We start from the raw sequence: 72089 nt of genomic DNA, 5'->3' as shown, positions 1-72089 counted from the left end.
CTGTCTTTAACAGGTCCGACGCCGGGGCGCCCTTTAAGCCCGATTTAAATCGATTTACAGCAGTTTATCGCGCTGCAGGTGCTTGTTCTGTTTCGTACATCGACCACAGGGTTTTGTTGTTACTATGGATTGAAAGCCCTGTGTCTTAGCTTTCACGTCATGTGCAACACGTGCTGGTGTCGTCACGTTTTCTCACCCTTAAAGCCGACCGAAGCTAAACCCCATGTACCTGACGGGAGCCAAAACAGCTCAGATTTGATATCACAAGGGGTTTGTTCTCTGCATCCCGCTTGCACTAATTGTCTCACACCCGGAGAAAGAAACATATGCATGCATATCATATATGAAAATGTTGCCACGTGCATGAAGCACCTGGGATCTTCACGGGGTCGACGTGGGGCGCCTGGTTGGACGTCCACGTCCATTTGGCCATCTGTTATAGACATGTCTTTTTACCAAGAAAAGAGCCTTGTTGGGGGAGCATCTTTTAAAAAAAAACGTCGCGTAGACGTTGAATATACACAAGCCATTCACATGTCGCACATCGACGTGAAGCTGGTTCCCAGGGTTAACTGGTGGTATCATCAGAAATGACCTGTCTTTAACAGGTTCGAAGCCGGGGCGCCCTTTAAGCCCGATTAAACCCGATTTACGGCAGTATTTCACGCTGCAGGTGCTTGTTCTGTTTCGTACATCGACCACAGGGTTTTGTTGTTACTATGGATTGAAAGCCCTGTGTCTTAGCTTTCATGTCATGTGCAACACGTGCTGGTGTCGTCACGTTTTCTCACCCTTAAAGCCGACCGAAGCTAAACCCCATGTACCTGACGGGAGCCAAAACAGCTCAGATTTGATATCACAAGGGGTTTGTTCTCTGCATCCCGCTTGCACTAATTGTCTCACACCCGGAGAAAGAAACATATGCATGCATATCATATATGAAAATGTTGCCACGTGCATGAAGCATCTGGGATCTTCACGGGGTCGACGTGGGGCGCCTGGTTGGACGTCCACGTCCATTTGGCCATCTGTTATAGACATGTCTTTTTACCAAGAAAAGAGCCTTGTTGGGGGAGCATCTTTTAAAAAAAACGTCGCGTAGACGTTGAATATACACAAGCCATTCACATGTCGCACATCGACGTGAAGCTGGTTCCCAGGGTTAACTGGTGGTATCATCAGAAATGACCTGTCTTTAACAGGTTCGAAGCCGGGGCGCTTTTAAGCCCGATTAAACCCGATTTACGGCAGTATTTCACGCTGCAGGTGCTTGTTCTGTTTCGTACATCGACCACAGGGTTTTGTTGTTACTATGGATTGAAAGCCCTGTGTCTTAGCTTTCACGTCATGTGCAACACGTGCTGGTGTCGTCACGTTTTCTCACCCTTAAAGCCGACCGAAGCTAAACCCCATGTACCTGACGGGAGCCAAAACAGCTCAGATTTGATATCACAAGGGGTTTGTTCTCTGCATCCCGCTTGCACTAATTGTCTCACACCCGGAGAAAGAAACATATGCATGCATATCATATATGAAAATGTTGCCACGTGCATGAAGCATCTGGGATCTTCACGGGGTCGACGTGGGGCGCCTGGTTGGACGTCCACGTCCATTTGGCCATCTGTTATAGACATGTCTTTTTACCAAGAAAAGAGCCTTGTTGGGGGAGCATCTTTTAAAAAAAACGTCGCGTAGACGTTGAATATACACAAGCCATTCACATGTCGCACATCGACGTGAAGCTGGTTCCCAGGGTTAACTGGTGGTATCATCAGAAATGACCTGTCTTTAACAGGTTCGAAGCCGGGGCGCTTTTAAGCCCGATTAAACCCGATTTACGGCAGTATTTCACGCTGCAGGTGCTTGTTCTGTTTCGTACATCGACCACAGGGTTTTGTTGTTACTATGGATTGAAAGCCCTGTGTCTTAGCTTTCACGTCATGTGCAACACGTGCTGGTGTCGTCACGTTTTCTCACCCTTAAAGCCGACCGAAGCTAAACCCCATGTACCTGACGGGAGCCAAAACAGCTCAGATTTGATATCACAAGGGGTTTGTTCTCTGCATCCCGCTTGCACTAATTGTCTCACACCCGGAGAAAGAAACATATGCATGCATATCATATATGAAAATGTTGCCACGTGCATGAAGCATCTGGGATCTTCACGGGGTCGACGTGGGGCGCCTGGTTGGACGTCCACGTCCATTTGGCCATCTGTTATAGACATGTCTTTTTACCAAGAAAAGAGCCTTGTTGGGGGAGCATCTTTTAAAAAAAACGTCGCGTAGACGTTGAATATACACAAGCCATTCACATGTCGCACATCGACGTGAAGCTGGTTCCCAGGGTTAACTGGTGGTATCATCAGAAATGACCTGTCTTTAACAGGTTCGAAGCCGGGGCGCTTTTAAGCCCGATTAAACCCGATTTACGGCAGTATTTCACGCTGCAGGTACTTGTCATGTTTCCTGCATCGACCACAGGGTTTTGTTGTTACTATGGTTTGAAAGCCCCGTGTCTTAGCTTTCACGTCATATGCGACACGTGCTGGTGTCGTCACGATTTCTCGCCCTTAAAGCCACCCGAAGCTAAGCGGTTTGGTCTACTAATGCCTACAGGGAAAAATAGCTACAGGGAATAATAGCTACAAAGGTTGTTGTGACAGCGATACGCTTACCTGCATACAAGTGGACTGTACCGGTTAGTGTGTACTAATACCTGCAATGGGATTAGGGGAGTAGAGGGCAAAAGCAATTAGCAGAGGCTATGCTTCATCTCCCACGGTTGAAGTATAGAAAAACATATTGAGGGATAAAACAAAGTGAGAAGGAAATGTTTAATTTATTTAGAGAGATTTTTCTTATTGAGAAGGCAATGTATTGCTTTGAAATGCTTGTAACCAAAGTCTTCTTTGCTAATAATGGCCAACCCAAAGAAAGTCGAGTTCTTCACATCACAGAAAGGAGGACAGCAGATACTAACAGAAGGCTACAGATACAGACTCAACAACCGACGACAGACCTGCGTGAACTGGAAGTGTGTTCATGGAGGCTGCCTTGGTAAGTGCACCACAGTCGGGCAGTTTGTCCGAAATCAGTCCCCACACAACCATCCACAGGAAGATCAGGTAGCTCTGAAGATTGCCAGTGTTCTGCGGCAACGGGCACTGACTGAAACAACGCCAGTACCGACCATCTACGACGAGGAGAATACAAGACTGGACCGAGATGAAGCAGCGACAGTCAAGTCATTCTATTCAGTGAAGAGCGGACTCTACAAGCAGATACAAAAGAAGATGCCGCTACTCCCAAGACGCTCAGCGAGGCGAATCTAACAGACTGCTTCAAGGAAACTTCTCATGGACTGCCGTTCCTTTGTATAGACGATGGAGACGACGACAAGATCATCTGCTTCGCCACAAGTGACCGCATGACTCTCCTACAAGAAGTCGACACGCTCTACATGGACGGCATGTTCTACTCCTGAGATCTATACAAAGATCGACCAGAGACTCACAACACTGAAGCACCAACTGACAACTGGAATCACGACCCCCATGCATAGAGTTCCTCTCAGATGCTGGACATCTGATTAAGTTGGCATTAGGTTGGATTAGGCATTACAATCAAAATATCAGAGCAAAGCTTGTGTGCCCCACCCAAACAAGTGCCTCTGCAAACATGACACCAATCAAGGCTCATTTGAAGACAATGTTGTGAGTAAGAACTCACCATGAAGCTACTTTAGGAATGTAATTGTGTGAAGGTAACCTTTAGTAACAAACAAAAAGAATTAAATATCACAAAAACTGTGTCTCCGTTTTCTCTCCACATGGAATTAAAGACAATACCAAGGCTCAGCGCAGCGATGAAAACGCTTTATTCATCCTTCCAGACAACATCAAACTAGGTGCAAACATAGCAAAAATGAGTTCGCCATCACACCAGGTGGAATTAAAGACAAATATCCTGGCTAGTTCGTAGACATTGAAAGCATGTGCCCCTCACCTGGTAACAATACTTCCAATGCCTCGACCGACCGACTGATTTTGAACCAAGCGTAGAAAATCACTTGAGCCAAGGATTATGCAATGTATTTCACTTTCACGTGCCCGACTTTACCTCGATGTTTACCCTCTTTATTTTAATAGTATTATGAGTTCTTTATTTCGTGTTGTTATTGTTTATTTTACGTTTTAAACTTCTTTGTATTAATGCTTTTTAGCTTTAAATTTATGTGATTGTGGTTTGGGTTAGTGATTTAGCTTAAAGAGAAGGCCGCAGGCTTTTAGGTTTAATTTTATGTTATTTCGGTTTTGGCTTAGCGTTTTAGATTAGAGAGAGAAGGACTTTCTGTCTTTTCACGTTAATTTTATGTTTTATTGTTTTGGGGTTAGTGGTTTAGTTTAGAGAGAGACGGTGTTAACTTGTACTTTTATTTTTGCATTCCCCATTTGTATGACCAGCATGATAAGGTATCGGTACTCGAGTATTAAAACTCAGCGCCCTGGTAATATCCGACCCATTATCTAAATTGTCTAATTCCTCTCTGAATAACTCAGTATTTCCAGACATTTGGAAAATAGCTTCAGTGATATCAATTCATAAGAAAGGTGGTATAAATGAATGTAACAACTACAGAGCTGTAGCACTAACTCGTTGTTTAGCCAAAGTATTTGAAATATGTGTTTTCAAATATGCATTTAATTATCTCAGAGACAATAACTTACTAACAAATCTTCAGCACAGGGGAATCATTCAGAAATTGAAAGCTCACGGTATTTGTGGCAAACTACTTTTATGGTTTCAAAGTTACCTCGAAGATAGAAGACAGCGTGTCCAAATCAACGGCTTCAGTTCCGAATTAAAACCAGTTACAGCTGGCGTCCCAAAAGGTTCCGTCTTAGGACCGCTATTATTCATAGTTTATATCAACGAAATTGTCGATGACATTGACAGTAATATACGTCTGTTTGCTGATGACACTTCGCTCTATGTAGTAATAAACGATTCAAATGTAGCAACACAATGTTTGAATATTCATTTATCTGTCATATCAGACTGTGCTAAAAATGGCAAGTTGATTTTAATACAAATAAAACGGTCTCTATTCAATTTACCCGTAAACACATTCAGAATATCAAACCTGTCTTATCGATGGTTTACACTAACATAAACGACGTCACATCTCACAAACATTTGGGAACAGATCTTAAACAAGATTGTATGTGGCATAGTCAAATTGAAAATGTCATAAAAAAAGTCAGTCCAATGATAAACTGATAAAGAAGTTTTAGATATCGCTTCAACAGGAAAACGCTGCTGACAGTGTACACATCATATATTTTACCAATATTTGACTACGCGTGTCATGTATGGGATAATTGCACTAAAGAGCAAACGCTTCTTCTAGGGAAATTAAATCTAGACCCTATCAGAACTATCTGCGGAGCTGTTCGCGGCACAAGTCATAACAAATTATATTCTGAGACAAATATTTCCTCACTTGAAAATGGAAGACGCAGTCAAAAATTATGCATAAAATGGTTCAGAAACTAGTTCCAGATTATTTGTTCTAGTTTAGTTCCAGAAAATGTATCATCTGTAGAGTGGATATAATTTGAGAATTAATTCTGACCTACAAAATATTAAAAGCAATACTAGTTTGTACTCCAGGTCTTTTATCCCTGACACGTCTCCCAGATATAGCTGTAGACACTACAGCAATAGACCTCTCCTTTCCACACCTTAGGGAATTGCAAAGGTTTGACTCGGCATGATCATGCACAGTTACCTCGAAGTCGCCTCTGAGCCATTGCCAAGACTCGAGCTGGTTTGCCTGCCCCAGCTACCGTTTCGCCACCATCGCCTCTCCTCTAGGGGTCGCCCCTCCACTCCTATGCAACACCATCATTTCGTCCTGCTTCCAGCAAAACATCACCACCGTTTGCGCTTGCTTACTGCCAAGTCGCCTCTGAGTCACTGCCGAGACTCGAACTGGTTTGCCTGTGCCAGCCACCGTTTCACCACCATCGCCTTTCCCCTAAGGGTCGCCCTTTCAGCCCCTATGCAACACCAACATTTGAGCTTGCCTCCAGCAAAGTCGCCCTTGAGCCACCTGTCAAGACTCAATCTGTTTCAGTTCTGCTACACCATGGCCATCTGTACATCGAGCATCTGCGGGAGAACGAATGTTGAATAGCATGAGCAACGTCGCGCGCCGTTACACAAGCTAAACACCAAGTCAACCAAGTGCTTGATCATGGTGGAGGTTGGAATTATCTCTCTATGCACTACCAACTTTCCGACCTCCGTTGGCAGACGTGGAGGGCAGCGTCGCAATTTTCAAATCGCCGTGCCCTACGCATCGTCGTGCCCGGGGAACAAAGGCAAATTTCAGAAAAACAAGAGTTATATAGGATTTTCTGCAGAAGTATAGCCAAAACTGACGATTTTTTTCTAACAAATTGTGCAATATATATTTTAATGTTCAAGATAGATCAAATCTGCGTTCTCCACCGTCACCGACGTCAAAAGAGCTTTCTAATGATACCAATACAGGTATGTTGCAGATAGGCTTAACGGATTTAGAAGCAAACAAAGACGCGATAAGGCAAAGCCTGAACAAAGTCCCATTTGAAAGGCCGCCGACACAAGAAGCGGCGGTATAAACCAACGTGTGTAAGTCTCAGCAAAACATCGCACATGTCCGTGTTATACGTCGTTTGAAGCGTACTTTCGAGGGCTTTCGACTACATTAGACATTCGGACCATGGACATAGAAGATATAGCCGAAGTGAACATCCGCTGATGGCAGAAGTGACGCGGACACCAGATCCGGCGGCAACTTCAGATGTGTGGAGCACCTTTTCAAAATGTCGCACATGTACACTACATCCTCTGATGTCGAAGGTATCGGACACAGAAGCGACATTTTAGGTGTGTAGCACCTTGCAAAACATTGCACATGTAGCTGGTATACGTTGTTAGAAGCGCATTTTAAAGGGCTTTCAAATGCATTATAGAATCGGACGAAGGGTACAGAAATTATAGCTGCGAGTAACATCACCCGAAGTCGGCAGTATGCTGTTTTCCATGTCCCAACCAGCACCCAGACCAGTATCAGCACACAAGATGTCTTCACGCAGGTGCTTGAGAGAGTGAATTTAGCTTTTAGCAATATTCCAGCAATATCACGACGGGAGACACCAGAAACGGGCTTCACTCATTGTACCCGTGTGGGGTATCGATCCCGGGTCTTCGACGTGACGAGCGAACGCTTTAACCATAAGGCTACCCCATCGCCCACCTTCACTCAGGAGTGTGCAACATCCCGAGGTCAGTATGAATGGTAACCTTCTCAGCCCAACTGAAAAGGACATATTTACAGGAACGGTTCTGTGGGTGAGTGAGTGAGTGAGCGAATATACTTTTGCCCCGCTTTAAGCAATATTCCAGCAATATCACGACGCGGGGCACCAGAAACGCGCTTCACACATTGTACCCATGTGTGGAATCGAACCCGAACCACAAAGTAGTGGTGCAACCGCTAATGTTTAAGTGGTAAAATGCAACATAATTACACTTTCCCATTCTAGAAATCGTTGGATCGTTGACTCTGTGTGCTGGAGATTAGTTGTCTTATTGTTAACACCATGGATGTTATAACTTATCATAGATGCCGAGGAATGCTATGACCTAGGATGTTATAAAATCTTCCTAACATTGTAATCTAATTACAATTTACTATTTTATTTAACAGACAGATAGACAAGTTGTTCCCTACAGTCTCACCTCAATATGAAATAGAGACAGTGCAAGAAAAGCAACAAAAGTTGAGCCACACCTATAAGGAGTTATGGGAGACTAAGATCTGTAAAATGTACATTAAGATAAAATATTTGTATAAAACGATCATTGTTATATACTAAATAAATATAAGCAATATGAAGCTGAATTAGGTATTATATACATAGTATTACGCTTATGCATACACATAGGACTTAAGCTTAGAAAGGATAAAATGGCAGGTCTTGGCAGCAATAAAACACACATTAGGGCTGGATAACTATAATAGAACTTTTGATTGTCATTAAAACCATTAAAACTATAACATTCATCATTACATTCGTTAATTACAGAGACCTTTCATTCACATACAATGGACACTTAAGTAAAACATGGCACTCATCTTCCATGTTGCTCTCAGCAATATGCCACCGCATGTCAAGGAGGGGATGTCTGCTCAGCAGAAATAGGTTTCTTGACTAGATTCAAAAAGAAATTTTAATAACAGGTTTGTTATACTTTTCTTGTTTAAAAGATGCACTTTACCTTATGTGGCAGACACCAGTTCTGAATAGTTTGTTGTGAATAGTTTCATCTAATTCAGGTGTTTTATGTTCTAGTATTTTAAAGTTGTTAGGACAGTAGTTTTCAACTTCTCCTTACAATGCTTTTGGAGCAGTCTATAAAGGTAAAGGGGTTTTAGCTTAGTCCATGTTTAAGTCATTGTCTCCTCTTTGTTCTAACCCAAACCTTGTTTTCATTGGTCGGTTGAAACTGTGCACTTTTTCATCCATCTTGCACTTGACAAGACACTGATTTACAGACTGGTCTGATGTTTGACAAATTGGAACAGATAATTTTCATTGTTTAAGGTTAGTAATATATATTATTGCTAGCTATTATATATGCATATAATATAGGTAGTCTAAGCTATGTTTATCATATTTCAACACCTTTAATATTTTTAATTTTATCATGTCATCATAGTCATTAAATCAGTAGGGCTAAATATTCTGATATGTTCTAATCTTTCTGTGTGAATGTTTAGTGAATGAAAGCCTAATCTTAATTAATGTGTTATGATAGTTATTTGCAATGTGAAACACTTCACTCAGTGTTCAGCCATTTCATGTGTTTTACGTCTCCAGCGTGATACTTTTTATGCAATGGGTTTCATTGTATATCTGGTAGCTATATATTTTGTTTCGTTTGAATAAAATATTTATTAACACAGGTACTTACATTTGCAGACAGTGCTCATTATCATCCCTTAAAATAAAAGTTATCACAGAGTTTTGGGATGACAATTTTAACAATAAAAGAACTACCGAGGAAAGAGGGGAAAGTGGGGCCATTAATCGGGACCTAGTATTCTATTATGGACATTTTCTCCAGTTATTATTAATCTAATTATAAGAAAGATAGTAGATATCAATATTTATACCATGAATTTATCAATTTATACAGTCATATAACAGTTGAAAACATGCGAAACAGGGACATAAAGCAGAACCTATACATTTAGAATGGACAAGGTTGTTTGATTAATGAAGCATTACATTTGTAACTTTATAGCATAATATTACATGCATTACATTTATAACAGGCACAGAAGACAAAATGACGGCTTATTTGCCAAAATGAACATCATGGAAAGAAAAATATATCACAATAGTGGTATTATTATAATAGTTAACAATGAAGGCATATTGCAAAAGATAATCCGTTAGAATTGACATATATATCTTATATGTTATACCACTATACAACATCAGTGATGCTATGTTCAAACTTTACATATTATAAAATGTACAATTTATATAACACTGCTGTATATGTTGTTATTAATATGAACAACAATTATAGACAATTCAATATTATGTATATGTATAAATATATATATATATATTATTATTACAACATTATATGTATGCAACTTTATACAATACATGTAATGAGCAAGCTGGATATGATAAAATAAATTATAGTTTACAGTTTAGCACTTAAAAGAAAAACATTAACTGTTTTTTTGCATTGATGAAACAGAAAAAGGGAGAAGAAAGCCAATATTGGGAAAAAGAAGACTTTGATAGTCTAAAGAAATCGACCCGAATACGTGTTTGAAGGAGAGACATATAACGCAAGACAATATCGTTTCCATTTAACTGTTTGTGTTCAAATTTGTTTAAATTTCTACTAGTCCAAATAGAATATTTCACCAAGGATAATAAATATACACAAACAGAATATTTTTGATGATTTGGATTTTTTGGAATAACCCCAAATTTAATAATTTCGTGACATTTTTTAATTAATCGTGCTGATAAGTACCGCAACCATGGAAAAACGATATTCCACAGGACAATAGAACAGGGACAGTTAATAAAAAGATGGTCTGAAGTTTCAACTGCAGACCGACAAAGAACACAGTCACGAGAAACAGACATACCTCTAGTGTGGAGCCTATAGCTTAAAGGTAAGGAATCATAGATGAGACGGTAATTAACAGATTTTAGTAAAGGATCCACAAATGAAAGATGTAATTTTTTCCAAACAAGTCTAAAATTGATTTGTGGATATAAACGTTCAACTCTGTTTTCAGTTACTTTTTGAAGCAAGTACTTATAAAATGCTTTAGAAGTATAGTTCAAAATGGCATCTTTAGGAGTCAAAACAGTTTTTTCAAATAATTTAACGGCCTGAATACATTGTTATAATATAATGGAATCGTCTCAGAGTGAGGGATACGGAGAGATAGAAAAGAAGGACAGTACTGACGTAAAGATAACCCTATCCAATATTTTGCCAAAAATGTCCATTTTGCTTAACTACCTTTCAATAGGTTTTGGACATGTTTTAGTTGAAATGATTGCAATTTTGATTTGATGTGAATAACACCACGCCCCCCTTCCAAAATATGTTGATACAAAACGGAGCGCCTAATGGGTTCAGCTTTTGACAGCCAAATAAATCGAAATGTCTCCCTCTGAAAGAGATCTACATAATGATTTGAAACTGGTGTTACTGCTCCACGGTACCACAGTTTGGATAACCCCAAAACATTGCACAGTACAGTTTTGCCAAATATAGATAAGGAGCGTCCTTTACTGAAATTTAAAACTGTATGAAATTTTGTCAGTAAAGAATGAAACTGATAATCTTCACTGACCTCATTGCCTGTAATAATTCCTACAATTTTTGTCTGGTCAATCCACGAAATGCCAAAAGGATGGTCGGACCTGTTTTTCCATTTCCCAATAAAAATTCCTTTAGTTTTTGACCCAGATGCTTTCCCGTAAATACTGTAAAGTTCTAAAAGTTTCTGAATTGAAGCATCTGAAGTACAAAACCCAAGACTATCATCAGCATATGCAGATATTTTTGCTGAATCATCAGTACCTGGAAGGTGTACACCTTTAATAATTTGGTGGTTCCAGCGATAAAACATACAAGGCTGGCGACAAACGAAATCCTTGCTTGACTGACCTCGTTACCGGAAATGGCCGAGAAATGTGCTGATTTACAATTACACAGCTGAAAATGTCCGTATATAATATTTTTACCCACTTTTTGAAATTTGGACCAAAGCCAAAAGCGTCCAGTACTTTAAATAAATACTCGTGGAAGATATAAACTGATTAAAGCACATGGAATATTTTTCTGTTCCACATAACCATGCGTATTGCGTATTAAATGACAATTATCCTGAATAGACCGACCTGGTATAGCGCAAGACTGATCAAGATGAACTATATCACCAATAACTTGTCCTAAACGTGTGCATAACGTTTTTGATGTCAATTTGCATCCACATTTAATAATGAAATCGGACGCCAATTTTTAACATTTTCTGAATTGTTAACATCCTTACAGAGCAGAGTAATATAGGAAGTTTTAGAAGATTTGGGTAAAGAACCCTCAGAAAAACACAATTGGACAATACGTAGTAAGACATCACCAAGTAAGTCAAAATTAAACAAATAGAACTCCTTGGTAAGGCCATCTGGATCTGAAGATTTATCATTCTCCTTATCCTTAAGGGGTTTTTATAATTTCATCTTTTGTTATTTCACCTTCTAGTAGATCCGGGGCGGTGGGGTAGCCTAGTGGTTAAAGCGTTGGCTCGCCACGCCGAAGACCCGGGTTCGAATCCCCACATGGGTAAATTGTGTGAATCCCATTTCTGGTGTCCCCCGCCGTGATGTTGCTGGAATATTGCTAAAAGCGGCGTAAAACCCAAACTCAGTCAGTCAGTCAGTATAGTAGATCCGAATTAGCCGAATTGAGTTGAAGAAGACCAGTAAGAAATTTATTACAAATTTTATCATCAACGGGTTCTTCAGCCAAAAGTTCAGAATAGTAATCAACAAAAACACCCATGCTATCTTGAGAGGATTTTACTGAAACGCCAGAAGGGTCTAATTTTGAAGAAATCGATTTATTTTTACCTCTCTTGGCCTCCTTGCGCAAAAAGTAACTAGGAGGCTTTTCACTATTTTCAATGTTTTTAGCTTTTGATCGAATAATATGTCCATTAAATTCCAATATTTCCAAATCATTGAGTTGTATTTTTGTTTGACGGATTTTATCAATATACAGTCCAGGATGACAAGATTCTGCGTGACATAGATTACGATACTTTGCTTCCAAATGTTTACGGAGGGACATACGGTCAGATTTTCTTGTAATTTGTATCAAATTTAGAAATTTTTGAATTTTGATTTTATAATTGTCCCACCAATTTTATCCAAAGTAGGTATATGTGTTTTACAAAATCCACCAAACAAAATTTTAAAAGATTCATCAAAAATATTATTATTACATTTCCAATAAGAGTTACCAAAATCTATGCCTTCAAAATCTTTAATTCTTACCGTCACATATTCATGGTCTGAGAATGAGCATGGGGAGATTGTCGTAGATTCGACAGTGGACAGGAGGGAAGATGTTACATAGAATCTATCAAGTCGGGTACAAACACCAGTAGAATTTCGCCAAGATACCGCCACCAAGTCTGGAAAAGAAGAACGAAATGTGTCTGATATAGAAAAATCAGAGACCCATTGTTTAATAATACTACTTCCTGCTTGATCAGTTTTTTTTATTTCCACCAATTTTATCTAATTTAACATTAAGGACACAGTTAAAATCTCCCCCTATTACTAAAATTCTATTGGTAACTAAATATTTACTTAATGAATTGTAAAACGCTGGAATATTTGGTGCATAAACGTTGATAAAACGTATTTTTTTCCCTTGTATTGTTAAATCCAATATGATATATCGACCATCAACGTCTAAACGAAACTGATCAACAGCATAATTAACACAATTATTTACTATTATTCCCACCCCTCTGCTAACATTAGATTCAAAAGCCCAGAATCCCTTCCCATTACATTTTGATTCATAAAACTTCGATAATTTTAAATTATATACATGGGTCTCTTGTAGAAATAGAACATCAAGGCTGGAATTAAATTTGTGTGATAAAGTATTAATTTTTGACGAATCATCCAGCAAACCATTACAGTTGATTGTTGTTACATTATACATGTTATATGATATGCATGAAACAATTGTACATAACAGAAATAATGGAATATACCTCCTCTTTTGAGGATAAGTTTTTTGCGTCTGTGTTACATCCATTCTTCTGTGTCATAGTTGATGGGCATTACTTAGGTTATTATCAAGAAGACAGGATCACTCTCAACTCTGACCCCCTCCTGAATCACACACCACATCCGAGTAAGATTTACCAGTTGACCTACTGTCGTTGGCCTGCCTGGGAGTACATGGACTGCTACTTAACTCTCCCCTACCTTTTCCCCTACTTTTGGACCTACTCTTTCTCTTAGCTGTCTCTGTAGGCACAGTAAAAGCATCGTCACTCGTATCCATAAGGTTATGAATTTCTTGAAGACACTGCGAATCAGAACCAGAAAGACTTGCAGCTACTGCTGCAATGACATCCACTGTAGAAGAGGAACTGGGCTTTGGTTCAGCCACGTTTTTATTCTCACCTTCTTTCTCCTTCTCACTTTCCTCATCTACCTTCTCCATTTCCTCATCTACCTGCTTGCACATGTCATCATTACATACTGGTTCATTATCTTTGAGCCAAATATTCTCTGAGTCATCACCTTCACCTACACCTTCTCCTTCTTCACCATTCTCACTCACCTCCTCTGACAGATTGTCTCCTTCAGACCTCTTTTTCTCCTCTCTGATACTCTGCTGCATTACACGGTTAAAGAACTCGTATGGCTGTGCCTGACAATTGTTCCTTATGTGACCTTATGTGAGCCACATCGAAGACACATGGGAGATCTTCCCAAATTGGCAAGCAACATGTCATTCCATCTCCTGATCTCACTATGTGAGGAACATCATCAATCACACCTTGATTCAGGACCATACGAACAGTTCTCACTCCAGTCCTAACCGTTGGCTTTCCAGAAAGTGTCACAGTGTCTCTGGTCATATCCAATATCTCACCATATCCTTTCAAAAAGTTTCTAATGAAGGATTCTTTTACATCATCGTGCAACCAGTGGATTTTATTTCATGAATCTTTTTTTCATACGAGGTAATAAGGATGTGTATTCCCTTGTAATAGATTCTCCCGGCCTCATTCAAAAGTTTGGCCCTCCTTTGTCCTTAAAGGTAACATAAAATGCTCCCCCTTGATTGGTATTCCAGATGGAAATAACATCCTTTCCAGAAATATTTTGAAACGTAGCAACAATAGCATCAAACAACATTTCTCTCGTGAATGGTCTCACCTTGCACTCCGCCTTGATGGTGCATGCATAACTTGACTCGTCTCTGTACATCCGATGAACGGGTGTCAAAACTGGCGCCGCATCCAAGGCCATAGTGATGAGGGAGCAAGTGGGGGGTTGACCACTAAAGGTTCACTGAGTACTCAGCGCCCGCCGGTAGACCTGGATAAGAGAAGTTTCCGTAAAATGTCAGTATTCACCTAGCTATCCTTCTGTATTCCACTAGCTGATGTAGGAAGACGTCTCTCGGAATTGCAATATAGATGCTGTATATTTGCATCCATGTGTTCCTGTATAGGTTAACACTGTCACTGTACCTTTGGGGCTGCTGCCCAGGAGAATTAACACCCCAGTGTCACCCACAGGGTACGGATAATTTAAATATTAATTATTTTTCTCTGTATATATTGTAAATAATATAAACTCTGTCAAAAAAGAAACGCAACCCCTGTATTTTAGAGATTTTGAGCTGAAGTTTTAGGACGACACGGCATTTTTTATTATATAAGACAGAAGTCTGAAATTTGGCAGAAGAATAACCCAGATGGGCATGTTTAAAATTGTCATTTCAAAAGTCATCTCACAGACACCAGTTTGTCACCAGGGGGGCGTCTTTCTCAGTATCTCGTATGAGCACCACGCGCTGCAATCACTGCACGGCATCTCCTTGGACAAGAACGGATAAGACGCCGGATTCTTTCCTGGGGAATGGCTCTCCACTCCTCCTGCAGTGCAACGGCGAGCTGTTGCAGCGTCTGTGGCGGCGGCTGACGTTGACGTACGCGTCGATCCAGAGTATCCCACAGGTGTTCAATAGGGTTGAGGTCTGGTGATTTAGAGGGTCATGGCAAGACATTGACGTTGGAATGCTGCAGAAAGTTCATTGTTGCACGTGCAGTATGAGGCCGGGCGTTGTCCCGTTGAAAAATCTGTGTCTGTTGGTCAATAATCGGGAGAAGGTGAAGCTCGAACACGTGGTTGATGTAACGTTGGGCTGTCAGGTTCCCTGGAACGATCACCAAGTCTGATTTCTGGTTGTATGAGATGGTTCCCCAAACCATGACGCTTTCTCCGCCAAATCTGTCCACCTGTCGGACGCAGATGGGCGCAAAACGTTTATGACGTCTCCTATACAGACGCTGTCTTCCGTCGTGACGTTGCAAAAGAAAACGTGATTCATCAGAAACCAGATTCGCCTCCAGTTTTGTAAAGTCCGTATCCTTACGTTGTTGCACCACCTGAGTCGTCGGCGTCGATGTAGGGGCGTAGTACAGGTCCAACAACTGGTCTACAGGCACGTAAACCCGCTTCTTTCAGACGGTTCCTAATCGTTTGAGCTGACACTCTCCTCAAACCTGGTATTTGTGTGGCAGTCACGGTTGGTAGGGCATGCCGATTACGCAGGTGATGGACCCGGATGTACCGATCTTGAAGGGGGGTCGTGCTTCTTGGCTTTCCACTTCTCGGGCGATCGTTGGTCAAATTGAAGTTGTTGTAGCGGCTCCAAAGTCGGGATATCGTTGTTTTGTGAACATTTAGGTGCCGTGCAACAGTTCCAAAACTTTCTCCGGCTTGAACACGACCAATGGCGATATTTCGGTCGGCAGCACTCAATCGTGGCATTTTAACACAGCTTTTCGGCGACAAATGAATGAATATAATACGAAAGCACATGGGCTTTTATACACCCCTACATTAACTGCCATTTTCATGATTTGCATGTGTTTTTTTTGTGCGAAGTCACCATGAGGGTCATTTCATGCGTTGTGACGGAATAAGCAATAAAATACACTTATGCGTACAAATGCAGTTGTTTGGATGGTAATCTTCATTAATTACGTGTATCATTTCAATACATTCGAATAAAATTTAGTTTGGAAGCAATAACTTCATTCAAACGAATTTTTCATATCTGAGGACAGGGGTTGCGTTTCTTTTTTGACAGAGTTTATTATGACAGATATGTATCACTGATTGCCAACTGTATCATTGGTACCACAAAGTGGTAATTAATTATTGTATTGAGAACATGTAATGTACTTTATAACAATGATCCATGTTCATTGTATACCTTATGTATAGTACCCATACAAAGAGTTATCGCCCTTGATGAATTCTTTATGTAATCAAGACAATGGTTTTTATGCCTCATTAACAAAGATATTTATATGCGAATGTGAATGTGTACTTGTAAGTTACTCGCATGTGAAAGTTGCATCATGTTTTTATGTTATTGTTTTGTGTATTGCAGGGTGTCGTTACCTCTCTAACTGCAAATAAAACCTCACACCCGTAGCCTGTGTTTGGACGTCATTCATACCCATCACAACCCGGTTTTCTCATCCAGTTGTAATTATCTTAGTATATATTAAACATATTATATTTTAAGTGTAACGCTTTGAACACGCCATATGTTTATTCAACAAACCAGTCTAGTTAAATTCAAATAGGTTCGAATCAAAAAATCGATTTATTGGATTTTACAACTGCACATAGCTCCGTTGCGAACAACTGACATAGATCAATAATTCAGCGTATCCATAGCAGTGTCCTGGTTGCAACAAAGAAGTAACATAAGGTGTGTGTGCGGGTAGGAAATCGGGGACCTTACCACGAAGAAGCCTTTTTTGTCAAACTGGTTTAGGTAAGTATACAACCTGACAGGTATATATTGTTAGTCATTGTAGGTACGTGTTTCATGTTTATTGTTATTAACTTCATTCAATCATTCGACTGAGAACATTTAAATCTTAATCACCTATTAATTAAAGGTAATTCAATCAATTTACCTATTTCTATCACAGGTGTGCAAAACAAGATGAGGAATGATGAACGTGACCAGAGGTGACGAAGGTTGGTATTGGTAACCATGGTATTTTACAGTTAATGTCCTAAACGACAATGTGAATTATATTTGTTAGCATATTCTCCATGCTTAATCGTGTCTGCCATTGCCATTGACTGAGTAGACATTAGTGAAAACATGTCGGCACTTCTTGGTTCTTGGTGCTCGTCAAAGTCGGATAAAAGGAATGAAAGCAACGTGACTGAACTTACAGTAACCAAGTGGTGGGTTCCCAGATAATTCACTTTGGGCCAGGTTATCAGGATTAGGATGATCATATCTAAATAGTTGTAGTCAGTTTCTGAATCATGTTCACCAAGATCCAAGCAGTGAATAAACAAACTTGAGATATGTCACAATACTCAGTAGTATGGTATGTAAGGTACTGTTACATCTGGTCTGTGTGAAAGTTCTCTCGTAACGACAAAGACCCTGGTTCCATTCCCAACATGGTGTCTTCCTCTGTGATATTGTTGAAATACTGCTAAAAGGGGCGTAAGACCAATCTCTCACTCACGTGTGCCTCGTTATCACGAATGAAACCAAGTGACAAATGTTTAAAAGTTTCCATATAAAGCAAGAAATAGAAACTTCTTGCCTTTGAACCCATTGTCAAGACGATCGGACGTTAAATGAAGGTGCAACTGTTTCAGTTGGATTTGTTTGTATTACAGGTGTGTGTTCCAGATGTACTCAAGTACGGAAGATATTCATAGAGAAGGAGAACCGTGAACCAGTCAACAAACTTTTACCAGTTCACACCGAATATAAGATTCTAAGAACCAAAGGAGAAGAAGCAAAGAAAACAGGAAAGAAGAGATTTGCGGATCAAGTCGCCAAAGCAGCGTCAGCATTACGTAACAGTGGTGGAGGAGTGTTGCTAGTCCACGTACAAGGGACGTCCGAGGAAGACCGGTGTCTGGAGTACTTTGACGAGGCCGTCAGAAATGAGTTGACAGGGTTACTTGAAAACGGCGAACTCTATACTGACGTCTATGAACGTAAATGTTTGTGTCAGATTGAAACATTTGAAGATATTACTGACTTTGTTCAGATAACAGTCGGGAAAGTTGAGAGTGTATGTACTGTTGATTTCAACACAAAAGCAACTAATGACAGTGAAAATCTTAGCATCAACTCATCAAACATACAGGTGTTGCTGAGAAAAACAGAAACTCAAGCAGGTAGCGTCCCTACTGCAAAACTACCAGATAACGTCCAGGACCTTCACGAGAACCGACATATACAGCTGAAAAGATTCCAGGCCACGAAAGAAGTCACAAGCATTAAGGGAGATGCTAAACAGTTGACTGACTACATATGGAACTATTTGAAGCTCAAGGACAACATTACATCTATGTCCAAGGTTGTTGGTGGGGGGTCATACTTCTTGGGTGTTAGCGAATCAAATCTAACAACAAAAGAAGGATATACAACTAAGAAACCGGAATACACTGGTTTTAAGCTGGACATATCACAAGAGTCTCTGAGAGAACACATTTACAAGAAGCTGGAAACTGACATCTGTGTCTTGGATCGTGACGGACATTTTACAGAAGGACCAAGGGACTTGGTCGATATTAGATTCCACACCATACGGAATGCTGGCTTAGTTGTATTGGAAGTAGCCATTCGTTATTGTCAGGGAGTTGTGTTCTACGACAAAGAAGGACCCAGAACATATTATGTCACAGATAGCGGTGCGACAAAGACGGAAAATGTTTGTCGAATGAATCGTTCTGAATGGCTTCGAAGATTACAGATCATGCACTCTCATTTTAATACTTAAACTGTTGGGAAGTAGCTGCTCAATCTATGACTAATAATTCACGTAGATCAACATTTGACATTTGAGTATAGTTTGATAAGCAACCATGTCCGACAGTGACGCTGGAACATCAACTGGTTCTACACCTTATGAGTCGGAGGATGACATGATATGCTACATTACGGGATCCACACAATCACCATCCGAGCATCTAGACCTACCAGGTAATTGGCGATATGTGTTAACACTGGTATTTTATGTGAGTTTGTATTGAGGATTTAGTTACTACTCCAAAACCGATAATTATCTTCAGCATCGTAGAGTTCTTGTGAAGAATTTTATGAGTATCACCATTGTTCAAGTCATAAAAAACCTAACGATAGACACACGATTATAAGCAATTTTAATCTGTTTTTTTTTCGGCAAGAATAGTTTGAAACTTGAAGTTTAGTTTAGAAAGTTAACACTGTTTATATTGATCTGGATCGACTGTTTGCCCGAACCAGAAAAATATTCCACAAAATCAACTAAATAACCTGTAAAAGAATGGCTAGTCTTACAGTACTAACAAACAGATTTCACTTGGTGGAAAGAGCAAACTAACCGTGAAAAATATATATATTGTAACAAAAAGTCATGTCTAATCTTGGTCTGGGGCGGTTGGGTAACCTAGTGGTTAAAGCGTTGGCTCGTCACGCCGAAGACCCGGGTTCGAATCCCCACATGGGTACAATTTGTGAAGCCCATTTCTGGTGTCCCCCGCCGTGATGTTGCTGGAATATTGCTTCAAGCGGCGTAAAACCAAATTAAGTCATTCAGTCAGTCAGCCTAATCTAGGTCTTCAAGTACTGAGATAATCACGCCCCCAACCACCAAAGTAATACCAGCCAAGATACATACCTTTGTGCAGTCTGCTTCCAAACTACAGTTTCAACTATAACAGTAAATTCCAGCACAAGTAAGCTCAATCATGTTTACAGTCGCTATCTTGGATATTCTGACGTCACGTTTGCGTATCATGTGACCTTAGGTCACCTATAAATAGACCGGTCAAGGTTAGTTTCGGAGCGGCAATTTTGACTTTTACAAGTAAGGTAGGGTTCCAGGGTTGCGTCACAGCTAAATTCTACTTTTGGCATTATAAGAGATTTTTATTTGCATAACTTTTAATAAGCATGGCTGTTATTAACACTTGGTCTGCTCTTTAAGTATCTAGTTGTGGATAAGTGATTTTAGGGAGTTATTTTCAACTTTGACATCCGGATTTCGTCTGACAGTCCCAAGAATCCAACAATCGATCCGTATTCATTCCGATGGAATATCACAGGATCGTATGCTTCAAATGTACAGGTACAGTCACAGGTACAGTTATCAGTCACAAGTGTCGCGAGTGATTTACTCGTCAGTATGAAATATTACAGTTCACAGTGTATTTAATGCTTTGACAGTCGCTTATTGTCATCACGATCCGGGGGATCCAAGGTCATTCCGACCTGCTATGTTTACACTATCAAGTTGCAGTCTCTGGAAAGGGTTTTCTTCCACCGGGGATTATTGGGATCGTCTAAAGTCGAGACATACGTACTTCACTGCAGGTTATAATTAGGATTTGCCTTCATTCTTACTTGCATCACATTTTGACAGCTGTTGGAGGTGTGGTCTCCTTGGTATTCATTCCTGGTCACGAGAAGGTGTTGTTTATATCATCTGGATCCAGTTCCGTTTACTGAAAGTTGATACACTTTCCAGTTTCGAAGTTTGTTGTACAGTTAATTCGTTTTAACAGTCGAAGGTTCTCAATCGTGAGTGGGGTACAGTGATACAAGACTACTGCAAGACTACAACCACGAAAACGCAGGATGACGAGCAAGATATCCAGTACAGATTGTATGATGCAACATTTCGGTATAGCTTCTTATACCGTTGTCAAGCAAGAGTAAAGTAATACAGCACAGAACCGACTTATATACACGTAACAGGGATTGAGTAAGACAACATGGGGGAATACATCAAAGGGATTAACAACAACAATGGGACAGGTAATAATACAACAACAATGGGAGGAAGCCAAGGTTGAGGAGGCGGAACAAGATATACATAGCAGATGGGGTAGGTAATAATACAATAACAATGGGAGGAAGCCAAGGTTGAGGAGGCGGAACAAGATATACATAGCAGATGGGGTAGGTAATAATACAATAACAGTGGGAGGAAGCCAAGGTTGAGGAGGCGGAACAAGATATACATAGCAGATGGGATAGGTAATAATACAATAACAATGGGAGGAAGCCAAGGTTGAGGAGGCGGAACAAGATATACATAGCAGATGGGGTAGGTAATAATAACAATGAGGAGGCGGAACAATGGGATGGGAGGAAGCCAAGGTTGAGGAGGCGGAACAAGATATACATAGCAGATGGGGTAGGTAATAATACAATAACAGTGGGAGGAAGCCAAGGTTGAGGAGGCGGAACAAGATATACATAGCAGATGGGATAGGTAATAATACAATAACAATGGGAGGAAGCCAAGGTTGAGGAGGCGGAACAAAATATACATAGCAGATGGGATAAAATATACATAGCAGATGGGTAGGTAATGATACAATAACAATGGGAGGAAGCAGATGGAATTACTAACAATGATGGCTGGAGTGCTCTGTTCTGTTGTTTTTATCAGTTCATTGTAGGCGGATGGAAAGAGGTACCCTTGGTCTCTGTTGATTGAGGGCTTGTGTCGGCGGATTTGAACTGCTTCTGCCAGTTTGCTTTTTGTGAAGTCCTGGAGGTTTTTTGATAATATTTCCACATTGTCCCATTCAATGTTGTGATTATGACAGTTGATTATGTGTTCAGAGATAGCTGATTTACGGTCTGACTTCTTGGTTGATGCTAGGTGTTCTTTAATTCTGAGGTTTATGGGGCGGGAGGTTTCACCAACATAGGCCTAACCACAGTCACAGCTGATCTTGTAAACAACTTCTTTGGGTGTTTGTTGTTTGGAGGTGTTCCTGCAATTGGCTTGGAGTAGAGTTTTCATTGGGATGGAGCTGGTGAAATGGGTTTCGATGCCGGCTTGTTATCAATCAACTTCTAAAATGCCAATCAAACAGATCGAGTTGAATCAGATCTCTTCTTTGTCTCTTTAGTGGTGGAGTTTCCATTTTGCATCGGTAATGGTCTACAGTGTAGCAAGCTATTTATTGCTGACAGTGACAATTCAAGTTGACACCACTGACTCATTGGTAATTGATCTCACAAAATTAATTGAACCCTTTTCTCAGCCCATTCAAGAAAATTATGTCGGAATTTTAATGTACAGATGTCGGAATATTCAATGTTTAAATGATGCTACTAACATAGAAGAATGCTGCCGGGACCCAAAAATATGTCGAAATTCACAGATTGTCAGAAAATTCAGATGTCGGATTATACAGAGTCATTTTCTTTCAAATGCAATCAAATCAATCGAATCAAGTCGTGGATATGATCAATTCTGGGGTTGTTACATATTATTCTTGGATTGGGATTGGGATCAATTTCCTATTTGAATGCTTATAATGATGCATACTACTATATGAATAACAACTCTTTTATCATCTACATCTACACGTCGCTCTATGTAATACTCAAGAAGTTGTTATCCATAAAGTCGTATTCTTCATTTTGGACTCACCAACTTGTGGAATGTTACATTCATAAAACAAACAATTTGTCAAGCGTATGCAGTACACACTTTACATAATGTTCACTTGGTTTATACAGATGCGAGGCGACTCAATGAAAGAAGTTTGCATTCCCGACAGGTAGATATCGTCCTTATTGGTATACCTAACATACCCGTGAAGATTCGGGTTGTAATTGGTCTTAAGCAACAAATGCTTGTCGTGAGAAGCGGGATCGGGTGATCAGGCTCTCTGACTTGGTTGATGCGCGTATATCGATGCTCATAATGTCAGTCACCGGATTGCATGGTCCGAATTCGATTATTTACAGACCGCCGCCATATGTATAGACAAGCATACCATATGCCCATATCATGCAAGCATTAGCTTTAGTGCAACTAGCATCGTATTCATAGCATGTTGTGGGACATTCCATGTTCCGGGAAGTGAACTAGTGAAGGTCCGGGCTAGAATTGGTCCTCAACAACCCATACTTGTCGAGTCGACTAACGGGATCGGGTGGTCACACTCAATGACTTAATTGACACATGTCATTGAATCCCAGTTGTGTAGCTCGGTGCTCATGTTGTTGATCGCTGGATTGTCTTGTCCAGACTCCATTATTTACAGACCGCCGCCAAATAGCTAGAATATTTCTGTTAAACATCCAACCAACCAAATCCATGAAACAACTTGCTCTTCGTATCTATTTCAAGACGCAGACAGAAACGACGCCATTGGCTGGGGCATCAGTAGCTGCTGCTGACGGTGTCCTGGGTCCTGACACAAACAACCATTTGAACAAGACAAGCGTTTCTAACAGCGATGTGCCGTCAGCTGTACCTGCTGATGGCAGTGCGGAAAGTCCATACATGAGAACTCCTAAAAGAACAGTTATCAAACGGCTATCTGTGCCTTCTGACGATGGTATTTACCCAAGCAGTCGGCGACGTCTGAAAAAAAATAAAATGGGCAAAAAGTCAAAGTACCAGGTGTCTGAAGCTCCAGCTTCTGCTGCCAAGAACAGTAAGCTGGTCAGAACTGAATCTTTAGCTTCTGCGGACAGTGGCATAGGTAGTATGCGAAATCTTAGGAGTTTTCGAAAGATATGGAAGTCGGAAGGAGATGAGTGATAAGGTTTATAGAACCACTGCCAGATGAAACAAAATTTGGGGCAGACAAGCTTAGATGAGGCATCTATAGTTTCTGGCAACAGTGGCGTGGGTAGTGACACAATCAAACTGCATATCTTGAAGGTGGCACAATTGTGCTCTCTGTGAGCTACCTGTTATCCATTTCCTGTTGATGTTAACGTGCTGCTTATTTCCATTTCTCGTATATTTGTACCTGTTACTCCAACTTGATAAATGAAACACTGCTGTATGGCTACGGGGATAAGTCATGTTTCTATATATATATGAACCTTCTTGCGCCTAACGGGCAGCTGTTACTCCCCCATTCTGCAGTGACCATTGTTCAGTTAGCGTGTCGCTGAAATCTATTAAACAGATGAAAGAAGCCTATTCAAGATTTATTTATAATTACGATAATATTGATATGAATTCCTTTCGGCAAAATGTGGCTGATGTTAATTGGGATTTTCTTACACAAAATGATGATGTTGATGCCATTGCTTCAAAATTTGTTAATACATTAACAGACTTATGTAAATCAAATATTCCAAATAAAACTGTTGTGATTCGTCCAAATTATGCTCCGTGGATGAACGGATTTATAAGAAAACTTATGCGTAAGAAAAATAGAATTCATAGAAAGACTACACGTAGTAACTTGCCTAATGATTGGGATAAATTTAGAAAAAGTCGAAATAAGCTTATCTCAGAGATACGTAAAAGTAAGTCATTGTATGTTGAAAAGCTTGATAATGTTGTCAATACAGAACATGGTAGTAAATCTTGGTGGCGGATTGTTAAACATTATCTTAAGAAAACAGATAAAGCTAAGATATTTCCACACATTGAACACAATGGTGTTGTTTATGAAGATGATATTGAGAAAGCAAATATTTTTAATGACTACTTTGTGAGTATGGCAGCGGTTAACAGTTCTTCTGATGATGTTAATGTATAATCTGATATTAACGTGGAAAATTGTTTGATATTTCTTTGTCCTCTTCTCAATTTCCAGATATATGGAAATGTTCATCCGTTGTTCCAATTTATAAGAAAAATAATGTTCATGATTATACTAATTATCGACCGGTTTCACTTACTAGTTGTGTTTCAAAAGTATTTGAGAAGTGTGTTTTTAAATATGTGTCAATTTTTTTTCTAGATAATGGAACTATTACTTCATTACAGTCAGGTTTCACGACTGGTGATTCTACATCATACCAGCTCACTCATTTGTATGACTACATAGCTAAGGCGATGGATAGTGGCAAGGAGGTACGCGCTGTATTCTGCGATATAAGTAAAGCGTTTGATAGGGTTTGGCACAAGGGTCTTTTGCATAAGTTATGGGCTAGTGGAATTCGCGGATCTCTTTTATTATGGTTTGAAAGTTATCTAAGTAATAGAAAACAGTTTACAGTAATAAATGGGTATAAGTCAAATGTTAAATCAATTGAAGCTGGCGTGCCTCAGGGATCAGTCCTAGGACCTTCACTCTTTTTGGTTTATATCAATGATATTGTTGATGATATACAGAGTAATATTAAATTATTTGCCGATGATACATCCTTATCTGTGATAATTGATTACCCTATGGTATCTTCCAATATGTTAAACGATGATTTAGAAATAATAGCTAAATGGGCCCAGACATGGAAAGTAAACTTTAATCCCAATAAAACTGAATCTATCATTTTTTCTAGAAAGAAAACAGTAACATCAATGCCAGATCTTATAATGAATGATATACCGATAAAGTCTGTTGACACTCATAAACATCTGGTGCTGACTTTACAAAGTGATGGCCACTGGAATATACATATAGATGATATTATTTCTAAAGTCAGTCCTGTGATCAATTGTTTAAGAAGTCTGAAATACCGCCTTCAGAGGAAAACCCTCCAAACCCTGTATAGTTCATTTGTTTTACCACTTTTTGACTTTTGGGATTATATTTGGAATAACTGTACACAAACATAAGAGTTATTGTTAGAAAAACTTCACTTAGATGCTTTAAGAACCATATGTGGATCAGTTAGAGGAGTTAGCCATTCCAAAATCTACCATGAAACTGTTTTTTCATCATTAAGGGAACGTCGTAAAAATCACCAAATGTATGTATTTCATAAAATGTTCCATAATAAAACTCCAAAGTATTTATCAGATCTAATTCCAATAAACATATCCTTTGTATCCACATATGGATCTAGATCTAGTAATATGCTTCAAGTACCATTATGTCGTACGGAAACATATAAAAAATCTTTTTTACCCTCCTCTGTGATGGAGTGGAACAAGTTAGATAATGATATAAGAAACATAGATTCCGTTGCCATGTTCAAGAAACACTTTGATCGAACTGTCTCATCCAACGTACATCATGTCTTCAGAAACACTGGTAATAGATTTAATCAAATAATTCATTGTAAGTTAAGACTCGGCTGTAGTGACTTAAACGCACATAAATTTGACCGTTTTCTTCAAAATACGACTACTTGCACTTGTGGCCATCATTATGAAGATGCCATTCATTTTCTATTAATCTGTCCAAATTTTAATACAATTCGATCGAAGTGTTTCTATTACATAAATGGTTTTAATATTCAATCTGTACTCTGTGGAAGTTACTCATATTCTGACGAAATCAATGAAAATATTGTAAAATCTGTACATGACTATTTTACCTTAACAAAACGATTTTTTACCTAATTGATTAATTATACTACTGTCTTTTTCATTAAGTGTGTTACTCCTCAAATGGTGTGTTCTCTTGTCTGTAATGATGAATGTATATAAAATGTTTCCCATCGCATTGTATTCGGAGAGGTATTTTTATAGGCTTATAGCCTGTTTACCAATCCGTTCATTTAATAATGAATAAATATTATTTAAATCAAAAGCGGCGTAAAACCAAACTCACTCACTAAGTCAGTTGTCTTGATGTTTACCGTTTACACTTGTTACACTTGCAATAAAGTTTCGTCTCTTTAACTCATTGTTGTGATCTGTGTTGAACGAATTCGGTCCAGTGCATTATTCATGTGTATAGACTCCAGCGAATGTCATGTCATGATGCCTTAAGTAGAAGTGCCAGCTACATATGGTAACGATTCGGGATGTCATGCAAGCTTTTGGCACAAACAGCAACATGCGTGTGGTAATGACTAGTCAACAACCAAGTGGGTTTGTGTAGTAGTTCGTCCCTGTCACCCGTCACATAACTCTCTAGTAAGACTCCCGTTCATTATACAAGGTGTTTACTTCATGATCGTACTGGAAGGTGACGTGTAACGTGACATTGTCACGGTCCGATTAAGTAGCAGTCACGTATCCCAAACAAACGCAGTACCAACAGCCAGGTATAGAGACAACACACAACGTTGCCAATGCCAACCGGTGTATGTTGAACACATGCTTGTTTTATAATGGAAAGTAAGTCACGACTGAGAATAGCATGTATACTACTCACACTTTGCTAAGGATCACAAAAATTCACAACTTTACTTAAACGTAGATTCATAATTTGAAATTGTATCCATTTAAAACTGGATAAACAATAATATGGTAAACCCTCTTCAGGCAAACAGCCACTGAATCTAACCTTATGCACTTGATGCATGAGTAGCCATAAAAATGGTTTTCATGGCACCAATCAACCATTTTGCAAATCATGGAACGAGTCACTGACAAGTACACCTGGCAATAGCAGGCATGGGATCTGAACTGAAACCTAGGATACATACTAACAATAAGCGTAGATATTTAAATCCAATTTGACCCACATCATAGTTTTCTGTTGAATCCATGATTTGATCCTTAGCAAAGTATGAATAGTATATTTATTCAAATTACTCAGAACCCCTGTGTTTAATCTTACTCATCACTCAGCTTATATTACCGCTTGTCAGACTAGCTCAACTTAGGTGAGAGACGTTAACGTTACCAAGAAGGCGCGGATATATGCATACGTGACTCAATGAACGCTATCGATTTATCAATGCACCACTGACAGCATAATGGGAGCACATTGTTGAGTGTTCTACAGCTAGCTGTGTAAACGGTTATATATAGGTTGTGACAGAGCATGTGCAACATAAGCTGTACAGCAACGCTTTGCCAGTGTTATATACCCTCGACATGACGGGGTCGGTGGGGTAGCCCAGTGGTTAAAGCGTTCGCTCGTCACGCTGAAGACACCGGTTGATTACCCACATGGGTACAATGTGTGAAGCCCATTTGTGGTGTTCCACCGCCGTGATGTTGCTGGCATATTGCTAAAAGCCGCGTAAAACTAAACTCACTCACTCACTGGACATGACGTTTTTGAAAAGCACTTAGAAGTTTGACAATCATGAATACATGACACGTTTTTGTAGATAACAATTTCTTATTCCTTATCAGAAAAAAAATTCTCCTTCATGAGGTGAACGGGATCGGTTGGTCAGCTTGCTTGAAACGTCGTGATAAAGAATAAAAAAAAGTTTATTTTTGAAAATGTGTCATGCGTTTTCTCTATGTATGTTGTCCTTATCGTTCTATGTATTACATTACCCGTGAAGATCCGGGTTAGAATTGACCTTCAGTAACCCATGCTTGTCGTAAGAGGCGACTGACGGGATCGAGTGATCAGGATCGCTTACTTGGTTGACACAACCCAGTTGTGTAGATCGATGTTCAGGCTGTTCATCTCTGGATTGTCTGGTCCACACTCGATTATTTACAGACCGCCGCTATATTGCTGGAATATTGCTGAGTGCGGCGTAAAACAACAACCAAACCAAAACATATTACATACTAAGGACGAGATTCGTAATTATGTATGGGCGGTGGTTGAAGCTCGTCACACCGAAAGCCCGGGTTCCATTCCGCACACAGGTACTCTATATGGAGAACATTTGTGGTGTCCCCCCGTCGTGATATTGCTGGAGTAAAAGCGGCTTAAAACCATATTCACTCACCCACTCATAATGATATGATGAAATAAGGGGAAAAGGTTTTCACATACATTAAACAGCCCGAGTTTAAACGCATTTTATTTATGGACACGCTACACAAGGATTAGATTATTTTCATTTTTTATTGAGTGCACAAACATGTTCTTGCTAAGATGGTCAATATTCATTGGAATAATGAAAAGACGGTAGGCTACGTCATGAGCTGTAAGTCTTGAAGCGGGCCCTGAGGGTTTTGCTAACGGATTGTGTTTGTCGTGTCCATGGCAACCACCATTGGGAATGTCACAATACAGCCTACAGGTGAAGTCATCCCAAGGGATTAGACACACTTCCACTCCACTGCCTCTACAGTTCGCAATTCAATTGATCATGTCTCCCGGTTTGTTGTCTCTTGTTGCTGACATTCAAGTATTATATATGAGTTAATTAACTCGCCAAGTTTTGGACAGAACCATTAAAGAGCCATGTGCTTTAAAAGTACGTGTTTATATCCTGCGTTTGTTCTTGACAGTGTGTGCACTTATTGAATGCGTGAACCTGAGTCCGTTTACAGTAAACAAATATACGTCTGTTCATACATTGGTAGTGGGTGACCTTAGACACACACGCTCATTCGACCGTTCTTTTCTGAATACATTCTGCACCGAATGGTTGCAGATGAATGTCAGAACTACATGATCTAAAGGAACGTATAACTGTTTGGCGACTGAAACATTAAGTCCAAGTCTTGGAGTCCGGCCGTGGAAGGTTTTGGGGATCCTGGTTGAGTTGGTATGTATTTCACTTGTTTTTGCATTACTTAGTTGTAAAAGACATAACGTGGGTCAGGCGGCTAGAAGAGGTATCATCCTCCCAGTCTTGGTGGTGATAGTGTCTAGCATGGTGATAGCAGTTTGATGTGTTGGAGTGTTGCCTGCAATAGTGTAGGTCATCTCATGCAGGCAGAGCTTCGGTCGATCAAACAGAATGGCACCAGCACCATCGTAACGACATCATAAAGGCATTGCTATGGTAATACAATATATTGACACGTTCCCTCCACCTAAGACAACACTGTACTGTTCAGTATAACATAGACATTCATGTAAGTGGTTGTCTATGTCGGTGAGAAAGACAAATTAATTAATTAAAATTAACTACATGTGAAAGAACGCCAAATTTTGTCTTTAAATGCAAATTCACAAATTTGAAAAATATCCTGAAAAGCAAAAGTCCTCAGTTCAGCGCTTGTCTGATGTTTTTTTACAAACGGGAAAAGGATATTGTGAGCGAGTCTGATTGGAAATAACCAATCAAAGTAAATTACTAAGAGTTATTTTTACATATGAACCTGACCGTCATTTCCAGAACTATCCATAAACCTGCCTGGACAATTCAAAACTCAAGAAAACCTCCTGGTCCTTACTGGTTGTGTATAAGAAATTTCACATTTGAACCATTGTAGATTTTAGAATGAACGCCGGTTCAAATAACGAGGCATCTGAACCAACACTTGAGAATTATTAAAATCTTATATAAGATTTCTGTGATCACACCGCAGACGATAGTTCGATTCCCAGTACGTGGTCACCAGTCGTGATATTGATCTGATAACAGATGTTGTAGCGATTTCTCAAAGGAGACATCACTTGATCTTGCTCATACATCAGTTTCGGTTAATAAAATAACATATTCCATTACAGCAAAAATGGCTTCTCCTCGAGATGCATCACGTGATGATACTGCCCTCCATGATGCCTGCAGGCTGGGAAAATTCGACAAGGTGAGACAACTCCTGTTTGAGGGTCGAGTTGACATCAACGGCAGGCACCGCGGGAGAACACCTGTACAGAAGGCAGCCTACAAGGGCCACAGAGACGTGCTGGACCTACTGATCAGTAAAGGATGTGATGTGTCGTTGCCAGATGACGACGGTAACAACATCCTTCACGTGGCCTGTATGGGTGGGCATGTGAAGATAGTGAAGCATGTCATTAAGAAGGACTTCGTGTACCTCAACAGTAGAGGGCATTGCGGGAGAACACCATTGATGGTTGCAGCAAAGAATGGACATAAAGAGGTCTTTGATCTCCTTCTGAGTAAAGGATGCGATGTGTCACTAGTGGATGGTGACGGCAACAACATCCTTCATCTGGCTTGTATTGGGCAGCATATGACGATAGTGAAGGATATCCTCTCACACGACATCATCGACGTCAACAGTAGAGAACAGAGTGGACGGACGCCGCTGATGTTGGCTGCAACGAAGGGACATCACGAGGTGTTTGATTTGCTTGTCAACAAAGGAGCCGTTATGGCACTAGTGGATGACGACGGTAACAATATACTTCACCTTGCCAGTTTTGGAAGAAACGTGAAGATTGTCAATTTCGTTGTCTCTAAGAACATAGTGGACGTGAACAGCAGGGGAGAGCACGGGAGGACGCCCCTGATGTTGGCGGCAATGAGGGGACACAGAGATGTCCTTGACCTTCTTGTGAGTGAAGGCGGTACTGTGGGGCTATTGGATCACCATGGTAACAACATCCTCCATTTGGCCTGTATCGGGGGACTGTTAGAGATGGTCAAGCATGTCCTTTCACATTACATTGCGGACATTAAAAGTGTGGGACAGAACGGGATGACCCGAGCCATGTTAGCTACGTGTTTCAATCATGAAGACGTGTACCACTTACTCGTGAACAGAGGAGCGAGAAAATCTGTTTCAGATGACATTTACACAACAAGAGATGTTAAGTGTTGATCCTCCATCGACTTCCACCATCGCAAAAGTATTTGAGATTCTGCTGTGCTCTCCATTTTCTCTTAACACTGACAAGAAAGATTTGCATACATTAAATTGTGTGCAGATGTATGTGGTTCACTTTCGGACATTATTCTAGCATGGGACAGAAATGTATTGAGGGCGTATACTGAAGTGTGTGGTACATTATACCAACACAGGACAGAACGGGGGCGTGTGTTGAGGGCGTATACTGAAGTGTGTGGTAATTCATACCAACACAGGACAGAACACTGGCGTGTATTCAGGGCGCATACTGAAGTGTTTGGTACATTATACCAACACAGGACCGGACAGTGACGTGTGTTGAGGGCATATAGTGATGTGTGTGGTACATTATACCAACATAGGACAGGACAGTGGCGTGTATTGAGGGCGTATACTGAAGTGTGTCGTACATTATACCAACATAAGACAGGACAGTGTTGTGTGTTGAGGGCGTATACTGAAGTGTGTGGTACATTATACCAACATAGGACAGAACAGTGGCGTGTATTGAGGGGGTATACTGAAGTGTGTGGTACATTATACCAACATAGGACAGAACAGTGACGTGTATTGAGGGCGTATACTGAAGTGTGTGGTACATTATACCAACTCAGGACAGAACAGTGACGTGTGTTGAGGGCGCATACTGAAGTGTGTGGTACATTCTACCAACACAGGACAGGACACTGGCGTGTATCGAGGGCGGATTCTGAGTGTGATACATTATACCAACATAAGACAGGACAGTGTTGTGTGTTGAGGGCGTATACTAAAGTGTGTGGTACATTATACCAACATAGGACAGAACAGTGTTGTATGTTGAGGGCGTATACTGAAGTGTGTGGTACATTATACCAACATAGGACAGAACAGTGGTGTGTATTGAGGGGGTATACTGAAGTGTGTGGTACATTATACCAACATAGGACAGAACAGTGACGTGTATTGAGGGCGTATACTGAAGTATGTGGTACATTATACCAACTCAGGACAGAACAGTGACGTGTGTTGAGGGCGCATACTGAAGTGTGTGGTACATTCTACCAACACAGGACAGGACACTGGCGTGTATCGAGGGCGGATTCTGAGTGTGATACATTATACCAACATAGGCCAGAACAGTGGCGTGTGTTGAGAGCGTATACTGAAGAGTGTGGTACATTATACCAACATAGGACAGAACAGTGACGTCTGTTGAGAGCGTATACTGAAGAGTGTGTTACATTATACCAACATAGGACAGAACAGTGGTGTGTATTGAGGGCGTATACTGAAGAGTGTGGTACATTATACCAACATAGGACAGAACAGTGGCGTGTGTTGAGGGCGTATACTGAAGTGTGTGGTACATTATACCAACACAGGACAGAACAGTGACGTCTGTTGAGAGCGTATACTGAAGAGTGTGGTACATAATACCAACACAGGACAGAACAGTGACGTGTGTTGAGGGCGTATACTGAAGTGTGTGGTACATTATACCAACATAGGACAGAACAGTGACGTGTGTTGAGGGCATATAGTGATGTGTGTGGTACATTATACCAACATGAACAGAACAGTGACGTGTATTGAGGGCGTATACTGAAGTGTGTGGTACATTATACCAACATAGGACAGAACAGTGGCGTGTACTGAGGGCGTATACTGAAGAGTGTGTGGTACATTATACCAACATAGGACAGAACAGTGGCGTGTATTGAGGGCGTATACTGAAGAGTGTGTTACATTATACCAACATAGGACAGAACAGTGGCGTGTACTGAGGGCGTATACTGAAGAGTGTAGTACATTATACCAACATAGGACAGTGTCGTGTCTTGGGGGCTTATATCGAAGAGTGTGTGGAACACTATACCAACATAGGACAGAACAGTGGCGTGTACTGAGGGCGTATACTGAAGAGTGTACTACATTATACCAACATAGGACAGTGTCGTGTCTTGGGGGCTTATATCGAAGAGTGTGTGGAACACTATACCAACATAGGACAGAACACAGTGCATGAATCCCCTGGTCTACAGATGTCGCGGAATGGCGTCATCGGATTGTGTATCGACAAAAGTAGAATAGTTCATATGAAACCAAGCTTACACAATACACATTATAAAATATCCTGCATCAATTTTTGCTTGTTGACAAGTCTAGAGTGATATGTGTTGATAATTGTAGTTTTGGTTGTATGTTTAAAATGTTTTCAATACCATTGCAGCAAATAGTGAAAAGGGTTTGAACGTTCACAAGACAATTAAGTTTGATGAATTAAGAAGATTCTGTATTCAGTGTGAAACGAGACCAGGGCTAGCGAATTCCTTCACAATTTGCGTTCTGGAGGATACATATTTCCTTTGGTTATTTTGTATCCGTTTCACAGTTTGGAATATGCTTTTATAACATTTGAATTTGATATGTAGTGTTACAAATCAACATGTAGAAGGAAGCGTGGATTTCAGTGTGAAATTTCATAGGAATATGTGTATAGTTTCTCAGGATCATTACATGAAAGGCTGTGAAATCTGAAAGGTAGTGGCGTGATTTTAACAGGAGTAGTTACCTCGCTTGGCAAACATGACAGAATCGATCGTTCTCGAGGTTTCGGGATGGGACTGTTTCCAGAAGACTGGCTGCACCGATTCACGTTCGATTCGATGTAACATTAATCTTCCTTTCTTACCAAGTGACAACGTACCCGGAGAACACAGAATTCCTGCCAGCTTCCAACACTATTCTGGATTCAAGAACTCACATCTTTCTGTTTCAAATCATACGGCAGTGTAATGCTTGACATTCGAGATTGCACAGAAACATTTTGTAGGGCATGTTTCTCATTACTGCTGCCACACCCACTTTATAGCTTTATACGAATATAGACATAAACCTGTGTGTTACAGTAAATTGTAGTCTTTAATACTTGATCTTGTGTGGTTGTTTATTTATACTACTCACACTTTGATAAGGATCACAAAAATTCACAACTTTACTTAAACGTAGATTTATAATTTGAAATTGTATCCATTTAAAACTGGATAAATAATAACATGGCAACCTTTGTCTAGGCAGACAGCCACTTTATTCTAACTTTATGTACTTGATACAAGAGTAACCATAATAATGGTTTTCATGGCACCAATCAATCATTTTGCAAATCATGGAACGAGTCATTGACAAATGAACAACACCTGCCAATATCAGGTATGGGATCCACAAGATGCGATGACATGCTGAAACCTAGGAACCATGCTTACAATAAGCTTAGATATTTAAACCAAATTTGACCCCACATAGTTTACTGTTTAATCCATGATTTAACCTTTAGCAAAGTGTCAAAAGTTTATTTCACAGATAACTACTGTGCATGTCGATTTCTTATCCACCTTTCTATAACACCTCGTGACCCGTGGAGTCCGGGTTAGAATGAACCTTCAGTAACCCATGCTTGTCGTAAGAGGCGAGTGACTGACTGACTGACTGAGTTTGGTTTTACGCCGCTTTTAGCAATATTCCAGCAACATCACGGCGGGGGACACCAGAAATGGGATTCAAACATTGTGCCCATGTGGGGATTCGAACCCGGGTCTTCGGCGTGACGAGCCAACGCTTTAACCATTAAGCTACCCCACCGCCCCCCGTAAGATGCGACAAACCAGATCAGGCTCTCTGGCTTGTTTGACACATGTCATCGGTTCCCAATTGCGTAGATCGATTTTTATGATGTTGATCACTGGATTGTCTGCTCCAGCCTCGATTATTTACAGACCACCACCATAAAGCTGCAACATTGATGGGTGCAGCGTAAAACTAAACTCACTCACTCAACACCTCACTCACTCACTCTCTCACTCACTATCTCCAGATTCACGGAACTGTCGCTCAAAATGGAGGATGCAGGGATAGACATAACTTCCAGTATTCCTTCAACAAAATAATATTTTGTCTTTTGGGGGAACGGATGACTCATGGGCCTGGTGCGCCTCACTTTACAGTGCAGAGTAGCGTTCTTTGGAGAGGCCAGAAGCCTGTGATCGTAGTTTGAACCACGTCTCCAGGTTTGTCCCCGCCATGCCGAGCTGGTTTGTTTCACCATAGTGGGACACGTCTGAGGACTGCAGCACCTCGGGTTTTCCTTCAATGTCAAGTTGACTCGCCCAGATAGAGCAGCTATGGTGGAAACAGTAGGCGTCCATAACGTCCGGATAGCATTTCCTTTGATAGATTAAAGCTTGACCATAAATTGCTGTCTTCAAGTTTTGTCCCAACACTATTCATCTCATCAAATCTGTGTTTTCATCGTGATGGGCGTCAAACACAGACACATAGAGATACTGACAGAGGGACAGGCAGGCAGGCACACTGGTTGTTTACTTTGCAAAAAACATCTAACCATTGCCATGGCAACAAAGGTTCTAGAATCTGTGCTTTACTAAGAAAGTGTAATCCCAAATGTAACATATGTTACATCTGACCACTTTCTAAATGGCATTGTGTAGTCACTGAATGTTGTGGTTCCACCAAAGGCCGTTTTCACACACTTTTTAGACATAGTTTGCCGTAGTTTATTCTACAAATCACACCCGATGCATGCAGACATGACAAATTCATATTCGGAATTCAATTTCCATGAATATCAACAAAACTCCGGTTTCGATTTCTTTCCACCGCTATGTCTCTTTCCTTAAGCAGAGTGTTTATTGATAAAACAAGAAAACCGTCTGTAAAATCCTCCTCTAACCAAAACAAGATCCGCTAGTGAACTCAATCCAGTGGTGTCCACCGTCAGTGCTTCTCCTTATCGGTCCTACGGATACGTCCAGTCGTCAGACAGGTCGGTCACCATGTAATGGAAGGAGGTCAAGGTACACACACACACACGCACGCACTATTCGTCGATGTATTGATATGGAATGTGTTCAACTACAAACACAAACAAGTCCACATGGTATCTGATTCCTGGCAGCTAGCAGGTCTGTACAGCAGTGACTGGTGTATGTGATCATGGTACTAGTGAGTATACCTACAATGCTACCACCTGGGCTGTTTTCTATCAAAAGGTTCAACCTAAAGAATACAGGGCCTATATTTTCGAAGTTCTCTTAGTGCTAATATAGTCGTCAGTTAATGTTAATGTATGGCACTTACTACTATCTTAGCGCTAAGAAAGCTTCGAAAATCTAGGCCCAGGTCTGAGATCCGCCGGAGGCAGCCGGTCACGTGCAGAAGACTCCCAGGTCACTTACTTTCATCGACACACATCGCTTCGGGTGGACTCAATACAGGGAATAATTATTGTTTATCGCTGTAGCTGCCATATTCCAGTCTCATCACGGGCCCCTGAAAATACCCAGGACCAGACAACCCAGTGACTGAACGCTCGACACCCTGTATACCCGCTGTAGCAAAACGTTTGGGGTGTTTGGGAACCGATTCTGGAGGTCTTATAGATTGTTGTTGTTTTTTCTGCTCTCAGATACATGACCGTGTAGTGACTATGTTCATATATTTTTATTTTGCTTGTTGTTTAACGCCGCACTCAGCAATATTCCAGCTATATGACAGCGGTCTGTAAATAATCGAGTCTGGATCAGACAATTCAGTGATTTATATCAGGAGCATCGGTCTGCACACATTATGATACAGCGTCATGCATCAGCCAAGTCAGCGAGCCTGACCACCCGATCTCCTTAGTCGCCTCTTACTACAAGCAACTGCTGCTGAAGACCATCTAACCGGATCTTCAGAGGTCGTAGTGGTTATGGATAAGATGGATGGACGGGAAACGTATGCCATTAATACCGACGTTCGGATACAGATCGGAACATTGTGGTCAAGCAAGTCTGTTCATGGTTGGCTACGTCTCCAAGAATTTCTTCGAGAGGCATTTAGAAGCTGCAGTACTGAGTCAGGAATAATACACGTATGAACGAATTCATTATTAACATAATTATTGAAACTGCAGCGTACCTACATCGCAAATACCCTCCTAATAGCAATAAAAATGTCGCTCAGCAATCAGCAAACAGAACAGAACGATATATCGTATCCTTACTTGGAACTGAAATTTTGAAGTCTGGAGCAAACAATCCAGTGGTAGATATCAAGAGCAACGATCTGCACAGGCAGGATACGATGACTTGCATCAACCAAGGTATCGAGCCAATCCCGTCACCCGTACAATAAGCATTGAGCCGAGCTCCGGGTGTCATCCAGGTTTAGGAATCCAGATTAGGAATATACAAAACAAACAGAGAATATATGGAAACATTTTACTTATTTTACAGTACAAAAACTAACAGAATGTAAAAATATGGTGAATAAATTCTGCATAATGGAAAGTCGTGATGTGGTACAAACACAAACTCCCGCCATATAACGTAGAGCTACGGTGCCGGGTAATGCTGCTTGGTGGTTTGGTAAAGTATCCTTAACATCAGATATTTAATATTATAGTTCTGAAGACCTCCGTGTCTTTCTGATCTTTATATTGCGGTGGACGATGTTGATTGGATGGTTCAATTCGTGGCATATACACATATATCACAGATACCGGGGGATCTCACGTCGGTACATGTAGACAGTAGAGAATACAGAGAAGGGTGGGAACCACACTTCCGGTGATACAACAATAATATATAAACAAGGGAAACATGCTTGTTTCGTTGATTATTGTTTAACTCCACATTCAGAAAGTCGACATATACGACGGACGTTTGAAAACAACAGAGTCTGGACTAGTGGTTGACATCATGAGCATCGATATCAAGCAGCAGGATACGACAACATACATCATGAGGTCGATCAGGAAATTAAAAACTATATCTGTTTCATATGTCCACATATAATAGAGATCATTCATTGGCGGATTCAGAGGGGGGATTCAGGGGGTTCGAACCAAACCCATCCGCCCACCCCACCCCGACCCCCCTTTTGAAAATGACTGAAGGCCACCTTGAAGATTTTGTTTGTTGTTCGAACCCCTTGAACCCCCCCTTTCAAAATTCCTGGATCCGCCCATGTCATTAGTGGAACTTGTTATATCTGTAGTGTTTATGTTTATGAAAATTATTTTTGCTACGCTAAATTAACATGTAAGTTTATCGAAATTATGTCAGGTAATATATACTGGCACGGGTCTGTAAACACAAACTCCCGCCATATAAAGTAGAACCACGGTGCCGGATAATGCTGTTTGGTGGATTCGTTTCATATGTAGGGCAATTTGGTAAATCCACTGGACCCGATAATATACCAACTGTTGTGTTGAAAAATGAAGTTTGTACTAAATTATTGTACAGAACCATCTGTCAAAACTTTGTCACTGGTACTATCCCTGGCGTTTGGACTAAGGCAGGATCAAACCCATCCCCAAGGATGGGAAGGATTCTGACCCACGTGACCCACTTAGCTATCGTCCTCTAACGATACTGCCCATCCCCTCCAAGATCTATGCAGGTGTTCTAAACCAGAGGCTATGTGTCACAGAACCTTGCTTTGTTGATGAAGAAAACGAATTTCCAACAGGACGGTCTTGCCTAGACCATTTTTACAGTTTATATAGCATTGTTAATACAGAAAGAAATATGAAAAATCTACATTCGCTTGTTTTATTGATTTTAACAAAACATTTGACTCTGTGAACAGGGATTTACTTTGGTTCAAACCTATGGAATATGGTATCTCTGGGAATATTATTCAATCTGTGAATTCTCTGTATGACGACGTCCTCTGCAGTGTCCAAGTCAACGAGTACGAAACAGATATATTCCCTGTTAAAGGTGGCGTGAAATAAGGTTGTACGCTCTCTCCTACTCTGTTTGCAATCTACATAAACAGTCTAGCAAATGAACTCAAGGGTAACAACTGTGGAATTCAGATCGATGACATCAATGTTGTCGTACTTTTATGGGCTGACGATATATACGCTGATGTAACGTCCGGGTGCAGAAAGCTTACAGATTTTGTTAGACACTCTCAGCACGTGGACACGCAAATAAAGAATGACTGTAAACGCACAGAAGACAAATGTTGATTATTTCAGAGAAAATGGCGTGCGTCAACATAGCGGGACTTTCTTCTGCTACGACACAACACTGGACTACGTCGACGGCTACCGTTACCTTGGATTTTGGTTGCACTGTAACTTTGACCTACGTTATGCCGTGAAAGAACTTGCTAAACCAGCTACGAGAGCATTTGGGCGTAACGTAATTTTATTTTTTGATATATGGAAAAAAAGCATCCTAAAAGTCACTTTCCGTTATTAAAATTCACAAAAAGTTAATAAAATCGCAATTAAAACGTGCAAAACGCCCTCGAATTTCAGTCTATAACGGAAACACCCGACAGTTAATGAGCATAGGCATGACGTCAAATGTGCCTATTGCCGGTGGCTTCCTCTTAGGTTGTATATGACAACTTGACAGTGACCATGGATTCTGAAGCAATAAAAGATGTTCCCGATGTCTTTTTGTATCTGGATGTTAGACTGTACCAATACCAGCCGATTTTCATGCAAGAGAAACTTCCAGTGAAGATGAAGAAGAATCCATCGAAACGGAGGCACCACTTGATTCAATTCAATTAATTTATTCGCTGTTTTGGCCATGTGGCCCAAAGTACAATTGGTTGTGACGACATAGGCGTAACACGTCACAGGAAGAACATATGTACATGTATACATAGGAATTAAGATAATACAATCTACAATAAAAGCAGAGAATACAAGATTAAAGAACAAAATAAACATGAAAAGATTAATGTTAACTAAAAACTTCAACGAGAATATAGAAGTCGCCCATGATTTGTCAACTACACAAAGGACAAGTCACTAAAACAATATAATGTTAAGCCATTGTGATCAATGGGTGACGCTTATTTGAAAAAAACGGTAATGCTTCCCTTACTCGTGTGGCTTTGGCGGCAACGAGGTTTGTACTTGAAATATGGCTTTAGCGGCAATGGGTATTTTTCAAATGTGGCTTTCCCGGGCGGACACCGTAAATCTTCATGGTAAGGAAAAACACATGTTTCATGAAAATTGCGACAGAAGTTATGGCTTGGATATCTTTTGTATTAAGAACAGACAGACTTTGGTAATTGATACTATGTATATATTTTGTTCGGAGATCCGTATACCTTTCACAGTTTTGTTTATCCTAACTTTTTTACGCTGTCAGCACGTTTTCACATCTTACAATCCATGCAATTAGGTATCATTTTATCCTTACGTTCATCGGAATTCGTTTTGTTGTACCAAATCGTCTTGTAAAGGACACGGCTAACGGAATATTTGTTAATAATAACATTCGAAACAATAAGCACGTTTTCTTCTCGATGGTTAAAGGTGTGTATAGCCGTTTTCATTGTACTTTAATATATTCTTATAAGACGAGTATATATGGATGACAACGTTTGACTTCTTCTTGATTGTTGTTGTTGTTGTTGTTGTTGTTGTTGTTGTATGGTTTGTTGAAGGATATCATTATTTGACAGAGTGCAGGTGCTTTTCATATGGGTACAAGGTGTGAAGCCCATTTCTGGTAACCTTCGCCGTGTTATTGCTGGACTATTGCTAAAAGCGGCGTAAAACTAAACTCACTCACTCACTTTTGGGGACATTATATATACTAGTCTTATATATTCACCAACTTCTAAATGCCTCCCAAGAATCTTAATATATTCTTAGGTGTGACTGTGTGAGTGCATCCCGATGCCAACTGGTCTTGAAAGTAAGTGCGCCTGACTCGGAATGATCGGAACATATTTCTTGCCCAAATCTGTGTTTTTACTTAGAAAACGGAAGAAATGGTGGCTCTTTTCATTGTTCGATGATTCCGTGCATCACCAGGCAACGGAATACACCATCGTAGCATTTACAAAAACGACAGAAACAACACGATTTGTATTACTGTAGCGCTTGGTCTTTGGCAATATGGCGGACTCTAGGCACATATGACGTCACGAGCGGGAAGGTCACGTGAGTCCCAGCGGAATATGCATAATGGCCGAAGCTCAGATAACAGAAACTGTTTTCGCGATTAAAACATAAATATGCATACTTTTTTAATTGAAAATTTGGATGTATGTTTCTGATGACTTTATCTTTCACCCATCAAATTATTGCAATTCCCTCGTATTATCCTTTAACTCACAAATTCTACTCCCTGGGAGATATGCATTTTAACGTTTTTTACAAGATGGTATGACACTTTAGTCCAGTCAGTGTTGTTTATTGCTCAGGCTTATGGGGCACAAGTAAATACCAGGAGGTATATACAGTACAGAACAGGGCTTGTCGTATCTTTTTTGGAGTGCCAAGATATCCCTGTAGTTTAGCTGTACGTGGGAATATGGGAAATTAGATCCCCAGCTCAGAGTGTACATAGAATCCACGCCTGTGGAGTAGATTGCGACGTATGTCGAAAGATAGACTGGTGTATAAGACACACAACTGGTCACTCCAACGTGGAAAATCTTGGGAGAAGAAGATACAGACTGATTTTAAACGCCCTAGATTCCCTGATATGCTCACACAGGCTTGTAGGTTACCATCCTAGGTCTCGAACCAAGTTATCTCCAAGTTCATAGAGATAGACCAACAAAACTGGCTACGATGCCAAAGCTGATAAACTCTTCAAGTTAGCATTACATACTGAGCCGTATGTACAACTTCCACGTTACTCCAGAAGTATATTAACATCCTTAAGATGTGGTTCCTTGAAGCTTGAGGCAGAAACGGGCCGCTATAGTAATCCACCAATCCCATCAAATCAACGATTTTGTCAATTCTGTTGAAGATGAAACCCATTTTCAACTCCACTGCTCCCTTTTTAAATGGCAGCCATACTACTGACGTTAAACCCATTTTCAACTCCACTGCTCCCTTTTTAAATGACAGCCATACTACTGACGTTAAAATAGACCAACAAAACTGGCTACGATGCCAAAGCTGATAAACTCTTCAAGTTAGCATTACATACTGAGCCGTATGTACAACTTCCACGTTACTCCAGAAGTATATTAACATCCTTAAGATGTGGTTCCTTGAAGCTTGAGGCAGAAACGGGCCGCTATAGTAATCCACCAATCCCATCAAATCAACGATTTTGTCAATTCTGTTGAAGATGAAACCCATTTTCAACTCCACTGCTCCCTTTTTAAATGGCAGCCATACTACTGACGTTAAACCCATTTTCAACTCCACTGCTCCCTTTTTAAATGACATCCATACTACTGACGTTAAACCCATTTTCAACTCCACTGCTCCCTTTTTAAATGACAGCCATACTACTGACGTTAAACCCATTTTCAACTCCACTGCTCCCTTATTAAATGACAGCCATACTACTGACGTTAAACCCATTTTCAACTCCACTGCTCCCTTTTTAAATGACAGCCATACTACTGACGTTAAACCCATTTTCAACTCCACTGCTCCCTTTTTAAATGACAGCCATATTACTGACGTTAAACCCATTTTCAACTCCACTGCTCCCTTTTTAAATGACATCCATACTACTGACGTTAAACCCATTTTCAACTCCACTGCTCCCTTATTAAATGACAGCCATACTACTGACGTTAAACCCATTTTCAAATCCACTGCTCCCTTTTTTAAATGACAGCCATACTACTGACGTTAAACCCATTTTCAACTCCACTGCTCCCTTTTAAATGACAGCCATACTACTGACGTTAAACCCATTTTCAACTCCACTGCTCCCTTATTAAATGACAGCCATACTACTGACGTTAAACCCATTTTCAACTCCACTGCTCCTTTTTAAATGACAGCCATACTACTGACGTTAAACCCATTTTCAACTCTACTGCTCCCTTTTTAAATGACAGCCATACTACTGACGTTAAACCCATTTTCAACTCCACTGCTCCCTTTTTAAATGACATCCATACTACTGACGTTAAACCCATTTTCAACTCCACTGCTCCCTTTTTAAATGACAGCCATACTACTGACGTTAAACCCATTTTCAACTCCACTGCTTCCTTTTTAAATGACAGCCATACTACTGACGTTAAACCCATTTTCAACTCCACTGCTCCCTTTTTAAATGACAGCCATACTACTGACGTTAAACCCATTTTCAACTCCACTGCTCCCTTTTTAAATGACAGCCATACTACTGACGTTAAACCCATTTTCAACTCCACTGCTCCCTTTTTAAATGACAGCCATACTACTGACGTTAAACCCATTTTCAACTCCACTGCTCCCTTATTAAATGACAGCCATACTACTGACGTTAAACCCATTTTCAACTCCACTGCTCCCTTTTTAAATGACAGCCATACTACTGACGTTAAACCCATTTTCAACTCCACTGCTCCCTTTTTAAATGACATCCATACTACTGACGTTAAACCCATTTTCAACTCCACTGCTCCCTTTTTAAATGACAGCCATACTACTGACGTAAACATATTTCTTAATGATAATATCGCTACGTTTTCCTTAGGTAAAATTGGTAAAAAGACAAACATTTATGCGATATACCCATCTGTGTGAATGTATATATTATAATGTTTTAGTATGATGGTTTGTTTTTAAATGAGGAATGAATGTGTTTATATGCATATTTTTTGCTTATTACTTTATATCTCCTAATCTCTATCAATTAACGTATTCTTTGTTTTATCGTCTCTCATATTTCACTCTGTACAAATGCTTAGACGCACATAGAATATTTTGCATTGTATTGACACAAGGAGCGTGTCCACGTGCTATGTTACGGTCATGTCTACTACAGACAGACTACACAAACTTACAATACATCGTGCATACAGGTGAAGTGTGAGCTTCCTCCAATGTTACCAAGACTGACTGAGTTTAGTTTTACGCCGCTTTTAGCAATATTCCAGCAATATCACGGCGGGGGACACAAGAAATGGGCTTAACACATTGTGCCCATGTGGGGAATCGAACCCGGGCCTTCGGCGTGACGAGCCAACACTTTAACCACTAGGCTACCCCACCGCCCCAATGTTACCAAGAGCCCCTTTGTACTGACTTGATGTGTATTTATACTATGAATTTGCTTGCTTACTTTCTCATGTCACACACGAATACACGCTTGTTTGCATCTCTAACCAGGTGTAATCTTGAAGCGCTTGCTGCTTAACATTGCATAGAATGCATGCATAAATCATTGTGTAGCATCTGTGCAACATATACATATAAGTATTGTACGTGTGTGTAGTATATGTATGATGTGCTTGAACATAGCACACACACATTATGTGCAGCGTAAGTAGCATAGCACACTTGCCCTGTAATGTGTGGAGTAAGCGTTTACGCATACATTCTTGTATTGTGTGGAATATGTGTGCCGTATGTGTACAACTAAGCATACATGCAAATTGTGTGTGCAGAACGTGTATATTCCGTGTTTATAAATGTTTCATATTACCAATAAAATAAGTGTATGCATGTGCGAACTCATAAATATCTGCGTGTGTATGCACGTATAAGTGCGTGTATCTGGTCACTTGTGTATGGTTTGAGGTAAACATGTATGGATACAACGAAATAAGCATCGGTAATACCTATTCACAAGAAAGATAGCGTACATGAATGTTCAAACTGCCGTCCGGTCGCACCCACATCTTGTTGATGGAAAGTCTTTGAGTAATGTGTATTTAAATATGTATTCAACTGCCTAAGAGATAACGACTTACTGACAAATTTACAATCAGTTGTCATGCCAGGAGATTCGACAACAAATCAAAATTAACCTGTTTGTTTAATTTCATAGCCAAAACTCTTGACGAAGGAAAGAGTATAGAGCACTCTTCTGCGGTATAAGTTAAACATTTGATAAGGTCTGGCATAGAGGAATTGTTTATAAACTGAAAACTTATGGTATCCATGGGGAACTATTAAATTGGTTTGAAAGTTATTTAGGAAATAGAGCACAAAGGGTAGCAATTAACGAATATATATCTGACAACAAGAAAAAAGGCACTAGCTGGTGTTATCAATATTTATATAAAAGCAGTTACGTAGTGCTGAACATAAAAAATACAAATGATAGTCCAAATCACTTGCATACAGGTGAACCATGTTGTGTTACCTCTGTTAGTCAGCGGAAGACGGGAGTTGCCAATAAGCGGAAGCGGAAGTGAAGTGTTTTCACTCTCCTAACCACATTTCCATACGCGTACTACCGTCTTTGTAAGATGGGTCTCTGTTACCGTTGCGACTGAACCTGTGATATGCGAGGCATAAGTGAAGCAAACGATTCAGACTGGTTCATGACGAAATATGTAGTGTCAAAAACCGTAATGTCCTACTTGTGGAAGAAAAGTTATGGAACGTTCAATGTAAACAAGTAGGTAGGGTGCAATGAAATATTGGCCATAGGACAGTAATGTTCGCAGTTAGGAACACGTGCGTATGTTTTAAAACAAAACCGAAGTCAGGTTACGTGATATGCATGTGATAATGCGTTTGAGGTGTGATGAGGTGCACGTGTTCATACCGCTTCATAAACTGACACACGGAGTATTTACTGACTGACAGTAGTGTAATGATTTATAGAAAAATTGATTGTAACTCACCAACGGATGCATAAAGAATGATGAAGCAGAAAATGCAGGCACTTTTCTATACAAAATAGCCTGGAAACAATGAAGCATGGAATTAAGTAAATGATGCTTAAATGAATCGCTGATGGCAAATGTGAAATTGTAGAAATTGTTGTGCTATACCTAACAAGAAGATAGCATATGTAGTATTGAATGTGGTATGATAAAGGGGAAAAGAAACGTTTTCTCACCTGGCAAAATATCACGAACAGAGAAGGTCAACAATCAAGATGGTTTATACACAAATTAACCTGCAAAGGAAAAATCTGACAATGAGGTATTGTCAATGAATGATAAATGATACGCTAATACCAAATGCGGCAATACAAAAGGGGGTTAGTAAACGCAAGTACTAAATCCTTGTACAGTGTTGGGAGATGAAAATCATCATGTAATAGGAACAGAATGCACCACCAGAACAACCGTCACCGATAGACACGGAAAACAAGGTTACCCAACGAAAATAGAAGATCATTGTGCCATAAGGGAAGAAGAAAAAACCCATGTCTAATGTTTGTATACCACCACCAGAAGGAGGAACGTACCGCCACAAATTGAACGTATACCAACCTGAAAAACTATAAAATGCCAACCACAATCATAGCAACCAGAAATCTATAAATAGTCAAAGAAACAGTCAAGACACTAAAACATATGTACAATGATTTTAAGGAAGTCACAAAGAGGTCACAGCATAGAGCAAACTGATGTCCTGCAAGAAGTTTGAGAAGACCATATTTCCTCCACGTTTGCACCGCCACATGTACTCTAGTAAGTATGTGGCAAAATTGCACTTCCTGGTATGTGTTGAAGGTAAATTCCGTTTGATTTGCCACCACCTATTTTCAATTAAATTGGTGCATGCCCCCGTACTCGGGTCAACAAAATGCTCGTAACGATTCACGTTGAGATGTTTGTAACCTAAGGAAGTTAACTGGTCATATGACTTCCATTTGTCTGTGGTGGTTCCGGGTTTGACGTGATCTCTGATGATGGGTATCAAGGTATGTGCGTCTCGTCGCTCCACGGGAATAAGGAACATGTCCCTAGTCTCCCGACATATCCCGCCAATCACACACTGCCCATATACCACTCTACCTATGTTATATTTTCTTTTGCCAAGTTTGGCTTCATCAACTTCCACAGTCATATCAACTCCACTGATTGAATGTGCAGAGAATCTCACTACGGATTCCACAAAAACCTCTCGGCAATAAGAGAAATAATCAGACACAGTTTCCCGGGACGTTTCCAAGAATTTCTCCTCGTCCTCACCTGAGGAGATTGAAGTTTTATTTATAGTGGCAGCGTATGGTAACTGGTGGCAGAAAAAATAATAATAAGGATTTGCGAAATTACAGATTTGAGTAGTGTCCAAACCAAGTGTTCGTGCGTAATTGAAACTGATTACGATTGCCCTTTTTCTTGCATAAAGCCTTATTGCATTGGTATCGGTAATCTTTTCTCCTCCGTTGTGTTGTCTGGATGGATAATCGTTTGGTCAATGTGGCACCACAGTTTGGACAAGAAGCCTGAGTGGGGAGCAAGTTTTGGATTTCGCAAAATTTTAATGTTTCACTTTCACTAGCCAAAATAGTGGAAAGCCTGAACATGTTCAGATCTTTTAATTTACCAGTTCGTTTTTCAGGAACGGAGGTAACTGAAAATTCGGCAGTGACCACACCTTTAATTTTGGATCTAGTCGTCATACCTGTAGAGGTGCTGGGTGTTGGATCATTCGAAGATGACTGAAGAGAGGGCGGTAGCTCCACATTGCTCTTCTCGTCAAGATTAGTGTCAACAAAATCCGGACCGTCATTCTCATCTGATGATTCCAGCAAATCGAACAAGTCCTTTGTTGCATCGAATTCAGGTTATCAGATCGTAAATCGAAAGGTTGCTGTAAACACACTTGCTGACCGCAAGGGAATGAATCACTATCAGATGAGTAATTATCCGCCATGTTGAATGAACCGGAAATTAATAGAAACAACCCACAATACACTGAAAAAGTGCATGGAAAAAAAAATAAGGACACAAAATTTGGCCCACAAAGCGGGTAGAACTCGTAGTGCATGACTCCATGTTTCAAAGCGTTACCATCACACTACTGAGTATTGCGATACATAACAAGGTGACATTCATCGTTATGTTATCACAGGACGGACGAGAACGTAAGGTTGTATATTACATAAGACCAACAGCAATCACCAGATCCCCTGTGGTGTAAAGGATGCGGCAGTGGACTACTGATTGGAGGATCAGCGTTCGAATCCCGAGATAGCTTGATCGACACTACAATATGTGACATGTCTTAAATAAACTTGTCTAAATGTCAACATATGTTGTGTAATGATATGATAATGGAAAGATGGTCATTGGCAAGTGTACATAGTAGGAGACAAAACCGGAAGTTCAGATGGGATTCTGGGAAGGCGATAGGAACCGCTAAGAGGTAAGATTTTTAATTCCCCACGTCCCCACTTTTAGTATTACCCCCAAACTTCTCTACCCCCATTAAACGCTTCAAACCCCCAAAAGATTAACAAGGCGCCCCTTTTTAGTATCAAAATGATCCCAATCACGGTATTCCTTAAAAACACACATAGGGGAACTGAAGGAACTCTTTCCAGGATGCTTTTGTATATGTTCCCTATTAGCATGTATGTACAATTGTACACATTATTTTTTTCTCTACAGACGACCATTTCATACAGACACAGCAGCGTCCCGAGGTGTGAAATAATCCTAGCCTCACACACCTGGTAGGTTTATGTATTGTTTATATATCATGTATATCAAATGAAATACATTTTGTACACAGTAATTGTTTACTGAAGCAACTGTTTTGTAATGTTATAGCATATGTACGAATTATATGTGTATATCTGTGTTTAGGATCTGTGTATATTGCTGCATGTATTATATTGTACACCTGATTGTTTCAGGGTTGTTGCTTTCACCTATACACATCTCCAATAAAACATCGGCCATTGAAGAACAACAAAAGTAGCGTCTGTTGTCTGTGCGTGACTGACACAGTCCTGCTACACAAGTGAGCTTTACTCCAAGGATATTTGACATTGGTTATTTTTGTATTTCAAGTACCAGTGAGTTGTTAATTATCTAATTTATTTGACGTTGATTACTTGATTGAAAGTACCAGTGAGTTAACTCATACACTGGGTATCAATGCTCTACAATGTTAGTAGACAGTACAACCATGGCAAATCAGCAGATACGTCACATGTATATACCTACCAACATAGGTTGGTAGATACCTTTGTATGAATGGGTTTTTTTGTATCGAGTGGGAAAGAGGATACGTTAATTCACAGTCAGGTGCCCCCTTAATGTGCTTGACAAATAGGACGTCTGCCCCCTCATGTTTATGTATGATAACTGTGCACTTAAGACCGTTGTATGTTTTAGGGCACCACAGACCACTACAACGTACGTTAAAGATAAGGTCCCATGGTTGTCACACTTCGCAATCGACCAAAGTGGTTTCAACGACGTAATAGGTTTTTCAAGTTGGTTAAGGTAAGTGGAATAACACTATACAAATGAATACATGTTGAAGCAAATATGTTCGCCATTTCAGCAATTTGAAAACAACGTGTAAGGCTATTATACATTTTTATGGAAAATGTAATTATAACAGTTAATGCATGTTAGCAGCGACACTCAACATACAAGCTTCGTCTTTTGTAATATATTTTAGTTTGAACTGTTTTGACTTAAGTGTTTTGATAATCATCTTGAATCGCGGTGTGGGATTCTCTAACATGTAGGTGTTTTCTGCTTTCTTTTAGAGCTGCTGGTGATGTATGTCATTCAATTATTTTCTGAGAAGCTAATAGACTGCTTACAATTTTCATGTCACCGTGGATTTAACATGCGCATACTGCTCAAAGCTGAAGTCAAAGAAAGTCCCAGGAAAGTTAGTAATAAGTGTGAGTTACAGAGTATGGTTTCAGTTGTTTAGCAATAGTGTACCTGGCTGTTTATGGTTTGTAATATCTGTTTTTCAAGTCTACCAGTGTGTTTACAACACTTTAGACGATGTCTAGCTATGCAAATACATGGTAACTTAACTCCGAGAATATATAAACATGTGCATAATCCCCTATAAAACCCATATCCAGCCAAAGTGCCTACGAAATAACACTTGAACTATTTCTGTGACAGGTTTCGCCTTGATGTTTAAACTAGGATGACGTGGAATGATGAGCTCCCCTGCGGGTGGTGAAGGTTAGTGATGCTTACCATGACCTTTAACATAGAATGTCGTAAACACATGTGAATTACTAACAGATTATCCAGGCTTAATTATGTCTGCCATCAGCAAGTGAACATCTTCGAGTGTGAATGCATCATATAATGGAATGCCATGTATAACCAAACAGGTAAATACGTCAAATACACTTCCAGTAGAATACACAATGGGCCTACGGGACCAAGTACCCCCCAAGGGCTCAGTTTAAATGCTAGGCATCGAAATAACAGCTGGAGTGGAAGGGTTGATGGAATTGACCCTTAAGTTCATATATCGCAGACTGCAACATAAAGCATTGAAACACAACGGAATTAGAATTCTAGCCGAAGCGAAGTTAAACACGATAGACGATCATATTTCCACCGCGCTCACCGACTCTTAAATCTCCAAAGAAGAGTTTTGTTTGGTGCTATCAGAAATCATAAAATATCACAGAATGCAACAAGAGATTCGGACCAAGTCCCCTAAAAACGCCGTCATTTGCAAAGACGAGAAAAAAATTCACAGAACAAGGGAAGCAACAGGCCCGACAATCCTTCATTACGAAAACCAAACAAAACATATGAGATTCACAATTAACTGTTTCGCGGACTTCAACATAACGTAGCCAGCCGGCCAGCCAACTCAGTAAGCTGTAGGTGAATAGCCAAGCCGAGACACACACACTGCGACTCGCCCACAACACTTGCTCAATGCTACGGACACCGCGGCTACGGAAATGCCGAGAGCTGCGGTATGATTTTGCAGAAATCAACTTAACGTAGCCAGCCCGCCAGCTGGTCGACAGTACATGCCGAGTCGACGTACGCACGCACACACACACACTGCGACTCGCCCACAGCGCTCGCTCAGTACTACCAAGATGACAGCGAGGCGACACGAGTGGACTGCCGAGAACTTCTGTATGATTTAGTGGAAATCAACATAACGTAGCCCAGCCAGCCAGCCAGGCGGTCGGCTGTACAAGCCGAGTCGAGACACACACTGCGACTAGCTCACAGCGCTTGCTCAATGCTACCGAGATGGCAGCCAGACGACGACCCAGGGAAACTGAGAGATGCGTTTCATTCACTTTCAGACATCTGTAGCCTCGCTAGTCAGCCGGCCGTGCATCATCATAGCCGAGCCGAAACACACGCGCACACACTTATACTCGTACACGGCGCTCGCTCAAAGCATCCCCCGAGCGAGGTGATGACTGCCGAGACCTGCATTTCATTCGGCTAAAAACACCTTTCGCCTCGATAATATATAACAAGTACGACAATTCGTTGGAGTGTTAGCCTTTCCCCAGACCGACCCCATGCTCGCTAAAACCTATTTGACCGATTTTCGTAACATTTTGCATGCATCGCGACAAATGGTTACGCTATAGCACAACGGCATTGGGATCACTCTCGATGACTTCTTTAGATTAATTAAGACTTAATTACGACAAAAAAGTTAGACATTTTGCATTTTCCCGACCGACCCCATGCTGACTTAAAAGTTATTATTTCAGAAACAATTCAACCGATTTTCATCAAATTTTGCATGCGCCTCAGTAGTAGTATACACAATGGTGGTACTTCCCTTGGGTACCTTGGGGGGGGTACCTGGTCTCGTAGCCCCATTGTGTATACTACTCTTCGGAAAGAAAAGGAAAACGAAAGAAGCACTACGTCTTGAAACAGTAGCGTCCAATTCTGCAGTTTTCAAAGTACACCGGAACACCATATGTCGTTCACGGGTCGATATGTCTACCTCATTTCAACCCAATTCAACAGAATTCCTTCAGAATGGAAAATTCCACAGAAAGTAGTGAGATATACATTGCACGTGGATATCGATGGATACATTCCTGGAACAATTTTCTATACGTCTTGTCGGTTGCAATTTGTGATATTTGCACAGATTCCACTTCAACCACGTTATATTTGGACATTTGCGTGGCAGACAGCACCAAGCCGTTTTTCTTGCCTATCTTTTCGTTTTAGGTGTAGGTGTAAAATATCATTCATTTAGGTAATGATGCCTAGATATTTTTCTTTTTACAAATTTACTAAAAAAAACTAGAAAAAACACTAAATTGTTTCATGAAGTTCCAAAGTGCATAAACATCATTTGTGATATAAGGACGTACATTGATTTCCGTGGTTTTTGCAGTCTGAACACTTTTAGTCGCTGAGAGATGTTTGGAAGTGTTACCGTAATAAAATAGATGGACATATTTTGCAATCATTTTGTAAAACAACTAAACATTTAGGGGACAAAAAAATGACTACACTTCCCGATTAACTCCAAGACGAAACTATATTTAGTAATGTGAAACAAATGTTCCAGGCCAACTTTCGGTCTGTCTTAAGTCTATGAGAGTTTTGCCATCTCCGATGTAGAGAAGGGATGACGCTTCCAGTGTGACGTCATAGCATCCCTCGGATTTGACGCGATTATAATTCCAGCCTATCCGCGTAGGGCCAACATTACGCGATCGTTTTGGACCAATCAGCGTATAGTAAAGTTTTAAATCGAGTCATCCGATTGGACGTACAAGCTGACGTTAGTTAAGTTTTAAATCAAGTCATGCAAGAGGGCACATGGCGCGATCGATTTCTTTGTAACTTCATCAGATCAAAATCATATGATACCAACTGAACCAATCGACGAATATTAAATATCAAACTCAATGATTTGATCAGTGATAATCAACGGGGTATATAAAGCGGAGTTAAACCTGTGTGACTAATTATAACTCTACTATTTCAATTTGAAATTCAAATGTAATCGTGCTAACAAAATCATAGAACTTCATACTTTGAGAGTCCATGAATATGAAAAACACGTTGTAAATTCCGATATACTAGGCACTTAAAGAAACTGTGCATACACAAATTTAAATTCTAAATTTATCAAACCCGTGTATACACATAAGGATTTAAACTTAGAGATTAGTATCCAACTTGCATGCACGTGCCACGTTCCATGACGTCAGTTGGTTCGTTATGATAAGAGGGGATACATCAAATGTTTGCTGAATACATGCATAGACAAAACAGATAGAATTTCGGTGTACTTTGGACATATACTGAAGCACAAAAGAAATGTCGCACCGATAGCGTTTTTTTAAAGCACATACTTCAATTAGCTCTCATTAAAAATCAAAACCGAGGATTGAGTTCAAACTTGGCAATTATGATTAACACCTTTTTTCGGGAATCACTTTTAGAGTTCACACAAACAAAATCACCAAAAATGGTACCATTAAGGTTCACCAAAGTCAGTATCGTCTGTGGCCACCATGAGCATTGATGAAAGCATTGCTTCGTCTGTACATGGAATGAATTAGCCGGTTGACGAAGGTTCTAGGCCCTTTGGTCCATACTCTACGAAATGCCTGATCGAGTCCAGCCACAGTTGTTGACCTTGGTTGGAGGTCATTCAGTCTTCTTTGAATTTCGCCCCAAAGGTGTTCTATTGGACTTAAATCCGGACTGAGTGCAGGCTTTTGTAGGGTTTGGATGCCATGTTCTCTTAGGACGTCCAGTGTTGCTCTGGCAATGTGGGCACAAAAGTTGTCTTGCTGGAAGATGTGATTTCTGTAACGTCCAAAATGTGGTGCAACGTGGGGTCTTATGACTTGGTCAATATAGAGAGCAGCTGTCATGTCATTTCCTCATCCTGGACCAAGATTCTGGAACACCACGGTGTCAACTAACTGATTCAGACCGATTACACCCCACACTTTGATGCTTGGACCACCCCACGAGTCTCTTTCAACAATACACTCATTGGGAAACAGTTCCCCACGCCTTCCCAATACCCTCACTCTGCCATCGACTGTAGAAAAACATTGTCGACAAAGCCAATTTCCATCCAGAGTTGCCCGTTGCAGTAGGTTTTGGTGGTGATGAGCGGTGAGGACAGGACTAGGATAGGGTCTGTGACAACAAAGGTTTCTTCCGCGCAAACGTCAACGCACTGTATCAGCACTGATGGGTCTGTTGTGGGTCCCCATAGATCTGGCGTGCTGTTTCCGTCGCTCTGGGGAAGCGATCCTGTAGATGGTGGCGCAAAATCTGTCGGTCTTGATGTTCTGATGTTACTGAAAGTTGCCCACAGTGTGGACAGTCTTGGATGCTGTTAGTGACCCGATACCACACCTGCAGTCGGTAGATTGTCCTAACATGAACATTAAAATGATTGGTTACCCTCCGTGCAGTCTGGACAACTTGCAATCGTCCCAAGACTTGGTTCCTCTGATCTCTCGTAAGTCGTGGTATGGCGATTCTGTCAAAACAAAAATGATTTCAGCCGAGTTTGGGACTCGCTTTCATTGGTAGGGTTGTCACGACATGCACGTGCATTTTCATTTTCACGAATGTCATACGGAACCATTCACCATGTCTGCCTTTTTCGGTGCAATCTGTCGATATGCTATTTCATCAGAAAGCACACTGGTGTTGGTAATAACTGTCAATTTGGATTGAAAAAACATCTTAACAAAACGGTGCAATCATGATAAAAACACCATCTTGTAAGAAGAAAATTTTGCATTTAGTTTTGAAAGACAACGTTTCCTTTGTGGTTCAGTATATATTGAAACAAATATGTCGTTTGAATATATGAAGTTTTACAGAAACTTATTGAAATGGTTTATTCTATGACATTTGCAAGAATGATCTTTAATAGCCTGAAGGCACGAAAGAGAGTCTGAAAAGATGATATATTGTGTACTTTTAGGGTTATTTGTGATTTAATGCTGTAAATATAGCGTTGGATTCTGCTGTGAAAATTGAGCTGTGATCTGGTAAACGAGAAGATATTGTTCTCGATCCAATAACAGCGTCACAAGCAACTGCGCCACCATCCTTGAACCCATCTGTAAATAAGGATTTGTATATATTATATTTACTATTTAATTGATTAAATGCTTGTTTATATTATAATTCATTAGTTTCTTTTTTTTTAAATGTGGTTAATGTTAGGTGGACGTCTGGCCGAATTAATTGCCGAAGAGCAGAAGGAAGAAAACAGGAAGGAAACGGCTTCGACTTCGGCGACGTTGGATGTGCATAATCGGGAAAAGAGATAATTACTCCCCGAAAAGGCCAGTGCATTGACTCAAGCCCAACTGAGCATGATCGCAACCCTGGCCATTTTTATATATCATATCACGACTCCTTACTTTAATATGTTTTCAGGAATGATGCCTTGCTTGACGAGCATCGCTTTGGTGGCCATCGCCAGTCCCACGTCTAGCACGAGCATGCCCATGTCTTGCGGGTTGAAATCGAGTTTGGGTGCCGGTTGTTTTGTGATCATTTTGCTTAATCGAGCATAGCCTATGGCCAGTCGGCTGACCACGGCGGCGTGATACGCGTCGTTGATGAACGTTTTTCGCTGGGATTAGACATGATTATAACATAATGTGTGGGTTTACCTCTAATTGTGGGTTCGCTGGTGGTGGTGGGGGCGGTGGCGTCATCTTTTGTTGATGGAGCCATACATCCGTGGTGACACACACGACAGCAGCTACCATGGTGTACGGAATCCACAGCGGGGTCGGTTTACGATGCTTAGCTAACCCTCCTTTTTTACCGGCTGCTACTTTTTTCGGATTGTTGGGTTTCTTTGTGACGGTATCAATTACTTGGTGGGGGATTGTCTCCTCTTTCGCCACTGGTGTTGCTTCGGTGTTCGGCTCCATTATCTTCAATATCATTGATCGGGCATTTATGTTTAAATTGGCAGTGCTTCGTCGTAATGATCGCCGCAGTGATGGGACGCATCGACACGGGAGGACGCCTCTTCACCTTCCTTCTCCTCTTCGGATATCATTTGTTCAAGCATGTGGTCCAACTCCATATTATAATACATCAATCGGGTTTTAAATCTTATGTAATGAAATAGCCTAACAGAACGAGATGAATGTCAGGTAAAACAACACGACAATTTCAAACATCGTCGTACATAGGGGCGTACATTTAATTTGCTAAGCTATTTGCTACATGTTGCTAAGCATTGCTAAGCAGGTTGGGACGGCCTCCGTGGTGTAGTGGTTAGAGCGTCCACCCGGAGAGCGGAAGGTCGCAGGTTCGATCCCCGACTGCGTCATGCCAAAAGACGTTAAAATATGGTACTTGTCGGTCCCTGCCTAGCGCTTGGCATTAATGGGTACAACAAGGACTGGTCGGCTCGGCATAATGTGTCTGAGTGGGGTATTCATACTTCACTGCGGCATGGTATCTCAGTGGGCAAGCACTATAAAACCAGCTTCAGTCTGGGTTAGTACAAGCAGCCGCATGGATGCACGTCGTCATATGAGCGAAATATTCTCAAGCACGATGTAAAACCCAATTTCACGTCACCTCACGTAAGCAGGTTGCTGACTTTGCTACGTGTTGCCAAGCAGGTTGCTCATTTTGCTAAGCAGGTTGCTTGATTTTGCTAAGCTAGCTCTCTGCATAAGCCACGGGTTGGTCTGTTTTCTGCACGAGTTTGGCGTGTTTCGTTTGGGTTAACAAGGTTCTCATGCATTCTCGTTTGGGTTTGGTGGGAATGACGTCGTTTTCTCTCAAACATTCCTCGAATGAATCCCTATCCTTGCAGTGAAACAGTGCGACCCATCGCGTCTGTCCCCTCAGGTCTTTCAGGACCGAGTTGAATTTTTGCATGAAAACCCAAACGCTGTGGTTCATGTGGAGGCCCGAAAACGTTAAATACGATAACATGTCTCTCTTTTTGGTGCTGCAATCGTCTAGGATAAACAGCATCGATTCTCCCTCAAACTTTTCGTGACCAGTCCTGTAAATGTACTCACGGGTCAATTTTATACACCTCTGCATCGTTCATCACCCACGCTCTCTCCGCGTACGTTTTATTGACGCATATCATAGGGCAAAGGATCACGAAATGATCGAACACATTCTGATAGTACCCTTCTAGCAGATCCAAGACAAACACGGTCTACCTGCATCCCATCTGACCTCACACGATGGTGCAATGCGGATCGCAAGGCAAATCAATAGATGGCTTGCACGAATCTTCCATTTTGTATGTTAAGCTGCGCATCCATGATCACGTACAAATAAGGGTTTAATATACCGTCTTGGTAAAGCTTTTGAGCCTTCTGGCGATTTGGATGGTGATCCCCTCGCTGCCGTTCTCAATACGATGACCGCTGCTGTGCAGTTGATCATCGTACGTGGATCGCATGTCCAACCACATTGCGTACTTGGTGGTCAGGTAATCTCCTACCGCCACGTAGGCGAGACCGAGGTCCCTGATGATCGCGTTGATTTCCGGCGGGCGCTTGATCATTGGATTGTCCCACTGATGGTAAGTGCGCATGCTTTGGCTGAATAGCTGGTTGGGCATGCCCTTGACGGTCACCTCGACTTTCATGATCTCGGGGTTCCAATACTGGGTTGACCCTTTGAAACGGCTGAAATTCTTCCACCGGCAGGATCAAAATGACCTTTATCGATCGCGCAGGCACGTTCAGATTGATGTTCCACAGCGTGTTGCTCTTGTTCGCCGTGATCTTCCAGTGATGCAGAACGCGCTCATACAGGATAGCTTATGTGTCCGAATATTCGTCACCTTGTCAAACTCCAGTGAAATATTGTCGATGGTGTAGCGACCCTTATCACGGTTCTCCGTCCAATCATCATGCTGTAATCGTTAAACTTGAGTTCATATTCGAGCCTGTCGCATATTCCAGCGCGGCTTGGTAGAAGGGCATATGACATTCCAGCAACTCGATGTCAAGGGGGACGCAAAATCGGTTCCCGAACGCCTCGGCAATGGCCTTGTGTTTTCTAACTATCGCGGCGAGTTAGGCATGTTCAAAAGCATACCCCACGCGCAACCGAGTTGACGAGCACTTGGCTGAACAAATCCCCTGGTACTTCATGTTTTTCCCCTTCGCTCGCGATTCTCCAGTGATCCGTGTAGCTGAAGAACACGTGGCTGTCATCGATGCACAAAATTTGTTTCCGCTGATCTTGATGGTCGTTTTCTTCACAATGGCTCGACCCAGGCTGCCCACGACTTCGCGCGTATATCATCGGATTCCAAACTGATCTGGAAGGACAGGCAAGCAGTCCCCAGAATGATGACGTTGTCCACAACCAGGTTGGGAAAGCGCACCAACAGCGTTTGGTTTTCGCCTATGGTGCTCGGATTGTTAGTGATCGTCACCAACTGATGCACGGCTTTGACCCCAAGGGGTTCTCTCATTCTTCAGAAAGGGTTAGTTTCTGCCCGTATTGCGACGACATCATTTATTTTGAATGAATCTTTTCATATCTTCAATAGAAATATGGCTGAAGGTGGCGACGATATTCCCATGCACGATTTGCGTGGTGATGGAGCCCAATTGCTCGACAATGAGGAGACCTCGTTCACACAAGGAAACATGGGCGATGATCTGCTAAAAAAAAGAACGTCGAAGATTATTACGTTGCCCTGGAGCAAAAAAATATAGCTCCTCTTTATCGTGATCCTTATGAGAGACGTACCCCAACACGCTCAAGACGCATTGAACGACGTCGAAAAACTATTGACCATGCAAACCAGTCGTGGATTGCTCGTGGACAACGTAGCCAAACGACTCGCTTGATGAGCATATCGCTCATAAAAAAAACCTCAACGAAGCAAAGACGCATGTGAGAAACAATCGACCAAGTGTTTCTGAGTCAACACCAGCTGTTGCTTATATATATGATACATGTACACAATATGTCACGATTTTTAGTTCTTGTACACACAAAAAAAACCATTTAATTTGTGTTTCAGTTTTCAATATGAAGTTGTGTTCACTCTTCACACTAGTCTGCCTTGTGGTGTCTTCAACTGTGATATTGTTGAAATGTTGCTAAAAGCGACGTGAAACAATACTCACCTACTCACTCACGTGTGCCTCGTTATCACGAATGTGCGGTTACCTTGAAATGACAGATGTTAAGGTAACAGAATCGGGCCTCGTAGCGCTACGACTGTCGTAAATCTATGTTACAGCATAGGAGTTACGATCACCTTAGAGCTACGATAGCTTTGTGAAACGGAGCCCTGCACCTTTTGTTGCCAATGGTATAATGAGACCAATGGTCTTATGAGACCATTGGCAAGACGACCTGACATAAAGCCAAAGTTGAAGATGCAACTGTTTCAGTTACACTTTTTTTCTATTACAGGTGTGTGTTCCAGATGTACTCAAGTACGGACAAGATTCATAGAGAAGGAGAACCGTGAACCAGTCAACAAACTTTTACCAGTTCATACCGAATATAAGATTCTAACGGAGGGTGGCAAGAGAAGACAAGGAGAAGAATCAAAGAGAACAGGAAAGAAGAGATTTGCGGATCAAGTCGCCAAAGCAACGTCAGCATTACGTAACAGTGGTGGAGGGGTGTTGTTAGTCCACGTACAAGAGGGAGACCGGTGTCTGGAGTACTTTGACGAGGCCGTCAGAAATGAGTTGACAGGGTTACTTGAAAACGGCGAACTCTATACTGACGTCTATGAACGTAAATGTTTGTGTCAGATTGAAACATTTGAAGATATTACTGACTTTGTTCAGATAACAGTTGGGAAAGTTGAGAGTGTATGTACTGTTGATTTCAACACAAAAGCAACTAATGACAGTGAGAATCTTAGCATCAACTCATCAAACATACAGGTGTTGCTGAGAAAAACAGAAACTCAAGCAGGTAGCGTCCCGACTGCAGAACTACCAGATAACGTCCAGGACCTTCACGAGAATCGACATATACAACTGAAAAAATTCAAGACCCCAAAGGAAGACAAAAGCATTAAGGAAGATGCTACACAGTTGACTGAATGCATATGGAACAAATTGAAGCTCAAGGACAACATTACATCTATGTCCAAGGTTGTTGGTGGGGGGTCATACTTCTTGGGTGTTAGCGAATTGAACCTAACAACAAAAGAAGGATATACAACTAAGAAACCGGAATACACTGGTTTTAAGCTGGATATATCACAAGAATCTCTGAGAGAACACATTTACGAGAAGCTGGAAACTGACATCTGTGTCTTGGATCTTGACGGACATTTTACAGAAGGACCAAGGGACTTGATTGATATTAGATTCCACACCGTCCCCAGGCTGGATGCTGGCTTAGTTGTTTTGGAAGTTGCCATTCGTTATTGTCGGGGAGTTGTGTTCTACGACAAAGAAGGGCCCAGAACATATTATGTCACAGATAGCGGTGCAACAAACACGGCAAATGTTTGTCGAATGAATCGTTCTGAATGGCTTCGAAGATTACAGATCATGCACTCTCATTTTCATACTTAAACTGTTGGGAAGTAACTGTTCAATCTATGACAGTCTAAACTAATAACTCAAGTAGAATAGCATTTGACATTTGTGTATAGTTATATAAGCAACCATGTCCGACAGTGACGCTGGAACATCAACTGGCTCTACACCTTATGAGTCGGAGGATGACATGATATGCTACATCACCGGATCCACACAGTCACCATCCGAGCATCCTGACCAGGAACCAGGTAACTGGCAATATGTGTTAACACTCGTATTTCATGTGAGTTTGTATTGAGGATTTAGTTACTACTCCAAAACCGATAATTATCTGCTTCATCTTAAAGTTCTTGTGAACGAATTTTATAAGTATCACCATTGTTCAAGTCATAAAAACCTAACTATAGACACACGATTATAAGCAATTTTAATCTGTTTTTTTTTTCGGCCAGAATAGTTTGAAACTTGAAGTTTAGTTTAAGAAGGTTAACACTGTTTATATTGATCTGGATCGACTGTTTGCCCAACCAGAAAAATATTCCACAAAATCAACTAAATAACCACAATGTAAAAAAAGAATGGCTAGTCTTACAAACAGATTTCACTTGGCAGAAAGAGCAAACTAACCGTGAAAAGTATATATATTGTAACAAAAAGTCATGTCTAATCTAGGTCTGGGGCGGTGGGGTAGCCTAGTGGTTAAAGCGTTGGCTCGTCACGCCGAAGACCCGGGTTCGAATCCTGGAGTGCTCTGTTCTGTTGTTTTTATCAGTTCATTGTAGGCGGATGGAATTAGGTATCCTTGGTCTCTGTTGATTGAGGGCTTGTGTCGGCGGATTTGAACTGCTTCTGCCAGTTTTCTTTTGGTGAAGTCCTGGAGGTTTTTTGATAATATTTCCACATTGTCCCATTCAATGTTGTGATTATGACAGTTGATTATGTGTTCAGACATAGCTGATTTACGGTCTGATGTCTTGGTTGATGCTAGGTGAAAATTTAATTCTGAGTTTTATGGGGCTTGAGGTTTCACCAACATAGGCCTAACCACAGTCACAGCTGATCTTGTAAACAACTTCTTTGGGTGTTTGTTGTTTGGAGGTGTTCCTGCAATTGGCTTGGAGTAGAGTTTTCATTCGATGCCGGCTTGTTATCAATCAACTTCTAAAATGCCAATCAAACAGATCGAGTTGAAACTTCTTTTCAAGAGTCAGATCTCTTCTTTGTCTCTTTAGTGGTGGAGTTTCCATTTTGCATCGGTAATGGTCTACAGTGTGGCAAGCTTTTTATTGCTGACACCACTGACTTATTGGTAATAGATTTCACAAAATTAATTGATCCCTTTTCTCAGCCCATTCAAGAAAATTAAGTCGGAATTTTTAATGTACAGATGTCGGATAATTCAATGTTTAAATGATGCTTACATAGAAGAATGCTGCTGGGACCCAAAAATATGTCGGAATTCACAGATTGTCAGATTATTGAGATGTCGGATTATACAGAGTCCACTGCATTTGGTTGCTTTCAAAAGCAATCAAATCAATCGAATCAAATCGTGGATATGATAAATTCTGGCGTTGTTACATATTATTCTTGGATTGGGATTGGGATCAATTTCCTATTTGAATGCTTATAATGATGCATACTACTATATGAATAACAACTCATATGTTGATGTTATCATCTACATCGACACGTCGCTCTATGTAATACTCAAGAAGTTATCCATAAAGTCGTATTCTTCATTTTCCAACTTGTGGAATGTTACATTCATAAAACAGACAATTTGTCAAGCATATGCAGTACACACTTTACATAATGTTCACTTGTACATTACAGATGCCAGGCGACTCAATGAAAGAAGTTTGCCTTCCCGACAGGTAGATATCGTCCTTATTGGTATACCTAACATACCCGTGAAGATTCGGGTTATAATGGGTCTTAAGCAACAAAGGCTTGTCGTGAGGGGCGGGATCGGGTGGTCAGATTCTCTGACTTGGTTGATGCGCGTATATCGATGCTCATGATGTCAGTCACCGGATTGCATGGTCCGAATTCGATTATTTACAGACCGCCGCCATATGTATAGACAAGCATACCATATGCCCATATCATGCAAGCAGTAGCTTTAGTGCAACTAGCATCGTATTCATAGCATGTTGTGGGACATTCCATGTTTCGGGAAGTGAACTAGTGAAGGTCCGGGCTAGAATTGGTCCTCAACAACCCATACTTATCGAGTCGACTAACGGGATCGGGTGGTCACACTCAATGACTTAATTGACACATGTCATTGAATCCCAGTTGTGTAGCTCGGTGCTCATGTTGTTGATCGCTGGATTGTCTGGTCCAGACTCCATTATTTACAGACCGCCGCGAAATAGCTGGAATATTTCTGTTAAACATCCAACCAACCAAATCCATGAAACAACTTGCTCTTCGTATCTATTTCAAGATGCAGACAGAAACGCCATTGGCTGGGGCATCAGTAGCTGCTGCTGACGGTGTCCTGGGTCCTGACACAAACAACCATTTGAACAAGACAAGCGTTTCTAACAGCGATGTGCCGTCAGCTGTACCTGCTGATGGCAGTGCGGAAAGTCCATACATGAGAACTCCTGACAGAACAGTTATCAACCGGCTATCTGTGCCTTCTGACGATGATGCCTTAGGTATTGACCCCAGCATTCGGCGACGTCTGACAAAAAATGTTTTGGGCAAAAAGGCAAAGTACCTGGTGTCTGAAGCTCCAGCCGACAGTGGCCAAATTGGTGACACAAGCAATATTCTGCTCTTGACAAGTATTTTGGACAGCACAGTAACGGACCAGACATCCATAGCTTCTGCTACCAAGAACAGTAATTTGGGCAGAACTGAATCTGTAGCTTCTACGGACAGTGGCATAGGTAGTATGCTAAAACTTGGGGCAGAGAAACTTAGACAAGGCATCTATAGTTTCTGGCAACAGTGGCGTGGGTAGTGACACAATCAAACTGCATATCTTGAAGGTGACACAATTGTGCTCTCTGTGAGCTACCTGTTATCCATTTCCTGTTGATGTTAACGTGCTGCTTATTTCCACTTCTCGTGTATTTGTTCCTGTTACTCCAACTTGATAAATGAAACACTGCTGTATGGCTACGGGGTGGGATAAGTCTTGTTATCATATCTGGCTGAACTAAATACTGATTTGAGGAATTCTATATCAAAACCAGACGCCGCTATCAATCAAAAATGTGGAAATTGAAAATGAAAACGTTAAAAATTGAAACTGTTACCTGAGTGAGTGAGTAAATATTGCTTAATACCCCATCAGCAATGTTGCAGCTATTTGCGGCCACTACAGGTACCTAGGCACTATCATTAACTATATACCAACTTGGAAAGAAAATACTGAATATGAGTGCAAAAACTGCCAACAAAGGTTGTATATTTTGCGATGTGTATGTCAATTCGAAGTTGAGTAAACTGTTCCAGGCTTGAGCTTTTTCAGAAAGCATTTATCCGAAGCATATTAATTATTTTTGCTATATTTTCTCTGTTGCTTCGGCGACCTCTCTGTAAAAAAGACCTACACTGAATACAACTATAAGCACATGCCGTGAAATTATTATCCCTCCAGCTTTAACAACTGCCATCGGCTTACTTTACAAGCAGCAAGTGGTTAAGGAGGTATAGAACAGTTTAAACGACAGTTCCCATTTTGTGTCCAGCAACTTGATATAACCTTCAGGACACCGCTTGTCAGTGTCGATTATTAACAACAAACAGGTCTTACCATTCATTTATCCCTTGTATATAGTATCAGAGCTTTCAACAATTATCAATGTATTTTGGTAAATTGTTCTCGGTTATCCCATTAAATTGTGTTCTTTTTTTTCTTGACAACCCCAGCTTTACCTTTCTAGTGTTGTACAAGATCTTACCATTTTTTGTCCAAGTCAGTATACGAGCTTTCAATATCAATTTGCTATTAACTTCTTGAATAGTTATGCCTTTTACTATAACTGTTATGTATATCTTAGACGACGTTTTCTATTACATTTCAGTGCTTTAATGTACACTATATGCTTCCCATAATCCACTATCCGAGCTTTATTCATCAAGCCTATTACTGTTACATATACTGGACAAAATAAGTTAGGGATATTGGTATTTTTATGGTTGATATTTTATCAGTGTGTCAAAAATATTAAATGGTTATTATATGATCTTATATTTGAAACAAAGAGATATTCCCGGTCTGTTGCTTTGAAAAAGCTTTTGACACAGTTTCTAAAGATTTTATCAACTCTGTTTTACTAAAATTTGGTTTTGGGCCACAGATTATACGCTGGATTAATTTATTAACTTATGATACAACATCATGTGTTATTCAGAATGGACATCTCTCTGATTTCTTCCCTAATGAGCGGGATGGCAGGCAAGGTGACCTAATATCGCCATATTTATTTCTTTTTGTAGCTGAAATCCTTGGATGTATGATAAGACAAAATGATGATATAAAGGGTATTGAAATCGATGTTCAGGAATATAAATTAGGACAATATGCTGATGATACTGAATTATTTTTAGATGAAAGTTTGTATGCTGCAATTGATACCATTAATACTTTATACAATATGTCAGGGTTAAGGATAAATATCGATAAGCCTAAAGCAATCTGGATAGGCTCAAATGCAGGTAGGAGTGATATGATTTGTGAAGATTTGAATATAGAATGGCAAAGAAAGGAATATGAAGTTTTGGGTATTAAATTCACACCTGATTTGAATGACTTATGGGTCATCAACACAAGAAAAAGACTTGAAGAAATTAATAGATAATTGGCAACATGGAGAAAAAGACATCTCACACTGATTGGCAAAATCACTGTAATTAAAACATTGGCTCTTTCAAAACTGGTTCACATTTTCAATTCTTTACCTAATCCACCTGATGAATTTATTACTTCCCTTGAGAGACTATTTTTCAGATTAATTTGGAACGACAAAAATGATAAAATTAAACGGAGCACTTTGAAAAAGGATTATACAGAAGGGGTTTACGCATGATAGATATTAAAACCTTTGTTAATGCCAGGAAATTATCCACACTCAGACTCTATTTGAGAAAAACAAATATGAATAACCCATGCAATTTTCCATTAAATGATATACTAAAATATGGAGCAAATTTTCAGAATATTATTGAAATTGATCATCCTTTTTGGAAAGATGCTTTATTGGCATGGAAATTATACTGTAATAAGAATACCATAGAAGCAGACAACATTAAAGGAATTTTAGCACAACCTTTATGGCTGAATAATAATTTCAAAAACCCAAATCACTTTATCAGGCATTGGGCTAAAAATGGAATTTTAACAATTAAGGACCTTTGTTATGAAGATGGTTTTATGTCTCTTGAAGATCTGAAGCTCAAATTTGATATTAGAGGTACATATATGGATCTTCGATATGTTTTCTATATCATACCTGAATCATGGAAATTGACCATAAAACACTACAGAAATATACATAACAATGATCTGGATGATAACTTTCTTCATAAAGATTTTATGGATTTGAAAAAAGGTTCAAGATTATTTTATGATAAACTCTTATCTGACAATATTAAACCTCATATTTGCCTAAAATGGGAAAACTTATTTTATGATATTGATTTTGATTGGCGTATGATTTTTAATATTTGCAGAAGGAATGTGAAAGATGTAAAACATATAGACTTTGAATTTAAATTTTTGCACAGAATTATTTATACAAAAAAAGAACTTATGAAAATGAAACTGGTTGACAATGCAGTATGTAGCCTTTGTAATGTTGATAGCGAAACTTTATGTCATGTATATTGGGAATGTGTTGTAACCCAAACCTTCTGGAAGGAACTTGAAAACTGGATAATCCCGAATATACAGAAATTTGAAATAACAAAGACCTTGGCTTGGTTTGGAATTTTAGGTAATAAGCCATTACTAAATCATATAATCTTATCTGCTCAAAAATATATATATACTTGCACTTTGAAGAAAATAATTCCAAAAGTTAATAAAAAAAAATTTAAATTTGAAAGATATTTATATGGTTGAAAATTTCATATCCAGAAGGAACAATAAATCTGATAAATTTTCAGACAAATTGTTTCCTTTATTCTCAATATTTAATTTCTGACGTAATCTTTAATCAAAGGGGAATAATTTTACTGTATGCTATCAGTTGATCTAACATTTTGGTTGAACCCAATGAACTTTGATCATGTATTTATGCATTTATTGCTTTACTTTATATGCTTGTACTCAATTATGGGAACAAATAAAAAGATTTTAAAAAATATATATATATATTATATGGATTATAGTATATGTTCATTTACGATCTAGCCAACGTTCAAGATTCAAAAATAAAGTATTATTTTATATTCTTACACAAGCAGACAGTCGGCTAATTACCAGTTTTAAAGTATTGTTTTCCATCCACTTACTGGCCTTGATGTTTACCGTTTACACTGCTTATACTTGCAATAAAGTTTCGTCTCTTTAACTCATGGTTGTGATGTGTTTTGAACAAATCGGTGCAGTGCATTATTCATGTGTATAGACTCCAGTAAATGCCATGTTGAGATGCCTAAAGTAGAAGTGCCTACTTCACATGGAACAAAGCGGGAAGTCATGCAAGCTTTTGGCACAAACAACAGCATGTGTGTTTTACTGACTAGTCAAGAATCAAGAATCAAGTGGGTTTGTGTAGTAGTTCGTCCCTGTCACCCGTCACATAACCCACTTGTAAGGCTCCCGTTCATTACACATGGTGTTTACTTTATGGTCGTACTAGAAGGTGACGTGTAACGTGACATTGTCACGGTCCGATTAAGTAATGTCAAGTGTCCAAAATCAACGCCCCTTTGTGGGGGTCCTGCAAAAGTTTATAAGTTTATTAAATGACCATAGCCACTCAAATAACTGTGCACCCCAACTTTCTCAAGAGTGAAATCAACGAGCTCGGTTATCATATATCCATTCTAGTTTCTCAAAAGGAAATTCAGTATACTGGATAATTGAGGCTGATCCGATGTAGCGTCACAGTGTCCCCAGAGTCTCTTTTTAGACACACGGCTTTATTGCCGTAAAGCCGCAGTTGTTGGTGTCATGTTTGTAGAAACCACAGCCCTGGAGCTCCAGTAAATACCTTATGTCTAATACCGATCTGTGTTGACGCACCACACGTTTATCTGACCTGTCGCTGTGTTTACCAATCAGGTAGAGGTTGAACCTGGGCGTTGTGTGTAGAACTAATACCGCTTGATATTCATGCAGTTTGCCGGGACATTTTATACCTTCAGTCAACATCAAAGCTTGTCACATTATGTAGAACATAGTCTTGGTTTGTTCAGTGATTACCGACCTGTCAGCCATATTTTACCTATATGAACGCTTTAGGTAAATAATCAAGTCTGGACCAGATAACCAAGTGATTCGCATCATGGACATCTATCCAGGCAGTTACCACACGGTGAAGTGAAAAAAAACAAGGCAGGTAGCCTGATCGCCCGGTCCCGTTAGTCGCCTCTTACAACAAGCTTGGGCATCTTCTTACACCATCACCGAAACACCCTGGTTAGAATTGCTCATGATGTTAATCACTGTATTGCCTGGTCCAGGTTCGATTATTTGGAGCACCTTTACAGCACAACAACTTCTCGTGAGGACGATCTCTGCTGTAGGTCACGTGTCGTTAAGACAAGCAACCAGTTTGTGAGAACCCGTCGGACGCGAACCCGCAACCTTCGGATTGTTAGCTTGACAGCTAACCGACTGAGCTACGTCCACACTGTTGCACTATGTGCAAATTTATCGAGTCATTCCTGTGACGTCACGGAAATGAACAGAAAGAGTCGAATAGGTCACGGACAATTACGAAGGTTACGGGTAGACTTTCTTTTTTTTTTTTCTTTCTTTTTTTTATTCATTCAAAAACAGTAGATACATGTATACAAAGCACATGATGCAACAACACTTGTACACCGTAGGAGAGAAATTCATATGGGTTGGCATTACACATATTGGGATCTTCATTAGGCTGGGAATGTGTGCAGTAGAGATGACCATTTTCTGTCAAATTGTAATATGTTTTGATTCTTACTTGCAATAAACTTTTCTGTCTTGAAGATATCACTCAATATTTTTACGGGTAGACTTGGTGTCTCGTGATTTTTAAGCTACGGACAATTGCCGAATGGATCCGATGCCATTTGGCACACTCGTCCCATTCCGTAATCTGCAAGATAACGTGTGGCGTGGAATGAGCCGATATGCCTCAAACTGAAAAGGGTTGTTGACGTCAGACGTCAGACGTGGATTTCACGGTGCATGCATGACTGACGCGCTTTTATATAAATCGGTGATTTTGTGACAGAAAGGTGATGTAGGGAACACTGTAAGGATAATGTGGATCGCACTAAGGAACGAGGGAGACATGAGCATGTGTAGTGACGGCACGACGGTGAGTTAGCCTTCGAATCATTACTGAACAAAATTTATGTTGCGTGTGAAAGAGGCTTGAGTGCAAATTCCAGGCTCAATTTCCATTAGCCCAAAATTTCTATATTAAACCATTTCATTGTGTACTTTCGACGTTTTTGGTTTCACGGTTTTGTGTGAAAAAAAGAGTATGAAAATGCGAAAAGGAAAAACAACAAATGGTACTCACGTATTACACACCGGGCAAACTATTTTGGATTAGGCCCCTAACCCTAACCCCTAACCCCTAAACCCTAAACCCTCAGCCCTAACCCTAACCCTTTGAAATAATCCTAATAAATAGAATGCATTGACCGAACCGGTTGTATTAAATTTAAAATGCAAAAGGAAAAAAAACAAATGGTACTCACGTATTACACACACCGGACACGTACCTACTATATTGAATTGGGACCCTAAACCTAAACCCTAAACCCTAAGCCCTAAGCCTAACCCTAACGTACCTATCCCCTTGAAATAATTCTAATAAATGCATTGACCGAACAGGCACAAACATGACTGACGTGTCCAGTGTAATGCATTATAACCGCTTCGAAAAATAAAATACCAATAAAAAAACTTTTCTTTGTAATGGTGCAAATTACTGAATGAAAAAAATATATATGTATGTCAGTTCACATTGGCAAATAATTTAAACTTAATAGTTACTTTGAAACCGAAATAGAAAATATATTTACATAATTTAAATAATTACATTGACCAAAATTGCGAATAATCGAATATATATAATATGGACCGGTGTAACGCATTCTCGCTAAATCTACAAAAATACAAAATACAATAATACACAAAACATAACACCTCAGCACCCCATAATACAAATAAATATGAGCGTATTAGTGAAAAAGCAAAAGATTTCAAACTGGTGCTTGCAAAAAATTGCGCATCCGCCGGTATACAACTACTGGAAACTCTCAACATCGTTGGGCTTATGCAATGACATAGCTAGTAGAGATGAAACACCAGTGAGCGGAGCTTATACGCAGTCGCTGAGCTAGACAACCGTGTTGCCATGCAAGCGTCATAAGGCATTGTTTCGAGAACGTGCTTTCGAACAAGATCACATTAAATTACGTAAAAGGGTATTATTACGTATTTTTAGAGTTTGTGGTGTTGTATTCTAAAGGTAGGCCAGAGAAGCACCTTTAGAATACAGCACCACACCTTCTCGTGAGGACGATCTCTGCCGTAGGTCACGTGTCATTAAGACAAGCAACCAGTTTTTGAGAACCCGTCGGACGCGAACCCGCGACCTTCGGATTGTTAGCTCGCCAGATAACCGACTGAGCTACGTCCACACTGTTGCACAATGAGCAAATTTATCGAGTCATTCCTGTGACGTGTTATGGTGCTGTATTCTAAATGTAGGCCAGAGACATTAACACTACGGTGTGGGCATACACATTCACGGTGATGTGCGTACGTGACTGTATGAAGGCTACTGGTTATCAATACACCACTGACAGCATAATGGGAGCACATTGTTGAGTACTCCACAGGTAGCTGTGTAAATGGTTATATATAGGTTGTGATAAAACGCGTAAACAACAAAGCTTTGTCAATGTAATGCACTCTAGGCATGGCGTACTTGAAAGGTATTAAGAAGTTGCACGAACATGAATGCATGACACGTCTCTATCACACAATGCTTGCTCCTTTATGAGGTGAACGCGATCGGTTGGTCAGGCTTCCATGGAACGTCGTGACAAAGAATTAATAAGTTAATTTTAGAAAATGTGTCATGTGTTTTCGCTACGTATGTTGTCTATATCGTTCTATATATCACATTACCCGAGAAGATCCGGACTAGAACTGATCTTCAGCAACCCATGCTTGTCGTAAGAGGCGACTAACGGGATCGGATGGTCAGGCTCGCTGACTTGGTTGAAACATGTCATCGTATCTTAAATGCGTAGATCGATGCTCATGTTCTTGATCACTGGTCCAGACTCCCGAATATATACAGACCGCCGCTATATAGCTGGAATATTTGCTGAGTGCAACCCATTCCTCACACGGATACACTATGTGAAGAACATTTGTGGTGTGCCCTCCCTCCCCGTGATATTGCTGGAGTAAAAGCGTCGTAAAACCATATTCACTCACCTACTCACAATGATATAATTTCATTAGGGACAAGGTTTTCAAGTACGTTGATGTCCAGTATCACTGAATTGCAAGTGAAAATTATATTCCCCTTTAAACAGCATGAGTTTAAACACATTTTATTTGAAGAAATTATGGACACCCTACAAACAGTTTTTTTCTTGAGTACACAAACATTTCCTTGTGAATATGTTAAGGTGGTTGATATTCATTGGAATGACGAAAACTGTGTTTGTTTTGTGAGTACGTCATGAGCTCTAAGTTTTGAAGCGGGTTCTAAGATTTTCGCTGACAGTTTGTGTATGTCGTGTCCGTGGCAACCGCCATTGGGAATGTCACAATACAGCCTACAGGTGAAGTCATCCCAAGGGATTAGACACACTTCTACTACAGGCCTCTCTAGGAACGACCGTTCGCAATTCAAGTGATCATGTCTCCGGGTTTGTTATATCTCTTGTTGCTGACATTCAAGTATTATATAAGAGTTAATTAACTCGCCAAGTTTTGGATAGAACCATTAAAGAGCCATATGCATTAAAAGTACGTGTTTATATCCTCCGTTTGTTCTTTACAGTGCGTGCACTTATTGAATG

At 40.4% G+C, this 72089-nt stretch overlaps 4 protein-coding genes and 2 long non-coding RNA genes across 6 annotated transcripts; 5 read left to right on the top strand and 1 right to left on the bottom strand.

Annotated features, from left to right (window-relative positions):
- Positions 1–17169: 17169 nt before the first annotated feature.
- On the top strand, positions 17170–19224 carry LOC124290936. Its single transcript, XM_046727783.1, has 3 exons — positions 17170–17219; positions 17380–17428; positions 18095–19224. Exons 2-3 carry the CDS (start codon positions 17401–17403, stop codon positions 19207–19209), a joined length of 1143 nt encoding a protein of 380 aa, XP_046583739.1. The 5' UTR covers positions 17170–17219; positions 17380–17400; the 3' UTR covers positions 19210–19224.
- A 30-nt stretch (positions 19225–19254) lies between these two features.
- LOC124290907 lies at positions 19255–23985 on the top strand. Its single transcript, XM_046727747.1, has 3 exons — positions 19255–19412; positions 22953–22993; positions 23569–23985. The coding sequence occupies exons 1-3, from the start codon at positions 19295–19297 to the stop codon at positions 23983–23985; spliced, it is 576 nt and encodes a 191-aa protein (XP_046583703.1). The 5' UTR covers positions 19255–19294.
- A 6762-nt stretch (positions 23986–30747) lies between these two features.
- Positions 30748–31683, top strand: LOC124290906 (ankyrin repeat domain-containing protein 50-like; the record flags this gene model as incomplete). Its single annotated transcript, XM_046727746.1, has 1 exon — positions 30748–31683. A coding segment is annotated over one exon (936 nt), but the record flags the coding sequence as incomplete, so codon positions are not given.
- Positions 31684–54817: 23134 nt separating this feature from the next.
- LOC124290940 lies at positions 54818–66227 on the bottom strand. The gene is made up of 3 exons (XR_006902092.1): positions 65806–66227; positions 56380–56383; positions 54818–54829 (listed from the first exon to the last, which is right to left on the bottom strand). It is a non-coding gene; the product is annotated as an uncharacterized LOC124290940 (long non-coding RNA).
- On the top strand, positions 60957–64087 carry LOC124290937. The gene is made up of 3 exons (XM_046727784.1): positions 60957–61105; positions 62694–62734; positions 63310–64087. The coding sequence occupies exons 1-3, from the start codon at positions 60985–60987 to the stop codon at positions 63832–63834; spliced, it is 687 nt and encodes a 228-aa protein (XP_046583740.1). The 5' UTR covers positions 60957–60984; the 3' UTR covers positions 63835–64087.
- A 3403-nt stretch (positions 66228–69630) lies between the features above and the next one.
- LOC124290939 lies at positions 69631–69997 on the top strand. The gene is made up of 2 exons (XR_006902091.1): positions 69631–69691; positions 69877–69997. It is a non-coding gene; the product is annotated as an uncharacterized LOC124290939 (long non-coding RNA).
- The last annotated feature ends 2092 nt before the right edge of the window (positions 69998–72089 follow it).

This window comes from Haliotis rubra, unplaced genomic scaffold, assembly GCF_003918875.1.
Source record: "Haliotis rubra isolate DU_JTF1 unplaced genomic scaffold, ASM391887v1 Scf478, whole genome shotgun sequence".
Taxonomy (NCBI): domain Eukaryota; kingdom Metazoa; phylum Mollusca; class Gastropoda; order Lepetellida; family Haliotidae; genus Haliotis; species Haliotis rubra.
The sequence above is the reverse complement of the archived record's forward strand: the minus strand, read 5'-3'. Positions and strand labels throughout refer to the sequence as shown.

Coding starts and splice junctions, on each gene's coding strand:
- LOC124290936 (XM_046727783.1), top strand. CDS start 17,401: ATGATGAACGTGACCAGAGGTGACGAAG. Junction 17,429..18,094: donor CGTGACCAGAGGTGACGAAG/GTTGGTATTGGT, acceptor TTTGTATTACAG/GTGTGTGTTCCAGATGTACT.
- LOC124290907 (XM_046727747.1), top strand. CDS start 19,295: ATGTCCGACAGTGACGCTGGAACATCAACTGGTTCTACACCTTATGAG. Junction 19,413..22,952: donor CGAGCATCTAGACCTACCAG/GTAATTGGCGAT, acceptor TGGTTTATACAG/ATGCGAGGCGACTCAATGAA. Junction 22,994..23,568: donor GAAGTTTGCATTCCCGACAG/GTAGATATCGTC, acceptor ATCTATTTCAAG/ACGCAGACAGAAACGACGCC.
- LOC124290937 (XM_046727784.1), top strand. CDS start 60,985: ATGTCCGACAGTGACGCTGGAACATCAACTGGCTCTACACCTTATGAG. Junction 61,106..62,693: donor GCATCCTGACCAGGAACCAG/GTAACTGGCAAT, acceptor TGTACATTACAG/ATGCCAGGCGACTCAATGAA. Junction 62,735..63,309: donor GAAGTTTGCCTTCCCGACAG/GTAGATATCGTC, acceptor ATCTATTTCAAG/ATGCAGACAGAAACGCCATT.